The sequence below is a fragment of the Corvus moneduloides genome, chromosome 4 (genome assembly GCF_009650955.1).
Source record: "Corvus moneduloides isolate bCorMon1 chromosome 4, bCorMon1.pri, whole genome shotgun sequence".
Classification (NCBI taxonomy): domain Eukaryota; kingdom Metazoa; phylum Chordata; class Aves; order Passeriformes; family Corvidae; genus Corvus; species Corvus moneduloides.
In genome coordinates this window covers 2336575-2407956 of record NC_045479.1, presented here as the reverse complement: position 1 = coordinate 2407956, position 71382 = coordinate 2336575, and the positions used below count along the sequence as shown (strand labels likewise).

At 39.9% G+C, this 71382-nt stretch overlaps 2 protein-coding genes and 1 long non-coding RNA gene across 17 annotated transcripts in view; all 3 read left to right on the top strand.

Annotated features, from left to right (window-relative positions):
• PLEKHA5 (pleckstrin homology domain containing A5) overlaps positions 1-8241 on the top strand; it is a 274307-nt gene extending 266066 nt beyond the window's left edge. For 9 of the 14 annotated variants that reach the window (XM_032106163.1, XM_032106169.1, XM_032106165.1 and 6 more), the window contains 4 exons: positions 27-148; positions 937-1082; positions 2215-2299; positions 5294-8241. In XM_032106163.1, the coding sequence (XP_031962054.1) occupies positions 27-148; positions 937-1082; positions 2215-2299; positions 5294-5312 (372 nt within the window). In that variant the 3' untranslated portion in view covers positions 5313-8241. Of the gene's footprint in view, positions 1-26; positions 149-936; positions 1083-1213; positions 1654-2214; positions 2320-5293 lie in introns of those variants that run through there. The other 5 variants (XM_032106167.1, XM_032106164.1, XM_032106180.1 and 2 more) reach the window with 2 other exon arrangements.
• Positions 8242-20137: 11896 nt separating this feature from the next.
• Positions 20138-22758, top strand: LOC116442762. Its single transcript, XR_004239638.1, has 2 exons — positions 20138-20542; positions 21631-22758. It is a non-coding gene; the product is annotated as an uncharacterized LOC116442762 (long non-coding RNA).
• A 2110-nt stretch (positions 22759-24868) lies between these two features.
• AEBP2 (AE binding protein 2) lies at positions 24869-68195 on the top strand. Of its 2 annotated transcripts, XM_032106182.1 has the most exons (9): positions 24869-25576; positions 42913-43120; positions 46129-46236; positions 54079-54265; positions 59199-59323; positions 62061-62128; positions 64352-64465; positions 64723-64789; positions 66072-68195. In XM_032106182.1, exons 1-8 carry the CDS (start codon positions 24900-24902, stop codon positions 64775-64777), a joined length of 1542 nt encoding a protein of 513 aa, XP_031962073.1. In that variant the 5' UTR covers positions 24869-24899; the 3' UTR covers positions 64778-64789; positions 66072-68195. The 2 variants fall into 2 exon arrangements, with proteins under 2 accessions (XP_031962073.1, XP_031962075.1); XM_032106184.1 differs by lacking the exon at positions 64723-64789.
• Positions 68196-71382: the final 3187 nt, after the last annotated feature.

Sequence of the window (71382 nt, the reverse complement as noted above, 5' to 3'; positions counted from 1 at the left end):
GTTTCATGATTTCAATTTTTTTATAGCTGTCCAAAGCTGATGATCTTTTATCAGATGCACATGTTGTATCTGACTCAAAAGAAGTGAGTAATGAAGAGAAAGCAGAAAAGAAAAATAAATTGGAAGAAACACATGATGGTGATATAAGGTAAAAATCAAACAAGATGTTCAGAGGCTATTTTAAACTTCCATGTTGTATTTATTATCTGAATGGACCAAGCAACTGCCATAAATACTGACAAGGTATATTTATATGGTTTTGAGTGGTTTACATATAGGGAAATCTAGAGGCTTAAGTGCTGCCGGAGTTCAGTAAGAGGTGATGAGTTGGTGGGTGAAGCAATGGTTATTTTCAAGTGTTGTCCCAGTTATAAACAGAATTCGTTCATAATCCTTGTTTTGGCCTCCAAAATGTGTTTAATAATGTCAGTTCAAGCTTTGCATCAATTCATTATGAACACTTCAGCCAGTGCTTCCATAGCATGCTCTTTATTGCTGATACTGAGGAGCAAACTAAACATCATACTCAACATCTCCTGCTTTAATTTTTACCTCACTACTTTGCAGCATTGCAGAATTAGAGGGATATTATATCTTGGATAGTTCTCTCTAAGGATTCATAACTTCAGTGTAAGTTGCACTGCAGGTCCTAAGTGAGTTCTCACATTAGGTCGTAACTGTCACAGGACCCTTCAGCAATAGGAAACTGCAGGAGTATATAAAGGAAAGGAATTTAATTCCAGGTGCCTTTTTAAAAGTGTAGCTATACAAAGTAGAAGGGTTTCAAAATGCCTGCTTAATTTATGCTACCTGGACTTGCAAGTTGCAACTTTTTTCTATTAACGGGAGAAAATTAAATTACAGCTCCTATACTTAGTGGTTAACACCTGAAATTAAGTTAGAGCGAGTTCTAAACGCTGTGCTTTTATTAAGCAGCTTGCAGAGTGTGACCACAGTTGCAAACCACAAACCCAAAACCAGCTCAGAAGAAAGTGAAATACTTAGTGCTCAAGAAGAAGAAGGGATTGTGTCTTCATTTGAATTAGCAGCACAGTCTTCAAAAGGAAATCAGGCAGCAGCAGGTATGGAAAAGAGTTTGACTGAAGCACAACTTACACAGTACATATGTAAAACTTTATTTCATTTTGATTGTGTCTTTTGATGCTCTGAAACCCTTGTGAATTGGAAGTGCTGAGCTAGTCTACATGTGAAGTGAACAGTTTTATAACGTAGAGAAAAATAGTTTCCCAGTGGACAGCTACAGAAATCCCTTTTTTTTTGAGGTTTTAATATAGCTTTTATAGCTGCTAATTCAGGGATTTAAATAACTATGGCCAGAAATTGAGTCATACTGTAGTTGTTGGTTGGAGCAAATCCTTCCTTTTTCATCTCAGTCCTGGATATATATAGATTTTTTACCATTGCTCCCTGCTGCTGAGTGGCCTTAGATATGCCCAGGATTGTGGAATCATTGAGGGTTTCCAATATTTTAAACTAGCAAGTAAAAGACCCCAGTTTGGTCATGTTTTGGGGAGTAAGAAAGATGAAGAAACAGGAAACACTGCCTGTCTAGTACAGTGACTGGTGGTGGACTATTCTGCAAGAAGAGAAGACTGGAATAAAGCAAAACTGCATGCAATGAAGGAAAAAAAGGGGGAGGGGGGGCTGGAGTGAGTAGGGGAGGAGGAAGGGAGAAGACAGAATTCAAGACATTATTAGGATATTTGCTGATGGGAATGGTTAAGCAAGCCAAATGGTTCAACTTACGGATATAAAAGGTGATCTGGACCTTTGTAGTGCAGTCAGCAATCCTTTCTGTGACTTAATAATCAAAACCAGAACTTGTATGTACATTTTGTACTGCTCAGCAGAATGAAAAAGCTGAGTTAATCTGAGCTGGGATATGAAGGTGGGTCTGGGCCTATCCCAACTACTTAAATTTTACTTGTTTTTCCCTCTCTTTCTTGGCAACATAAAACATCAGCTTTCATGTGTTTGCTGTTCTACTAGTTATTTCTAAGCCTGATTAAGGATCAGCTATGCTTTCCCATGAAGTTGTGCTTTTTGTGCTGATCAGATTTTGAGTCCTTACTTGTGTAGCTTTCATTTGTTCCTACTTACATTTACCATGGCTTAAAATGGTGATTTTCAAGCTTATCTTTATTATGGCTTCTCTAACTTGTACTCTTATTTATTTTGCTGTATGACTTGCAGTGAAAAGTTTGCCTTCTTCGCCAGAATCGTCCTTGTCACCAGCTCCATCCACACAGACACAGCTCACAGAAGGATCACATTTCATGTGTGTATAGTTACAGAGAAGTACGTTCTTTTTTTTTCCCACCCCTCCTGTTCCTAATATTCTTCCAGGTATTTGAATTCTGTTATTTTTGTGAGAAACATCTGTAGCTGATACTCAGCAAGACAGAGTTACCTGCAGTGTTGAATATAAATCAGCCAGAAAGCAAACAAATCCCTGTATTGATTTGCTTGCAAGGAGTGCATTCTCCATCCAGCTACAAAGAGAAAGGGCTAATTGGTTTATCAAGCATGTTCTCCACAACTGGCAGGGTAATAGCCCTTGGAATTACACGAGAGGCCTAAGCTGTTACAAAACAGGGAGTTAAGGCATGAGCATCACTGCACAGGTGCAAATGAGTCTTGGTGCTTCAGTCATGGTAATGGGCAAAGTGGGCAACCAGAGCTCAGACTTAGTGATGCACAGGAGGGAATGGGCTAATGGCCTGAAGAATTTATGGCTTAAGACATACAAACAGCAATTGAAAAACTTTTTTTTTTTTCTTTCTATAAAGAAAGCCCTACACAGCTGCTGTTTCCTGTTGTAGTGGGTGATTGCTTCTAGGAATCAAGTTAGAAAGCATGAGTTAGGCTAGATTTACATGTTCCTACCTGTGATGTTACCCACTTAATGAATGGCAATGGAAATATAAAGTATGTGTTTGTTTAGACAAGTGTTTAAGAAAATTAGTAGGATATCAGTGTGAATGCTTCAGCACTTTACCAGCATTTAAATCAATCCACATTTCTTTGTTGTCAGGAAATGTCTGTTTAAATAAGCTTTCTACCAAAGAATGAGCTTTGTTTCAATGGCAATGTTAAATGCCATAGCTAATGTAACTTAAGAAACCTTTAAAATCAAGAACAATTTAAAATTGAGACATGTTCAGTCATTTAGCATGAGGACATCTGAAAATGCCTTTTTTTTAAATTTGCTGTACCAATCTCAATTGCCAAGGTTTCATCTTAGCAAAATTAGACTACTTAGTCATCACAGATAGCTTTTGCATATGAACTAAGGGCAAGAAACTGTTTTAAAAAAAAATCTGTTTAAAAGAAAAAAAGGAAAATTATTTTATTATTTTTTCCTTTTGAGAAAGTGGAAAATGCCATCTTCACATTCAGTCCTGACACTGTTCCTGCCTTCCTGATGGGCATGGTCTGGCATGATTAGATTTAGCTTGAATTCATGTACTTTTATTCAAAATTTTTATTACAGAACTATTTAAAAAAAATGAGTGGGACTTTTCTTCTGGAAATACTGATTTGTGTTAATGCTTTTCAGGTTCACTGTGTAAATATACACACATTTATCATGCATCTCCTTTTTAAACAGGACAAACATTCCCCCACCAGCTGAGTTTTGGGTCAGTAATGAAAGTGAAACTGCACTGCTGGATTCTGTCCGTAGGCACAGGGCACCTGTCAGGACGGGGAGAGCAACCAGAGATTTATCACCAATTGCATTAATCTGCTTTCAGCTCAGATGATCAGATCAGCAAATTCATTTTCTTTAGCATTTATGCTAAATAAAATAGAAATAAATTGGAGAAGGGAAGGCGCTCATTTGGTGATCTGCCCCGTCACTTAAAGCCCAAGGCTTGGCCCCCTGGTGAGGTGTATCCCCGCAGCCAGTACTGCAGGTGGAGCATTCCTGTGTTCAGGAAACTCCTACCCTCTACAGCCCCTAAAGAGGCTTTAATTGCCTGGGACAGGATGGTCCATCTGGGATGGCACTTGTCAATCTGATGCTCTGCTTGCACATGCCTCACCGTGCTGGGGAAAGGATCCCAGAACTTCAAACACAGCCCTCATGGCTCTTTAGTCTTCGGATTGAGTTGGAAAAAGCTCCTAACCATGTGCATGTACACTCCACATCGCTGCATGTGATGCCTCTGTTGATTGTTTCCTTGGAGTTCCGAAACAAATTCATGCCATGAGCTGGGCTTAGCATACAGAGGAGATGGATGAAGCATAGTGCTTGCCTGCACTATTTACTGCCCTTTCCTTTCTGGGGCTGTGGTTCCAGTTTTCCAGTGCTTTGCTGAGAGATTCTGGCACATCTTTTAGCATAAAGGAATTCAGCATTCCTCATTTTCAAGAAGTCTTATGTGGCAAAGGGAACTTCCAAGCTCTAGGATCAGCCCTGTTCATATGCAACCAAATGATTCAGGCAGCATCTGGAAAATATATAGTAGATTTCAGGGAATGAAGAGGTAATACCTGTATTTGGCTTTTACAGTCAATTAGAAAAATGATACTCTTGGCACGATGCCGGGGGGATTTGCCTTAGGAAATTGGTGGCACAGGATATTGTAGGACTAAGGAGAAACCCCTTAACACAAGGCTCCTTTTTTGTCACAGTCCTTATTTTGCAGAGACAAATCTCTGTGTGTACCACTAACACTGTTCGATTTTAAGCATTGCATTTTCACTGAGTAATGGAGGGATAATGAAATTTTATACGGCACCTGGATTCAAAGCTCAGGAACATTTTTACCAATGAACTGTTGAAAACTAGTTCTAGAAGTCCTTGCAGCAATTACCAAAACACAGCAAGCTCTGGGTGGAGCACTTGAACTATGTTGCCAGTACAGTGTAGCAGCTCGACAGTTCTGCATCCCTCTTCAAAATGTGCCTGTCGTTTCTAAGACCAGTTAGGATCTTTGCTACTATTACTGGTTTTAGGTGAAGAGCATTTGGAGGTGACCATGTGTAACAGGATAAAACTCTCAGAGTAAATAGACTTTCATTCAAAGTGGTGTAAATTTGAAAAAAATCTTGGTTTTGCTTCTTGCTGTCAAAATATCTTGACAGCAGTATTATTCATCAGGAAAACAGGTTTTGGAAACAGCTGATTTCTAAGATACTTTATTATGTTCTACACCTGCATTGCTAGGATGAGGTCAGGAATCCTTTGCTGTGTTTAATCCCCTGAGTTCTTTAGACAATATTCAGTTGCTAAAATAGAGTAACTTAATCTGTGTCTGTCTTTCAGCACTAATGGCTTCTGTTGAAACAATTCATGCCTGAGATGTATGGACCTGACCTATGAAAATATGAGAAGATATTGTACAGTATATTTTAAATCTATGAAATTCATAGTTCTGATGCTTTTGGCCACAGAGCATCGTTTTATCACTTCCTGGAAAATGTTTATTCCAAGAGAGCTTTAAATGGCCCACGTGTACACTCAGCAACCTTCAGATTGTTCTCCTGATACCAGCTTGCTGCTACGATTTCTGTGCACATAAAATAAAGGCTCTTTTTAATGTGCAGCCTACAGTCAGAACTTAATTTGCTATTCTTCAGAGTTTAATGTTCTTTTAATTATGGATCATATAAGTTAACTTTTTTTGCTTCTTTTAGATGCATAACCCGGTTAATTTTACATATCACCACTAAACCTTGTTTTACACTTTTTAAACATTACAATTTATTGTTTTAACAATTTATTTGTAAAATTTTTATATATATATACATATAGATATATTTAAAATGTGCCATTTTTATTATTGCTTAGTAAAAGATGTCCTGTTTCTGCTGTAATGATTTCTTGGTCAGGTTGCAATGTCAGCAGTTACTGCCACACTTCTGTCAACATAGACATTAATGTTAGTGGTTACTTTTTCTTGACTAAAATGGAGTGTAGGTATTTTGAGGTACTGGGCTTTTCCTTCATGGGGTTAGGGTGTGTACAGCAATAAGCAGGTTTTCAATCCAGTACTTAGTTTGTGTACAAATGTAATTATGTTCATTGTGTATATATTATACAATGAGCACATACGATGTAAGTATAAGAAGCCACTTATTATTGTTCAAATACGAATGTTCATATCCCATTTCTTTTATATCATATTAAATAAATGTTGATGTTCTTAAGGACTTGTATGGTTAGTATTTCTTCCAGCAAACAGATGTCACACTGTGTTCCACCTTTTGATGTGGGGAATGCAACAATTCCTATCGCATTGGCAACATCACCTGTCAACCAGAGTAGCAGTGACAGACTCTTAAGAGATCCCAGTCTTCCTCTTCAGGGAGGAATTAAGGCTGCAACACAGAACAAAACAGACAACCTGAGACTGAGATGCAAGAAATACAGGTTCAGCTCCTGGCTCTCCCAGACTTGTGTTGTGATACTGGAATAATCACTTAGTCATTCTGTGCCTCCGTTCCTTGTCTGTTTACATGGGAGGTAATAGCCTGTCTTAGTGGGGTGTGGTGAGCAGTAATTCAATATTTGCAAATGCTGATTGCCAAGTTCAGTGGGGTTAAGGAGAGAAGTGTGACGATTCCTGGAGGCTTTGATATCTGCGTAGCATCTTCCAGAAACTGAAAGAAAACCTGAAATAATTTGTCAAGTGTTGTCACACTACAGATGTTACCAGCTTCGCTGTTCCATCTCGCGCAGCTGCCTGAATTTACCTGAGACAGAAGAGATTTAGAAAAGAATGCTGAGAAATGAAAATATTTCAGGGACAGTTTTTGAATCTAGGATGTAAAGCTAAGGAATCTTTTGCATGTTCAGGCAACTGCTGTGTGCTTCAGTGCATGTGTGTGCCATAAGTGGTAAGGCAAGTTTCACAGGAAGGCAGCTGCCAGCTCCTGTTGTACTTTTTTTATCATACAAATCATATCCTGATCAAGTTAATATTGCTGTTCTAGAGACTATATAATTCATTGTGTTTTTTCATAGAGGAGTGCCTGATACAGTCAAACAGTTTGGAATGACTACCATTGCCCCCCTCCCCAAGTAGGAGTTCATGTTTGTTGGATTCTGTTGCACTCCCAGCTCTGCTGCTGGTTCTTCCTGGTGCTCTTTGCCACAAGACACAGAGTTTGTTGTCTGGCTACTTGTTGTTCTGCCGTTCTCTCTAAAAAGTGAAAAAATAGGGATCAGAATTCAGCAGCAGAGCCGGGAGGGTCACAGTGAAAGAGGTGGCTGAAGGAAAGATGAATGATGATGCAGGCAGACAGCATCCAGCTGAAAAGTTACCACATCGCCCTCTTTTTTTGGAACAGCAGCCCCAAATTAGTGCATCCTTCCATCCAAAAGACAGAGGAAAGAGGAATGTGATTTTTATTGCTCAACCAGCCAAGGCTTAAGTTCAGTGGCATCACTGGTTGAACACCTGAGGCAAAGCAAATAGGACACACCCTGTTCTCTCCCTAACCCTTCTACAGAGAGCTGTTCGCTGTCAAGTTTTGCAATCTCTTTCTGCCCTTGCTGCCAAGGAAAGAATTGCAACCAATAAAGGAAAGAATGACTAAGTGATTTTTGGACATTTATAGATGTTGTCTGTGTCTAAAGCAGTTGTTGGTTTGGTGTATCTGCGAGGAATGTGCAGTTTATACAGGAGCTGGGCAAGGGGAGGGAGAATGAGCAAGTTTTGCTGATAGAACTGTTGGCAAAGACAGCAAAGGTGAATGATGCAGGAATGTAGTAATGAGCATAGACTATAATTTCACTTCCTGTGGGCACTTGCTGCAAAGACTGGGAGTTTCATTGGGTGCTCTGTTTTTTGTCTTATGGAAAAAAACATAATAAATGTATGGCTTTGTGTTATCACAGAGCATCTACTGTTTCTTACCTCATCAGAATAAGTCATCCCAGTGATCATACTCCTGAGATACAGAAATATCAGAATACTGATATGGTCAGCCTTCAAACATCTATTTTAAGTTTGTATCTAGGATATTTTTATATTTCTGACTGATTGCTTTATTGGCTATTGCACTGACACTTGTATATATGGAACATGCTTTTTTTTCGAAAGCAGGAGTCCTTGGGAATAATGCAACACATTCTCTACAGATGTTCATGCTTTTCAGAACCAATTACATCTATTTTTGTCTTTTGTTCACCATTTGCATTGTTCCAAGGCTACTAGAGAATGTGATTCTTTAAAATCCCTTAATAAAGTGACATTACTCAAAAAGTTATAGTTGGTGTCTTGGCAGTTCTTGTATGTTGTGGACTGGCTCAAAGGGAAAGACCTCACCAGGCAGCTGAAACCCAAACCTTGTTTATGTTGTTACTGAGGTGGAAAAAGTAGTCTTTGGTTCACATTTCCTCAGAAATACATGTCATAAAATGAGTCCAATAGGGTTCTATTTTCAGGAAATCAGAAAAAAAAATTGAAACATTTCTATCAAAATCACATTAATTGGACAGTCTGTGACAGAATTCTTATCCACCCCATTGGATCCACTAGATGTACCAGGAGTGCATACATGAAAAACATTAATGAGTTACACTGTCAGTAATAGATTTATTAACTTCTCTAGGACTTAGACTGGTGGCTTAAGTTGTATCCTGGTTGAGTAAAGCAGCAGAATAGAAGGCCTTTAATTAGTGATGCTGTTGGGGAAGTCTTACCTCAAACTTTTCATTATATTTTAAATATAAGGTGGAGGAGTTTTATTTTTCCTTTTCTAATAAACCGTAAGTAGCACTCATTCAGATCTCAGAAATGGCTCATCATGTCTTCTCTACACAATACTATTTGGTCCCTGTGATCCTGGATTGTGCTATAATTATTTTCTGAATTTATTCTAGGGTAGTTTAATCTTGTTTCAGTTTGAATCCTAAGTTAAAATGTTATTTTCCGTCCTTTAGAAAGTTGACATTTAAACGACCGATAAACAAATTGCCTGTACCTGGCATTAATAATATATCTGAAACAACTTAATCTAACTTTTTTAAGGATGCACATGGAGATAACAAAGCAACATCTGGCCTTCATTTCTTCTAAAATATGCTTGCTGGTATATCCTAGGAGCTGTTTGGCTTGTCCATATGGGAACACTGAAGAAGCTGCTACAAAATAAAATGGAATATACTGGTGGCTGCAAACAAATGCCTGACCCAAAATGAAGGCTCAAAGCAGCTGCTTTCTGAACTTGACACGCACAACTTGTTACCCAGCTGTTCCAGATGTGTCAGCATTCAAATGTTACTTGTGGAATGAAGGTTTTGGTACTTCTTTTTTTGTGGTGTTTCTTCATTCTGTGGTATGCCAAAGAAGATGTTTTTAAGGTCTGTCTAAATATTATCTGGCTGCTGTGGTGAAACTGCAAGCAACATTTAATTGCAGCTCTGGGTAAGTGACATCAGCACAGAGGTTGCTAATTGCCTCATGTGGCAGTCTGGCTAGGGATGTGTTTAAGAACACTTATTTAGGACAGATTAGGTTCTGTTTGGGATGAAAGTAAAGCTATAAGCAAATGGTGCTGTTTCCAGTGGACTGCTGTAGAGTATATCTGGACAAAACCAGATGTGGGATCATTAACTTCTTTATTACTGAAACCAAATTGAAAATAAGGAATTAATTTTTTCTTTTTGTCAAATTCTATCCAGATCCCCATTCTGTGGAACGGGAATACTTCAAAGTATTTCAGACTAAAAATGGAAACACCCTCTTGCTCTTTTGAAGGTGAAATGAGTACTGTTAAAAAAAATAAAGATAAAAAAGCAGACTCTGCATGTTTATATGTAGAACAAGCAAGATTTACTTACAGCCTCGAGGTTTGGTCAATGAAAACTTTGAGGAAAATACCTCATCCTCATCTGTTGTCATATGGTCACAGTGAAGTGACTGGTGCTGTCCTGGGCTCTCTTCTGCATCTTTAAACCCATTACAGCCCAGTGTGTAAAATACTCTGCATTCCTTATGTGGAGAAAAACTGCCTTATCCACACCCCTGTTGTCTGTCCCTACATGAGCAGCTGAACCCAAGCAATCAGTTTCTTGCTTGGAGTAATGAAAATCTGCAGGTGCTTATCATCCTGAAAGATTGAGTCAAAGCATATAATGAGAGACACCCAACATTTCCAAGTAACTTGCATCTGAATCCCCCTTATTTTCAGCACTGGATTCTATTTAGAAAAAAAACAGTTCTAAGTAACAGTTACATTACTAGAAATAGAAGAATTAGTAGGTACAAACAAATTCATAAGAATTTACTTGAGAAAATTGTCATTAATTGACAGGACATTTCAAAGCAATTGAGCGGGAAGAAAGGCTGCAAAATTCAGCGACTCGACTCTTAAATCACCTCTTCACAATATGAATTTCTGGTGAGTCTTACACATGTAGTAGACTGCTTCATACTGTGCAACTTTCTTCTTGGTAAATTCCCAAGTCAGCAAGAACATGGAGGCTGTTTCAGATGTTTTAGCTTTAAAGAGGCATGATTTTTTATTTCTTTTTTTTTTCTTTTTTTTTTTTAATATGCTCATCCATCTAGGAAGCAGCTGTTAATGGCTGCTGCGCTTACTGTTGTTATACACTGAAATGGTCTCATCTAGGCGGAGGGGAAAAAAGATGGCTAAACTTTCTGGTGAATGTTTTCTGACGCTGGTGACTGCTGCTATTTTGTGTTTGGTTTTTGGCTACCTGGAGAATGTCTCAGAGAGTTTGCACGTGCAAGCGCTGGAACTGCACAGAAGCCAGCTTGTAGGGGTCAGGTCTAGCTGCAAGTGTCATTTTGTGAGCAGGGAAATTGCCTGGAAACCAAACTCACCTTTGAATAACATTCCTGGCTGTTTTCTTAGCCTATGCCAACAGACCCATAATATTTTGTAACTGCTGTTTCCAGTATATTGTGCCTACAAATAATAAATATTTTTAATAAGAACAAAGTGCCTGGATAATGTGTGAAATCCTGATCACTGTTTCCAAGGTAGCAGCTGCAAATCAGTGAACCAGCCTCAGCCATTTAGGAGATTGCCTTAGTGAAGAGGAACTGGTCAATACTCATGGACTAAAACATTGGGAAAAATCATACTTGCTTATATAAGCTGATCCTTTGGAGTATTGGGAGGATAACTTCTCTGACCTCACAGCTTTTATTTTAAAACTTTTATTTCATTATCTTAAAGCTATTCAATTCTGTGTGATCAGCTAAATATAACCTAGCTAAACTCCATTTCCATCATCCAGATTTTAGGACGAGGAAGAACAGAGGTCATGACATTTTGATCATTTTTGCCTCATTAAAATCTTGCGGACCCCAAGGAGCACAGCTGGGTCATGTTTGTAAAAGGTGGGACTCTAAAGCCTTGCTCAATTTGAGCCATGCCTGTTTCACAGAAGTGCTCCACTCGGATTCCCATCCATCCTTCCCTGGCTGGCCGGTTCCAGGCTGGAGCACTGCAGTTATTTCACCTATGAACAAAATCCCTAGCTTTTACAACGTTTTCAGGCAATTAATCATAGGCGGTCTGTGAAGTCTAGGATCTCTACAGCTGATGCCTCCAAACTGTTAAGAAGATGACAGTGTACAGGAGTGAATCCCAGTTAAAGCTTAAGCACTGCAGACTCTCTAGGCAATTCCCAAACCCTTGGGTGCTGTACCTGCATCTTTGAGTGCAGCAAACCGGATTTCTGTGCAGTTGAATGGATTGCCTCCTCCAGCAACTGCTGAGGAGCTGTTGATTTTAAGGATGCCCAGCAGGCTGGGTTTGTGTTTTGGAAAGTGCTGCTGGCGATCAGTATTCCTGCAAGAGGAGGCTTTCCCTCCCGCAGCCCTCCCTTTCTCCTGCAGCTGGAGGTAGGCACGGCCTCGCTGGCTTGGGCTGGAAAAACACTGCTATTACCTGCTGGCCTTGATGCAGAAGCAGCCAGGCTTCCTTCCAGTGTCTGCCCTGGGCAGATAAGTTGTGTTAATGGGGAAGCAGGAGATGAAGGGCACGGGTGTTATCAGTGCAAGTTCAAGTGCTCACGCAGAATGAGAACAAAGTTAGCCCGGCTGCAGCTGCTGCTGCTGCTTTCCCACTGCAGCTTCCCTCCTTTTCCCTCTCAGCCTGGCCCCTTTGTCCTCACGGCGTGGTTGCCATTGTGTGGGAGTTTTAAGGGATGAAAGCGAGCGATCGCTGATGGGTGACATGATAGTGCTTTAAATGGGAATGCAGATTGCTCCCAATACCACGCGATGGAGCAACGCGGACAAAGCGAGTGGCGGCAGGACAATAGGCTTAGGATGATGGCCATGGCCAGAAGTGACGGACAAAAGAAACAAATACCAAGATGAGTTTAAAAAAATGTCCAGGACAGTCAAAGACCCCGTGGTCTGGGAAACTCTGTAACTGCGCAAGCTGTCCAGATGTGGCGGACTGCAGCTGACCTGTCATCTCAGTAATATTTAGTATCCCTTTCTCTTCCTTCTGGGAATCTGGGAGCTGAGCACGCGCAGGAAATCGGGGATTACAAACTTGTCTGAACTTTTCACTGCCAGACATTAACATGCGGATGCAGCAGCCTGTATGTAAATGATGTTATCGGAGCTGTTTTATGCATGTGTTTCCAGGATAAGAAAGGAGATTATTTCATTGTGTGAACTAATTACCTGTGAAGAAAAATTTAGGGCCTTTTTAATGTTAATGCCAGGCTGCATTTTCATTAACCTTCCTACTCAATGATGCAGTGTTGTGTGTTTATTGTGTATTTTCAAATGTTAAGGACTTGATCCTTTAACCTAAATGAAAGAAGTTCTTGATATGACTTTGCATGAACAGGTTTCTTTGCAAGGCTGCAACCACATCTCAGAGCCGTCTTTTGCCCAAAAAATGGGGTTGCTTCACCAAATGGAAAGACAAAGTGACTTTTAAATGTCGTGGTATTGCTGCTTAATGGTGCGCAGCAACGATTAAAGATAAAAAGGGGACAATCATATTACACTGGGACTACAAGACAAATTACTGCAAAACAGAGAAAATGTGTTCTTGGCCTAACCTGCAGCTGGGCATAACCAGGGCAGCAGAATTTGTGTTGATGCAACAGATCTGGGCCCAGATGGAAACAGCCCTTTTGATTTCAGGTGGACAGATTGCATGATTTAAAGTTAAACACACTCACACTGCAAACATTATGATACAGGAGAGAATTTGTGCAAGAATCTGATCTCTTGTGGTTCCTACATCTCAGATGAAATTCTGCATGTTGCTTATTAATAGTATAATTAGACAAGGGAGGAGGGGAGTAACTTTTGAATGCTTCGTGTTTCAATATTTATATGGCTTTTAAACCAGCATTTATTTTGTCATACTTTGTTAAGCATGATATAAACTGAGTTATAGAACATGAGCTGATGAGAATATGTTGCATGTCATGGAAATGAATATGCATGCAATATGCCAAAATAAGTTACCATAGTACAGTGCAGGTGGGGGACTGAGACCACTTACTGCAATATAAGAAAGTCCCAAAATCTGACTGTATTAATATGCAAAAGACCTCCAAAATTGTACTGTTATAAAAAATCTGAAATACAAGTGGTTCATGGACATTGGTCCAGCACTTAATTTATGTTTTCTTGAGGATGGTGAGGAGAATGTAAATTTTTTTTCTGTAAAGTCCCATTTTAAATTGGCTGCTTTGCTTCCTCTCTACATGAAACTTGGGCTTGAGAAACGGGGATGTGAACATGTCTGAGGCACTTTTGTGTAAGATCAGGTGCTCAAGATAGCAGGGAGAACAGAAACCATGGCCTGAAGTGGTGCCAAAGGATTTTCCTTGGAAGAAACAAGGCAGAAGTAGGTCATTGCTCTCTACAGAGCTGATACCTTAATGCTTTTAGTGCCTGAGTTACACTTCTATAATACATCTCTCTTTGTTGTACCTCTTATGCACTAGCACAACCTAAATCAAATAGTTTCCTCAATTTAAGAGTCCCCAGTTTTATGTGAAGACATGTAGGCAGGGATTGTAAGATTCACCACATGTAAAATCAGCTCTTTTTTGCCTTGCCCTAAAGAGTTTCCTATGTTTTCCAGGCTTTAAATAGCCAAATCCACTTTTCACTGAGATGAAACAAATACTTAGCGTTGCCAAACCCAGACAGAAATGCAACTGCAAAGATGATGGTTCTGATAAATTATCCAGTTAAATGCAATATAAAGCCAAACTGCTCCTGACAGGAGGCCTCTATAGCAACAGCTTGCTAAGAATATATAGTGCTCCTTTTCCTACTATAACTTCTGTATTATGTTGTTTTGGGGCACTGATCTGCCTAGAAAAAGTACTGGGTTTCGTGAACACAGGTTGCATGTGTCACTAGGCAAAAATCATTAAGTGCATAATGTTCACTTTGACTGAATAAAAAGCAGTTTTAAAAGACTGGCTAGACTCAAAAGCATCATGTCATTGAAAGTTAGGCCCATCCCTGTTGAGGACACTCCATGTGTGGGTTTAACAGCAGCTTTCACTGGAAGCTTTAAAGACAAACAACTACACCTCAGAGCAGTCCTGGGAAAGAGACTCTCATGCATATCCTAACCATGCATAAATTGCTGCATAACAACATGCTAAAATGCTTTGGCCACCCCTGTGCAGTCAGTTGTCTGGAGAATCTGGGAGCAACTGAGCTGGGAATAGAATTCAGAAGAGGGGAATTGCTGCTTTGCCTATTAGAAGACACGCAGTGCATCCATAGGGCACATCATCAGGGCATTGAGCTAATTTAGGATCTACATCTCCCAATTCTGCCACATAGTCCAGGCTCCCTGAGAGAGTGAACCTCTGAACTACTGAAATTCTGAATGATGGAGGGGTCACAGTGCAACTTAGGCTCTCCTGTGTGGTGGGGGCCAAGTCCCCACCTCCTAGCAGCCATCAATAATATCAGGGTATCAGGATTTGCTGTGAGTTCCTCAAAATTCCTCAGTTCCCCAGATCTCAGGCTGAGTTTGATAGTCTGGCCCCACTGAGGTCAATGTGATTTTTGCAATCAATACCAGAGACGCCAAAGTTTCAGACGAAGCTTGTAAAACTCATCTGAGAGCACACATCTGGTCATTTAGTTTGCAATAGAGGTGGCTGTTGCAAGATTGGGTGTAAGGCACTCAATCTCAGTTTTCATTCCATCAGTGATAACCAGTGGGGGCATAATGCAAGTTTCCAAATGTTCTCATTTCCCACTGCTTCAAATAAACAGCATCAGAACTCAATCAATATGTGCACAGCCAAAAAGACCTTACTTTCTCTTTCCTTGTCTAAATTATGAGGATCTCACCTATGCAGCAACCATTTTTTAGTCATTTCTGTAAAACAAAACTTCACTGGGAATGGAAGAGTCTCGTAGTTCTCCCAACACTGGTGCTTGTGGTGATTACAGGGGGCACAGTTGGCACAGACAGCAGGCTGCCTAACTCAGTGTGAAAGACAATGCATTTACTTGGGTTGGAGTGGCCACAGCTGACCAGGTAACATTCTATCCTTGCCAAGGGTATGACCCCAAGGAGCAGATCCTGCCACAGAAGTCCTCAGCCTCTTGCCCCAGAGCTGCCAGGCAAACACCAGAGCACACAGACATGCTGGTCTCTCACACTGAGGATACAGGAGTGGCAGTCATTACATCGATGGAGTTGGACTGCAGAATGTGCTGGTATTTGATTAGGGTTTTTTACAGGTTACTACTGCCTTCAGCATGGCATTTTTGTGGCAAAAGGGAGTGCAAGAAGGCTGGGTGCTGCCCTTGTTACACCAGAGAGAGAAACAGAAGGTGTGGGGAGTACTGAAGGGGGAGGAGGGGGGCAGGAGAGATCCATTTTTGCCAGATTGCAACTATATTCCAGCTTCAGAGGCCAAGAGTGGGGAAGTTTGCAGCGTAAAACCACAGAGGTTTGACAAGCAGGCATTCCCCTGGCTCTGTTGTCAGCATGCAGACAGGCAGCACAGTTCCTTTGGCACAGAATTGCTGCAGTGAGCTGATGAAGATCTTTTCAGTCCCTGGGCTTCCCAGTGCTGTCATGACAACAGCTACTTTCTCGGTCCTGCTGAAACCCCTTTTCACATTCAGTGAATGCCACACACAGAAAAGTAGGTTGTTCTCATCAGTCTCCCTCTCTCCCTCAGATTTGATTGATTGAGAATAGGGAGGGGTGCTGTACTTCTACAAGCTTGGCTTATTTTCCATGAACGTGATGGATCCTTCATCTTACAGGAAAGGTTTGAGGAGTTATGAATAGAAACGGTGTTTTAATAGCTCAGAAGACAAATACACTATCTGTAATAAACATTTGTCATTAGTGGCAAATGACAATGAAGTCATCCTGCTGGTTTTGTAATTGTTAAATTAGTTTTTATTAATTTGAGTGTGACTTCTGCTGTTCAGTGAATGCCCTAATAACGGCAATTCAAGTCTTTGGATGCAAATCTGAACTTTTCTGAAATTTGTGTGTTTGCTTGTGCTCAAGCCTACCAAATATTAAATTCTATTTAAATAAACTAATTCTGTATCTCTCTAGCTGTTTGATAAACTTCCATGACCTCAATTTTTCTTGTAACATAAGCAGAGCAGTGGGGAGAGAAGATGAATTGTCCAGCTGTTAAGTTTTTGGGAAATCTGGACTTTGACACCTCCAAGACAGTATCTTGCCCCAGGCTGGCCGGAGCGTGTGATAAATGCCTCTCTTAAGGATAACCTCTCTCCCTTAAGTCTCTAGCATGCCAAGATCTGGCAATCATGGAAAACATGTAATCTCGCTTGTCATTTCTAATCTCAGGGGAAGTAGCAGGACCCTACATTTGTCATCCGGGCTATCGTGGGAATTCTGAATGGAGCCATCAGTCTTTCAGGCTGCATCCAAACCTGCCTGCAGGGACTCAGGGCTTGGTCCCAGTCACGCAGCTCAACTCAGCTGCTGGGGCTCCCAACCAGGACTCCCTTCCTATCTTTACAAAGCCTGGTGCGAGGCAGGAGTGGTGTGAATATGATTTTCATCCCCACGTCAGGCTGGGGCAAAGCCAGGGTATACGGTGATATTTGGGAACCCAGAAAAATACTTACTGGCTTTGCAGATTTAGCAGTGCCTGTGTCTCTGTGTAACATGGGAATATCTCAGTTTTCCGGAATCACAGAAAGTTAAGGTTGGAAGGCACCTCAGGACATCACGGAGTCCAAGCCCCCTGCTCCAAGCAGCAACAGCAGGAACAGGCTGCTCAGGACCATGTCCAGGTGTGGTTTGAATATCTTCATAAACAGCAATGCCACAGCCTCTCTGGGCAACCTTTTCCACTGCTTGAAAGTGAAAAGGTTTCTTCTTATGTTTAAATAGGATTAATTTTCTGCATCTCAGTTTGTGACCATTGACTCTTGCTCTTACCAGATACCACTAAGTCTGGCTCCATTTTCTTTACTTCCCCTCTCAGATATTTATACCTTGATGAGATCCCCCTGAGCCTTCACTTTTTGGGGCTGAACAGTCCCAGCTATCTCAGACTCTCCTCATCTGACAAGCTCCACTCCCTTAATGATCTTCAGGGCCCCTTGCTGGGCCCACCACAGCATGCTCTGGGAAGCTGAGAACTGTGGTTGGAAGGACATGTGTTCACAAGAGCTTGATCTTGGAAAGACAGGAGATTCTTTCAAGAAAAGAGAAAAAAAAAAAAAAGCATACAAACTTTATAACTAGATTTCTGCAAGGGGATTTTCATTTAAATTTTATGAAACATTAATTTAAAGAAATCTAAAACTGTTCTATGGAAAACCCATATTGTACTTACGACCACAAGTTGAAGAAGGGGAGTTACCAGAAGTTGAAGAAGGGGATTTTTAAAGTAATCCTAGAATGTGGAAAAGCTGCTGTAAACTTGTACTCTTTCCAAGCTGTGATTTGTATTTAATTAGCATTCAATTAATTATGCATTTCTGATTGGTTGTAATGGTTACACACCAGTTTTTCAACATGCAAGATCTTGATTACTTTTATGGTTTTTGAAAAGAATTTCCATGTGTGCAAAAAGGCCTCTGCTCCTGACTTCACATCTATATTTTTAGTGGAAAAAAAGGGATTTATTTCCTAGTGGGCTTGTGCATAATGGCCCCCTCAGCTGGGTTGACCTCCCCTGGTTTTACTGTGAGGTTCTGCAGCAAGTGACCTGCAGAAAATTAAAGGACATACTGCTGACAGCCCTCTACATGTACTCAGGCACACACCTTCATTTAAAGCTGGAATCCAGCTCTGTTTTGCATAAGAATGTTGAAAAAACCAATTCCCCAAATTAACAGCAAGTAAAGACTCTATAATCTGGAAGCAAATATTTTAATTATCTCTGCCTAAAATGAATCTAAATTACAGCATTTAAGGATGTTGATTCTTCTGAAACTTAGGAATTTTGGCTGCGTTTTACTGAAAAAGAGCAAACTGTGCCAAAAAGAAAGTGTACACAAGGAGATTTAGGATACTTTGGGAGGAAAAGAAAGTATTTCTGACAATGTATGTAGGTTTTTTAGTCATAGATAAAAATATTGACAATACTGATGACAGAGAAAAGATGCTCTATTTGCTTGTACAGTCCTCCATATATTACTGTTTTACCTATTCATATGATCTATTGCATCAGTTATTTAAATTTTCCAATGTGGCATTTGAAAAACTTTCCCAATAGTTTCAAAGAAAAGCACAATGCAGTTTTAGCATACATTTATGCAAGTTCCTGTAAGCCACAAAAATTGAGAGACATGGGGTGACAGGATTAATATTCAGCTCTACCAGTGCAAAAGTACTGCAAGTAGTTTTTGTTTCTGAAGCAAATTCTGAGTTCATTCTCAGTGGTATCTATAACTAATAGATTTTCACAGCTGAACAGTACCTACTTGAAATTCTGTGCTTATATTTCAGTTTTTGCAGCAACCTGTAGAGCACACCAATGAACCATATTACAAGGCCTCCTAATGCCTTGAACTCACAGCTTTTTATCTTTCACTTACAAGAAATTTTCACGCTTTATTATTTTGCATTTCCTGTTTTCCTTCAATATAATTTGACAACAAATTGAGCATCAATTAGCGTGTATTTTAGAGGCTTCACCTACTTGTAAGGTACGTGATTCCTTTCAATTACATCAGAATATCTATGGAACATGGGAACACTGTGTTTATAGATGGCTTAAAGCAGAGATGCCCTCATCTCCACTGGGCTGGCACGAGTTTACCACAAATGCAAATAAAATTAATGTTAGGATGTGCTTTTGGATGAGATCCAGAATGATAGAATGGGGTTTTCCACTGCTGAAGTAACTCCTGGTCCTTCGTGTCACCTTAGCAAGTTGTTAATTTTTCTGTTCCTCTTTTCCTCGTCCCCCAGAGTGTTACATCTGACTGAGCTGGCTGGAGCTCTCTGAAGTTTCATGACCTAACAGGAACAGAATGCCATTTCATTTTTTTTTCCTCCTAGTTACCACTAAAAGCAGTTCCCTGGTCTAGCTCATGGCAGGAATTTCAGGGACAGCTGTGCTGGCACTAGAGAAGAGGCAGCAGATCAGCGTGACACAAAGCAGGGGCAGGGCAGAGGGGGAAGAAGGTCCCAAGCAGTATCAGGAATTCCTTTTGCTGCAAAGCGTTTTGCAAAGCCAGTTACAACCCCAGAGAGGGCTCAACACTCAGGGGAGAGAAGAGGGACCCTTTCCCAACATGCATTCCCTGCAGCCTTCTTCTGGTTGGCCCAACCTAAGCATGGCTTGTAGCTTCTCACAGTCATGGCTTCTAAGCAGACAGCACAGGCAAAGATTAAAGGCAGCTTTAAAAAGAAAAGAGCATGGAAGCTGAGTTTAAAGGGAGAATCAACTGGGTGCTGCAGGAGAGGGTGGGGTCAGAATTGCATCATGAGGCAATTTCAGCGCAGTCTGAAGGGAAGGGTGAGAACCCAGCGCTGGCTGCTCACTTGAAGCAATGAGAGATCGTAGCCTCTTCCTTCAGACCTTGAATTTGGATGGGGAAGGGTGGGGCAGAAAGAAGGGAAGGGTGCAGTTTCCAGAGGCTGCTGAGCAGGCAGAATTCTGAGCAAGGTGAGTCATGAGGTGCAGGCAGCAGGAATTTCCTGCACTGCTTTAGACATACATGGGGAGGCAGGGGTTGGAGAAGGGAGCTCAGTGACCAGATGCTTGGCTTTACAGAATCTCCCCAGGTATCCTAGCAAGTGTAAGACTGGATGTCACCTTTCCTGTGCCTCAGGCCTATTTAATTTTTCTTCTCTCTTTCTAGGCCTTTTTTGCTGTTTTGAAGTGTTTTGCTTGCATACTGTATATCATAGTATAGGTATAATATAATGCTGATCAAAACCTCAACAAACCTGCCTTACACATATAAGATCTTCTGGTGATCTCACCTAAGTGACCCTCAAGAAAACCCCACAAAACAGTCAAATTGTTGTGAATCAAGAAAAGAAGAAACTACTTCTTTGGAGTGTGCTTGTTACTGATCCTGCTGTCAGTGTGAATGCCCTGCACCCTGGTGTTCCTGAGGTAAGAGAATAAAATCTTAATTTCTTCTCCCTGCTCTGCTGTGTCTACAAGTTGTTTTTGCACTAATGGTCCGGCTTGGAATCTTTGCCTGTGAACAGCATCCTTGTTTATCTACTGGCTTTTAAAAAATTTTATTATTTTGTACTTGGTTGATTCCTCAACACAAATGTCTGAGTTTTACAGCATCGTTGTAAGGTGATCATTCCAAGCTAGACTGAGCATATCAGAAACCCTTTGTGTGAACGACAGAGTAACATCCATCGGCAAAGCCCAAGTGAACGATGTGTTTCTTCTCCAAATGATTTCCTAACAGGAATCTCCTCCTTTGAGCTTTTATCAGACAATTCAAATGTAAATGATTTAGACGCTTTTGCAAGTTGTAGAATCACCTGTTCTCTGACAGATCTCCTCTTTCAAGAGGTTTGAAACGTCAAAAAACCTCGGAGAAAAAGGAAATCTAGCTTCGGTAAGCTGTGTGGGTTTGTACAGAGAAAGCTCAGTGAGCAATAATCATTGCTGCTTGCACTTGATTAGGACTTTATTACAGCACTCAAGGGCCGAGCCTGGACACAGAATTTTGTGTCTTTGAAAACCTGAGAGCAGGACACCAAGAGATTATCACAGAGATTTTCTTTGATGACTGTCTGCTGCACTAGTGACCCCTTTGGTACTGCGCGCTTGCTTAAATGCCAAGTGATTTCCATTACGCAACAGAAACGTCCTGAGGTTTCCTTCCCTGACCGCCTCTGAATACACAAATTACCTAATGAGCTGGCGTCTCTACCGCCCTGCTTAGGAGAGGGGGAAGTGGGAGGTGGAATCGGTGCCAAACACAAGGAGCCTTTGCGTGCACACACCACCTCAAGGAACCCAGAGAGACTTGGGGGAAAAAAAGACACTGATTGCCTTGAGCACACCGCGGAGCCGATCAGGACAATTTACATTAGGGTACATAGAGTTCTTTGTGATAACTTTTCTCCCCTTTATCTTATATCCATCGTTTGTGAAAGGTGTCTTTTAACTAAGTCCCTCATACATTTTTGGTCTCTCATGACTCAATACCTCTCTGATTCTGTCCCCTGCTACAGCACAGAACTGCAGAAGGGCGTCAGTGAGTAACAGAGACATAGGAATTATTTCAGCTACTGCCGTTTCTGGACTGAATCAAAGGGTGGGTTGTTTTCGAAACGTCACACTTCGTGTTTGAATAGACCAGCGACTGCTACACCCACCCGGGAGCCCCACACCTTCCTCAGTGGAGAGCAAAGCACAGCACACACTGTTACCAGGAGGAAAGGCAGAACAGGGTGCAGAGGCTCAGGGTTTGGTGCCTGTTTTGGTGGAGTTAGAAGACCTGCAGTACACATCTTGCACAGATGAGAAGCAGCATTGCAGCTGTTCTTGTCTTTTTTCCCCTCTGCATTTTTTTTAAAGCATTCTTAGCATTTCCACTTTCTAGCTGAGGCTGCCTTCTAGAAATCTGAGGAACTATCATCACTTTTTGATTGTTGTTGATTTCCAAAATTTGCTTATGCTCCTCTGCATAAGCTCTGCAGGCTAAATATGTTATTGGTTTGTTTTCAAAGATTAATCCAGTGTAGAGTCCCTCTTCTCCAACCCCCTGTTGCTGCTTCAGTGCTGTGGCTCTCTATTTTGATGCTGCTACACCGCAGCTTGTTCTTGTTGCTGCTCACAACTACATCTGTTGATGGGCTGGGAGCCACCTCCAGCTATGCAAATGGAGGTTTTAGGAGCACCTTCTCCAGATTTTAATCCTACGCAGATAACTTCTCCTGGAATCCAGGATCTCTGTGGACATGCCAGATATGCCTGCTGTAACTTGAATTGGTGATGTTCTTCCTCATGTGCAGAAGGCGCAATGTTTTTCTGGACTGAGTTGTGGTTCTGTGTTTTGTACTTTGTTTTAAAACTAAACTACCACAGCTTCATGATTTTTGTTTTAAATGTGGCAAGCTCTGTAAGCGTTGGGTAAAGACTGACAGATGTAAGACATTTAAAATTCACATGGAATACCATTTTATGCTTTCAATTACCCTTCTCATCTCTCTAATAATTTGTCAAACTGCCCGATTTTATCTCTGTGTTCAGATTATACCCATCTTCCTGTTCTACTGCAAATCCCCATCCTATATACTTTGCAGTAAACTTTATCTCATTTTACATTATCATTAAATGACCTTAATTTTCAAACACTGTTCTGAAGGCTTCTATGTGATTGACAGGCATGCTGCTGAGATTTCACCTTTCCCCTTCTACACATCCATGGGTTTAGATTGGGTATTAGGAAGAAATTCTTCCCTGTGAGGGTGGTGAGGCCCTGGCACAGGGTGCCCAGAGAAGCTTTGGATGTCCCATCCCTGGAAGAGTTCAAGGCCAGGTTGGATGGGGCTCTGAGCAACCTGGTCTGGTGGAAAGTGTTCCTGCCCAGGGCAGGAGTTTGGAACGAGAAGATCTTTAAGGTTCCTTCCAATCCAAGCCATTCTGTGATATTTCACAGTCCCCTTTCGTCACACAGCTCTTCCCCGGGCGCCAGGAAGCCCCTTCCCTGCCAATGGATGTTTAAGGCCAGTTTGCTCTGGTTTATTCTGTCTCCACACTGCATAGCGTGGCCGCATTTTTCACTCCTTTTTATCGGTGGCGCTGAAACCCTTTCCCTGCCTCCTTTCTGCCTCGGCCCAGCCCGTGCTGTGGCAGCTCTGCCCGTGCTGGGGCAATGCCGCCCGTGCTGTGGCAGCTCTGCCCGTGCTGGGGCAATGCCGCCCGTGCTGTGGCAGCTCTGCCCGTGCTGGGGCAGCTCTGCCCGTGCTGTGGCAGCTCTGCCCGTGCTGGGGCAATGCCGCCCGTGCTGGGGCAATGCCGCCCGTGCTGTGGCAGTGCCGCCCGTGCTGTGGCAGTGCTGCCCGTGCTGTGGCAGTGCCGCCCGTGCTGGGGCAGCTCTGCCCGTGCTGGGGCAGCTCTGCCCGTGCTGTGGCAGTGCTGCCCGTGCTGTGGCAGTGCCGCCCGTGCTGGGGCAATGCCGCCCGTGCTGGGGCAGTGCCGCCCGTGCTGGGGCAATGCCGCCCGTGCTGTGGCAGCTCTGCCCGTGCTGTGGCAGCTCTGCCCGTGCTGTGGCAATGCCGCCCGTGCTGGGGCAGCTCTGCCCGTGCTGGGGCAGCTCTGCCCGTGCTGGGGCAATGCCGCCCGTGCTGGGGCAGTGCCGCCCGTGCTGGGGCAGTGCCGCCCGTGCTGGGGCAGCTCTGCCCGTGCTGGGGCAGTGCCGCCCGTGCTGTGGCAGTGCTGCCCGTGCTGGGGCAGCTCTGCCCGTGCTGGGGCAGTGCCGCCCGTGCTGGGGCAGTGCCGCCCGTGCTGTGGCAGTGCCGCCCGTGCTGGGGCAATGCCGCCCGTGCTGTGGCAGCTCTGCCCGTGCTGGGGCAATGCCGCCCGTGCTGGGGCAGCTCTGCCCGTGCTGGGGCAGTGCCGCCCGTGCTGTGGCAGTGCTGCCCGTGCTGGGGCAGCTCTGCCCGTGCTGGGGCAGTGCCGCCCGTGCTGGGGCAGTGCTGCCCGGGCGGGTTCACAGCGGACCCGCGCCCTGCAGCTGCTCCCGACGAGCCTCGGGTCTCCCTTTCCCATGCGCTGCACGTCCCGCTTTGCCCGTGAGACGAACGGGGGGCTCCGGGGCTGCCCGGACCCGCAGTACCTGGTGCCCCTGGAGCTCTCCCGGTCCCGCTGCCGCTCCCTCCGCCTGAGCCACCCTGCTCCCGGCAGCGCCAGCCGGGAATGCCGATGCCCCGCTGTGGGACACGGGCGCCGCCGGGATTTGTCCTGGAGCGAGGCGGCGGAACCGGGAGCGCTTCGTTCCCAGCTCCCGGCGCGTCCCGCGGAAGTCCCCGCTATTCCTGGGGAGTGGGATGACGCGATTCCAGTGGGGCGCTGGGATCCCCGGGGGATTCGAACCGGGATCGCCGGGAGATTGCAGCCGGGATCCCTGGAGATTTCAGCTGGGATGCCTGGGGGATTCACGGTGGGATCCCCGGGAGACTCATGCCGGGATCCCGTCGCCCGCCTGCCACCGCCCCTTCGCGCCGGGGGCGGCAGCAGCCGCCGCCGCTCCGCCCTCCCCGCGTTGTTTGTCCCCGGGCGCGCTCCGTAGCGCGTGCGGCGGCGGCGGCACGAGCCGGGCCCGCCCCGCCCCTCCCCTCCCCGGTGCTGCGGGTGCGCGAGGAGGGCGAAGGCAGAAGGGGGGGGTGGTGGGAGCGCGCACCGGCCGCGCGGAGCGCGCACGGGCCGCGCGCGCACGCCGCCGCCGTGCGCACGCCCGCGGCCGGCCCCGCGCGCGCGGCAGCGACTCGCAGGCGCCATGGCGGCCGCTCGCTGCAGCGACATGGCGGAGCCCCAGCGGCGCCTTCCCGGGCAGGCGGCGCCCGCCGAGGAGGAGGAGGAGGCGGAGGTGGCTGCCGCGGCGGAGGTGGCGGCCGCCGGTGGGGCTGGATCCTCGTCGTCGTCGCCGCCGCCGCCTTCGTCCTCGGCCGCGGCGGAGCCGGAGCCGCTGCTGCTGCTGAACGGCGAGGCGGAGAGCATGTCGGAGCCGAGCCCGGAGAGCGCCAGCCAGGCCGGGGACGGGGAGGACGAGGACGAGGAGGAGGAGGAGGAGGAGGAAGAGGAGGAGGAGGAGGAGGAGGAGGAGGGCGGCGAGGAGGAGGAGAGCAGCCTGGTGGGCAGCAGCAGCAGCAGCACGAGCAGCGGCTGCTGCAGCGACGAGACCCGCTCGCCGAGCCCCGGCGGCGGCAGCGAGGCCGACGCCAAGGAGGAGCCCAAGGGCCCCCGGGGCAGCCAGGAGGACGGGCCGGGCCGCGGCGGCGGCGGGGGCGGCAGCAGCTCCAGCAGCGTGTCCAGCGGCGGCGACGAGGGATACGGCACCGGCCCCGGCACGGGCGGCGGCAGCAGCTGCGGCAGCGCCACGTCGGGGGGCCGGCGGGGCAGCCTGGAGATGTCCTCGGACGGGGAGCCTCTCAGCCGCATGGACTCGGAGGACAGGTCAGTGTCCGGCGCCCTTCCCCGGGCAGAGCGGGGCGTCCCGGGGGCGCTGCCGGGCCGCCTCCCCGCCTCGGCAGCCTCCGCTCCCCGGGCGCCGCCCCGCTCCCGGGCGCGGGGGTGTCACGGCAGCCACAGGTTTCTCCGGCCAACTTGTGCCGGGCCCCCGCCCCTGCTCCTCGGGCCCCCCGGCAGCCCGGCCCTGGCTGGGGAGGAGGGGGCGCTCCCCGGCCCCGGCCATCGCCGATCCGTGCGAGCCCCGAGCCGGCCCCGCCGGGCGCTGCCTCCTCCTCCCGGGGCCTCTTTCCTCGGAAGCTGCGGCTTTTTCTCACATGGTGCTTTCGGGGTTCTTCGGGGTTCTGTCTTGCGCCAGCGCGCAGGTGGGGTGTACTAAAGCTTCGGGATGGGAAATGCGTCTGTGGATGCGATTTTACCTGCGCCCGCAACAGGGTCTCTGCTCCAGAGGGAGAAAACCGAGTGAAAACCTCTCAAAACATGAGGGGAAAAACCGAGTTTACTAAAATAAAAAGGAGAGCAGCCTTTCCTGCAGTACGTGTGCGCAAGTAATAATCATGCACAGTGTGAAGTGAGGCTCGGTATTTGGAGGGTCAGAGTCATCCTTGAATGAGTTCTGTAATTGTGAATTACAGAATCTGTAAAGATGAGTTCTTGAGCTTTTGTATGTTAAAGCTACACACTTCATTTTAGCAAGAGTCTAGCTCGATTCTGGTGGAAAGGCTCAACGGAATTCTTCTCACACATGGTTGAATTTTACCATTCAGGTCTGTTTCAGCCTAGTGAGTCAAGCATTTCAAAGAACGTGGCTTATGTAGTAGCTCTCTTGGCTGTTGTATGCAACAGTTTACTTGAGAAACTGAAAATAGGAGGCGAAAAAGACATAGAAACAGTGTGGAAGTGCTGTATGCTCCTGACTAATTAGTCCTTTCGAGTTAAGAAACTTGTGCAATTTTTCTCTATGTTTAGCAGAAAAAGTATCAGACTTTCCTGCTAGAGTTACAGTTAAGTAACAATCAGAATTTTATTTGTATTTTCTTAAGATAGTTTTACTGTTAAGTGTGGAGAATTATGTGGTTTGGTCCAGAAATGTACTTTGAATATATGGTAGATCAAAATCTTTGTAACTGTACAAATACCCATATTTCAGAATGAAAATGGGGCATGACTAGACCTAACCTCGAAGATTAAAACCAGCCCAGCAAACCCCTTGTGAGTCAGTTCCCCAAAACCATGTAATTGGCCTAAAAGTCTTAAGAAGACAGAAAAAAATTTAGGTCTTTGGTTTCCATCAGACTTTTGAGACTCACAGAAGTCACATTTTCTTTCTTCTAAACTTATGCAAGTGGAATGGGGGTGTGGATGTTGGGGTTTGTTTGTTTATAGGTTTTGTTTGTTTTTTGCTTTTTTCAAAAGCTGAGATTTTATGTGAAATTGAGTAAGTATGGGAGTAGACTTCTGCAAAAACACCAGGTACATAAAGGAGCTTTAAGATAACAGTTTCTTGTTTTTCATAGAGTGAAAGTCTAAATCTAATCCTGATCTTATCCAAGTGCGTGTCTGGGTTGAGGAAATAAGAGAAATAACTTGCAGGGGTTTTCTGGAAGTAGCGTCATTCTGCCTTGCCTGTGCGCTCCAGAGCTGGTTGCTACTTTCTTTCTCTGTCATTGTTCTCCTGGTCCTCTTGCTGTACATGGTTAAATCCATGTGTGTGGATCCTTGCTCCTTCCCTGTACCACCAGTGCACACTCTTGCGGGAGTGGGACTCTGTGTTTAGTGGTTTAAATAAGGACTGTACTTTGTTTTTAATCTTTGCAAAGTTAATCTTGACCTGCCAGGATGAAAACTTGGGGTGTTGAGAGAGCATTTTGTGCTGTAATTCCAAGGCCTGCTTGTTGAGTTGGTAGGAGAAGAGCAGTGCTGCCAAGAGTGCCATTTGTTATTCCTGGTGATGGAAAATTTCATTTGGTGTGTGCTCTTTGCTGCAGCATGTTAGAATACTTTATTATTTTTGTCACATGTAGTCCAGCAAGTTGCTTGCTTGACATTGTGTTCCAAATGATTGCTGCTGCTTGGAAGGCAGCCACAACATAATCCTGTGCCTTTTGGATGATCAGGCAGACAAGCAGAGTGTGGCAAAAGGTAGGGGATGTGCTGAAGAGTTAGAGTGCGTAAGTTGGGATGGTGAAATACCAGGGAAGAGCTGGAAACAGTTTAGACTTAAGGGTGAAGGTACATGTATATAATAACATATTGAAATCTTGAAAGACGTAATCATTCGTTGATTTGGTCACCTCTGAATTAAAATGTAAATTCTGTGACTATAAGAGAATGATACTTGATCTATTAAGTGTTGTTTTATATGGAATAGTTTATTGTACAGTACTTCATGACCTTTGCTGACTCCCTGTGTCTCCAAAGTCCTGAGGAACTCGGTGTCTGACTCTTAGTGTGCTGTAAATTAAGATTCCCTGGGGGGGGGAAGAGAGAGAAAAGGGGAGAGATGGAACCAACAGGCTTGACTTTACAGTCCCTGGGTTTAGGCGGAGGAAGCTGGTGGAAGAGTGTACTTGGTAAAGACTCTCCTGCTGTCAGCAGGTTTGGTAAAATTCAGATCATGCCCCTGGGCTTGGGATTTTTTTTCTTGTTTCCTCTTTAGAAAATTTGAATGAATAAAAGGGTGTGGTAAGAGGGCCTGAATTCCATCAGTGATCAAATTCCCATTTCCCTGTGTATGTGCTTTATCATTCTCCACATTGTGTTATCTCTGATTTTTCCTTTAGTGATATCAAATAGAAATGAAGCAGATGAAGAGGAAAATCTTGCATATGGTCAAAATAGAGCTACTGTTCAGCAACTTCTATTTTTAACATTTTATTGTATTTTGAGAGTATCCGCTGATAGAATAAATAATTGGTAGGAAATTTGTAAGTATTTATAACAACACAAGAAATAAATATAGAGGTGACTACCAATGCCCTGAAATTAAGGTAAATTTTAACCCTCCATTTCCATGCACACAGATAGACTTTGTACTTAGTTACAACATGCTTGTCTTCCCTCCCAAAAAACCCAGAAAGGGAAAAGCAAACCCCAGACTGATGCCTTGGATAAATAACCAGGTGGCATTTTCAGCTCAGCAGGAGAGTTTGGTGCGATAACTCTAGGACTGACAGGTATCTTGTTGATCTGTAGTAGTTCCATTTTTGCCCTGGGAACTGTGCTAAGTTCCCAGTACTATGCAGGAGTTTGTCTACAACTCCGTGAGCAAGCTCAGATCAGCTGGCTGAGTAATAATAGTCTGCATTCAAGCCTAGTGATCGTCTGGATTTACAGTTAGAACAAAGACTATTATCAGCATGTGAATGCTGCTCGTTTTCTTGTGCCTTTCCCTAACTTGAGACCTGTGCTGAAAGGATGGATGTGTTCCTCCAGAGTCCTCTGGAGCTGCTAGTCTTGGTGCAATGCTGGGAAACATTTGACAGGACTTGAAAAGAAAAACTAATGGTTCAGTTAACTATAAACACTGAAGCTGGACCTAAGCAAATGCATGGATTTGGGTATAAAACAGCTGAGCTGAGTGCAGTGGAGATGCATCTGCAGCTCACTGGTGCAGTTATTGCTGAATTATGATATTTTCTTACAAACACTTAGTTTACTGAAATAATTTAAATATTGTTTACTGGAACACTTATTATGGAAGTATATTTAAATCTGAAATAGTTTCATCATCAGATTTTGTTTGATTTAGAAAGCAGTGGTAGGTCTTGCAGTTTTAAGAAGTTGTTGAGCAGAAATTTGAGTAGTAAATCTGTATGAAGAGCTTTTTTTTTTCTTCACCCTTGTGAATTTGTCTTGTGTCTTCATACTGTCATCTATAAGTTACCCCTGGTTTACTGTTCTTACATTATCTTTACCCTTCTTAGCAGTTTATCCTTTGCTCCCTCCTCCTGACTAGGCAGGGAGCATGGCAAAGGTACATTTAAGCTGCAGGATCAGCTGTTTTGCTGAGTGATCTGCGAGTGCTGATTGATGTGCTGGTAGGCCAAGTGTAACAGGTTGTATTTGGACCTATGTAGTAATCTTTCCCTTAGGCACAGAACTAATTAATGTCCATCTTATTCACAGGCAAGTTTCATATAACTTGTAATGCTTTGTTTTGTTTGTTTGTTTGGTTTGGGTTTTTTTTTTTATTTGGGTTTTTGGGGGGGGGGGGGCAGATAGCCTTTCATGTTTTTTGTTATTCACCAAATCAGTTACTGAGAGGCCGTGACTCAAAGAATACTCAGTAATACTCAATGACATTTTGAGTTCTTAACGACATAAGACTTGCAAAATACTTGTAGAAATGGTATTAGTCTGTTCCTATTTAATACATGAGCAGCTTTGAAAACACATTTCAGAGAAGTTTTTCAGTAGTAAACTTTTTGGTGCTTTAGATTGTGAAGTTTTTTCATTTTACTGAGTGAAATGACAGTGTGGAACTAATGGGTTGAAAGATAAGAGGTTTAGACATGAAAATTCCAGGCTCTAGTCTGAGTTTTTAAAAATCTCATGTAAAATGAAGGTCTTGTCAACCTTTAAGATGTATGCTGATTTTAAAATATTAGTTTTAATTATAGTCTTTATCTAGCTTTTAAACTCTTTTATCTCTTTTTTAAACTCTTGAAAAGAACTTTCAAGATTGACTTGGCAGTGGCACGCGAGTTGTATGAGTGACATTTATGAAGGCAGAACAGTAAATTTGAAATATAATCCGGAGGACATGTGGTACTAATAGGTGTGTTTCATGGATCCATGTGACCAGATTAAAAAGTGCTTCAGGCCTCTCTTTGCTGCGCAGTCTCACTTGTTCCTATGCAGGAAGTGAAGAATCATTCATTAGGGCTTATGGCAAGGTGGTTAAGTCGTTAAATTTTTTTTGAGTGTGTGTAATATTGCCATGTCACAGTGAGCTATACAGAAGTTTACCCGAGTTTCAGAAATTCTGCTGAAAACTGTATTTGCAGTATTTCTAACTGTATTTATTGTTGCTGTAGTTACTTGCTTTCAAATTGCAAAATAAACCCCTTGTTTCTGTAATAGTTATGTTCAGGCCTTTCTGGCACGGGAGAAAATAGCTTTTGATGGGAAGACAAAACAGCCCAGATATTTTGTATGGTGAGTATCTTTATTACTAAAGCTGTTGGTTGGTATAATTGAGTGGTTAGCATGAGGTCTTTTTGTGAACTAGATGAAAGAGCTTGGTATAATGAGCTGTTATAGTTATTGTAGTAAGATGTAAATATACTTCATAGAATTTGAGAAAAACATTTTCCTATTCACTGTAAGACAGAAATAGTTTTGCTTTTATGTTGGACTTGTACGTCCACACGGGTCTGTGTGCATTTTGTGTAAGTTTGTGACATCATCAAGTCTGGTAACTTCTAAATACAGGGTTTGATAGGTGGGTTTTTTCAGGGAATTTCCTAGGCTGTAGTGGAAAAAAACTGTCTTGGTTTTTCTTTTTTTTTTTCCCTTTTCTTTTTCCTTTCCCTGTTTCACTTTCCAGTGAAGTTAAACAGGGTGTTAGGTGCAGCCTGAACAGCCGTTTGGCAGAGATGTGACATCATGCATTTCTGGAGCTGGTCACAAAAAAAACTAACTTTGATTAGGTGATGCAGTGGAGATGTTCTGCCATACCACTCTTGCTCAGTTCTTTCCACACTCTTGAGTACCTTTCATCTATTTACATATTTTTTTAAAAACTCTGCCCAGCTGAAGAAGAATGGGGAATGAGCAACATGGAGAGCTGGCATGGAAGTCAGCAGTATGGAAATACACCTAGAACCCATTGCCTTGGGGTGGTTGTAGAGCAGTCTGTTGTTGGCTGGGAAAGTGGTGCATGGCATAGAAGGGAGATGAAAAGCAGATGGAGCTTTTGAGACAGGAGTAGAGGTTTCTGGCAAGGGGATGATGTGAGATACACACTGAAAACTTCTGGGACGATAGGGAATGAGATATGTCTAATAGCCTGAGGGAAAAAAGAGAACTTAACCCAAAGAAAGTGAAAAATTGGTCTCTGCTGTAAAGTAGCCAAGTAATTGCAGGGAGTCCTTGAAACAGGTGGGAATGTAATCTTCAGTTAAGTTGTGGAGGAGACAGGAACAGAAGAGGGGAAGGAACTTCTTTGTATGAACAGTGAGTTTCATCCACTCTCCCAGTTACTATTAAAAAACCATGATGGCATGACTTGCAAAAATACAAAGTGGTAATTTTGTAAGATTCCCTGAGGTAGAGATTTCTTTGGTTATCTATCCATGTAGCTGATTATTTTTTATAACTTTATATGCATTCTGTCTGGGGTTGTTCATTTAAATATGAACATGTTCAAAAATACATGGTTTAGAAAATGAAATATAAATATTCCATGTTATACTTGCTGTTTATCATTGGGTTTGTGATATGCTAAGACAGTGATTACAATTGTGGTTTTGCAGCATTCAAAACCAACAAAGAATTGGGAAAAAATTTTGAAGCCTCTTGAGATGCTGAAGTACTTTTTTTTTTCCCCTTAACCATGGTAAAATGCAAAAGCAAGAAAGACCTGGGATTTCTTTTCCCATATCTAATTTTCTTCTCTATACTAGAATTTACATTCTTAAATAAATTTTACTGAACTTCTGTTGCTAATGTTTAACGGATACTTTCTTTCTTTGATAGAGGTTACTTAAGGTATATGCCAAGATATTTGATAGAGAAAAGCAAAAGATTTCTTATGATCTTGAAAGTACTGTTGTCCTCCTGATGCACCATAGAGGAGTGCTGTAATTCAAACAGCTTGTGTAATGTCAGAGGGAGAAAACTGCACCTTGGTTGTTTGAATTGAGACTTGTAAAAAACTTACTGTTGGCTCATACAGTGGTATTATTATTTATTAAATATGCCTAAATAAGAATCTAGAATAACGGATGTCCACTTACTATTAATGTCATTCCATGTAGCATTTTGTATAAATTATTAGCTCCCCTGTGAAGTTGCGGTAAAGTCCTTATTTTGATCATTTTAGTTTATTGTGCTGTAGTAATGACTTAGATTCCAAATGAAAAAAAAAAAATCTTAAAAGTGCAAAGAAAATATTTTCGATATATGCAAACAGAGAAGTGGAAATATTTTTTTTTTTTTTCCTTTGAAATAAAACTCCTTTTGGCATGTCTTTAAGTAGACTTCCTTAGGCTGACTTGAATGCTAAATTATAGCTTAGACAATTGGTACAAGTAGAAGTTAATTCAGTGTCCAGCAGAACAGGGGTCAAACCTTAATTTAGGACCTTTCTATTATGAATTAAGCCAGTTAGTGGAATTGTACTTTGCTGGTTTCCTTGCTTTTGATGCCTGGTTAATACTTGAAGGAGCAAGTATTCACTGAGGTACTAATAGCAAGGCTGATACTTCATACAGCGCTATTCTAGTTGTGTATTTTTTTCTGTATTAAGTTGAATTTAACGTGATGATAACTAAAACTAAGGATTTTTTGTTTCTCCTCTGTGAGTTTGCATCTTTCTTTGGTCATTTTGTCTTCCGCTTGTTTTCTGTGTTTTGTGTTCTGTGGTGAGGGGAGGTATCCTGAGGTTGGGAGAATGGGAGGGTAATACCTACAGCAGATGAAATTTCCTTGACACCGTGCCTGAAGGCTGTTACCTTCCAGTGTTGATTAGACAACTTTGTAGTGGTTATGGGAATGGGAATGTGAAGCACCGTTAAAAAAAAAGTTATTTCTGGTCATTCTTTAGTGAGTGTTTTTCTTCTCTGCTTCTCCTAAGCTATGCTAGTAAACACACACTTTTATCAGTAAAGACTGAAAATTGTAAACCACTTGTTGCTGTTCTCCGACTTTTCAGGGAGATTATAAAGTTGAAGATAACGTGGTTCCCAGAAATGAAAGGCAGTTTTATTTGTATCTTTAAGGCAGAATCGAGTACAGTTTCTTGATTTGTGTAATCCTTTTGCAGAATGTCGTCTTTGCGCTGTCATATCGCAAGGCATGTATGTTTAACCTGCTCTATTTTTGCACTGCTCCTTGGGTATTTTGGCATTCTGAGTTTCCTCATTGTGTTTCCAGTTGCTTTGTATGCTACACATCCTGTGATAGTCTGGGTTTGTGTTATGCAAGTATTATGAGCCCAAATATTCTAGGGCTAATAATCTAAATAATCAAAGTAAGTGATCCGGGAGAGTGCAAACAGCTCTAGAGGTGGTGAATCATAACGTGCTTTCTCAGTCTTGTTTTGTTTCCTGTGCGTGTTTGTTATTTTAAGTTCCTTCGATTTCTCTATCTCAAAGAGCTTTCCTATCTTCCCTAGTTTTATATTATCAGGCTGAAGTGTTTGCAGTGTTGTTCCCTTCTCTAGGTATTTATGCCTTATCTAGACGTAGCTTTACTCTAAAATCAGCTGCTGCTTCAAAAAGAATTTTAAAACAAGGTTTTAATGTTACCACTTGCCACTCCATATAAAATTCTTTCCCCTGACTATTTTATTTTTCACTGTGTTGCTTTCTTAGTAGTTATATAACAATACATATATTCAAAAAAGAATTTTGCAGTCTTGTTTTTAAGACTGATTGATGAACACTTTGTGAGTCTTGTTCATCTTGAGAAGGTTTTGTTAGAGTAACTTAAGTCAGTGTAAAGCATAGATTTGATAGGTGTGATTTCCAGAAAAATGCTTAAGTGATTCAGAAGCACAAGTGCTTCCAAGTGAGTGGGTGCTTTCTTCAATCCTGCAGTCCTGGAAATGATGATCTTTTTTTCTTTATGTTGCCTTAATGATGCTTCTACTTATTTTTCCGTATCCTGTTTTGCCTTCCTTGCCTCGGAAAAGCTGTGGAGACAGTTGTGTTGTCTGTCTGCTGTGGGGGTCTTGGTGGATGTAATGTGCAAGAGCAGATGTGGACAGAAGGTGCTGCCTTCGAAACATAGTGGTGGACTTCCACTTCATGTAGTCCTGGTTTATTTTTTGTGATCCATGTATTCTGATTTCTTGTTGCCACATGCTTGCTCTTTGGCAGCCATTTAGTGTTCTGCATTCTCTTCTTGTTTTGTCTTTTTTTTTTTTTTTCATGGTGGTTTATCCACATACACTATTTTTTTCTTACTGGTGGTGGGTTTTTCTGAACTCAGAAACTGATCATTACCAGAAATTATTTTGTATACTTTCTATTTAAAGTAAAGACAAATAGCTTTCTCAGCAAAATCAGCAAAAAAAACCCCTTAGATAGGCAGGTAGCTGAAGTTGCTTTCTGTCTCCTTTGAAACTTCTATCTGGGTTGGTTACTGGTTCGTTGAAAAGAAACTGTAACAGCTCTAAAGCATAATGGTATTTTCATGCCACGATGGAACTACATCCATTAAAATAAGACTGTTTTGCTTGTGAAACATAAATGTTTGGTTTGGGGAATTAAACTGATAAATTACTGAAATTTAGTAGGAGGAGTTTATCTGTTACCAATACAAATGCATCATAAAATACCAAATTTACCAAAGATAAGCAGAGGAATAAAAAAAGATCAGGAAAATCTCAGACTTTCCTGCTCTGTTGCTGATTTATGGTGACTGCTTATGTTTTGTGAGCTCTGTTTTCCTTAGGACCTGTTTTAATCTTACTTTTAAATTGGCATGACCATTTGGAGAACATAAAGCAAAAAGATTAACTGAAACCTCCTTGGCCACCTGTGTAGAGGTGTTTTGAGCCCTGCATTTTATTGCATACTGGTACCCCCATGCAGATGTTCGGATTGTAACTTCAGAAAGAGGTTGGCATTAAAGTTTGCTTAATACTCATTGGATGTCAGCAAAAATTAAACCTTAGTACAAAAACATGGGAATTTATTCTTCCTCTGCTTTTGTTTGGGAGCCAGTAGATCAATTTCTGTTACTAATCTGTTGTGTCCATGGCTCCCATGTTTGGAATTGATGGAGATATTATAAAGTAGGACAGGTGGAAGAGCTTCCTCTCAATGATGGGAGCTGAGGGTTTGATAATTTTCAAGTTTTGTGAGGATTTATCTTCGCTCGATCTTTGATTGCATTAGGAAGTAGTGAGCTCAAATTGATTTGAATTTGGTGGTGTTGAAAAGCTGTTGTGGAACTTGTCCACTGGCCAGAGCTGCACACCACAGTTTTCCACCTCTTATCTTGGAAAATAATAGGAGTAATGGGGAAATTGTGAAGTTTTTATTTTCACTCTCAAGTATTCCTAGTGAAATGAAAACAGTGAGATGCTGGGGGATGTCACTAAGCATGTCATTATTTTTTTCTTTCAATGTTTCTGTTTTGACTTGCTCTTTGTAATTGAATGATTGCAGTTGGTGCTGTTTGTTTTCTTTTGGGATTAGTACCTAGTTGTGATTTAGTCTTCCAGGTGATAAAAGCTTTCTGTTGATTTCTAGCTTTTAACCCTTGAAGTTGTTGTGAAATGTGACTGACTGTCATTCACAGTGTTCCCTTTATTCTGAGGTTGTTTTATCTGACTGTAACATTCAGTTTTCTTTCTTAAGCTTCCTTCATGGATTAGACCAATGTAGCTGCAACTGTAAGGGGAAATGACAGAGTATTTCACTGACCAGTGAAAGGCAAAGAAACTAGCAGGCTATGTATTTGTGTTTGGTTTGATTTTTTTTAATCCTTTGCCTGTTTACTTACTTCCAGTAAGGTTTGTAGCATTTGGTTTCAGAGGCAATCTGCTGATTTGATGTTTTGTGGCTGGATTATCACTGTGTATTTCAGAATAAACTGTTCTCAAAACTTGGAGTAGTGCAGTGTGCAGCTTGATGGCTGTTCAGTAGTGTTGGTTTCAGCGACCCTGCAGCGTGTGTTTGCTGAAATTGCTGTTTGTTTTTAATTTGATGCTTTCCAAGATGAGGCTTTTCCGTATAGGCTCTGTCAGGATCGTTCGGTGTTAGCTGAATTCAGCTGGGTCCTTTGGTTACCTCCTGAACTGAACATCTGGGCACTGGGAGCTGGGCGCTCTCGGTGGAGGTGCTCTAACCCTGAAATGAGCTCCTGTTGATCAGACTGAAGGGCTGCTTGTTGACCCTCGAGGGCACGGTATAAGGCCCATCTGTTAGGGCTGAATTTTGCCTGAGGGAAGGTTACTTCAGTTAAGGTCTACAGGGAGTATGTTTAGCAGACATTAAAAGTATAATAGCAAATTGATTGGGCTTTTGTGCATGTGTTCAGTGCCTGGCTCTGCTCTCGATTCAAGTGGACAGTTGCTAATGGGATTTTGTGGAAACTAAAAATGAAATTATGTTGCTATTCTTTCAGGGGTTTTGGTGATATTCCTTCTAGACTCTTACTCTCTGTTGTTCTGAAAGATTAACAAAATCAGGGAAAGAATAAATTTTGGGCATTTCATTCATTAAATTCAATAGAAGGTATTACTTGCAGTAGTAAAGAAAACAATCTCCTTGGAGAGCCAAGTGTGTGTCAGCAGTGATGTGCAATATACCATTTTATTTAATGCATTAAATAATAGTCTCATTATAGTTTTATGCACATCTAAATGTACACAGAAATTAGTGCCCAGATGTAAAATATGAGGTTTAAAATTTGTACGTTTTAAATTGTGAATAAGTTGGATTTTTCTTCCTTATAGTAAATACCCATATTTACACAACTCCAACAGTGGCTTAATTTTGCTCAGATCTTTAAAGGAAAAGAATAATCCAGAATTTAAAGTGCTTGAAAAACGTTTTTTGTTTTCTATGAAGTGAAAAGGACTGGCAGCTTCTTACAAGATTTTTGGTATTATTTTTTTTGTTCCATGATTGTTTTTAAATTAGAGTTTGAACTGAACTAATGCACAACCTGCATTTGATTGTGCAGGTACTAACCTTTTAACATGAAAGTGCTGCTAAAAATACCTTAATCTTCTTGATAATGAAGATTGTATTATTTCTAGCCACAGGTAAAACAAGTACAGGTAAAAATAAGAGCTGAAACAATGCCTCTGAGGTAATGAGTCCTCTATTTAAGCTTGCATGGTTTTGCTTAATGAACACATTTTAAATGTCAGTATCACTTCAAAGCTGTTGATCTCTTGGTAGAGGGAAAACTTGTAGGAGGAGAGAAAAATGTCTGACCCCTCTGAGAAGATTCTGTGTTTTCAGTTCTACTTTGCTGCACTTGGCAGACACTGCCAGTGTATGTAGACTTGGTGAAATGAGGTGTGGGTTTAGTAAGGCATTTCAGAAAGGCATTCAGTTCTTGCCTCTAGACCTGTGATTTTTATGTCAAGTTGATTCAGGTGCTCGATTAGGATGAAAATAGGGACAACTTAAGCTCGAAGGCTATGGTGTGCTTGCTGTAACAGTTCTAAATTTTAGTAATTAGTCAGTCTTCTGAATGGTGCTTCTTAAAAACTGCTATTGTGTATGCAGGCTCTCTCCAGCAGTGACTGTTTTTGATGCTCTATTGTTCGATATGACCCCTGAGCTGAACTCTCTGAAACTCAAATGTCTAATGTTCTTCATCAGGCCATGGTCTATAGATCCATTACAATGGAGCTGGAGCCTGCCTACAGCTTGGGAGCAAACCCAGACCTGTCTGTCACTGGCAAGAGGGGAGTGCCACAAGCGCTTCAGTTCTGCTCGTGTCGTTCTGCTTTGATAGTGGCAGGCAGGCTTTAAACAGATCTCCTGCCTACGAGAAAGGGACTTAGCAAAAGGCAGAAAAACTTGCTTTAACTTAGCTAGCTAAAAGTCTGTTTCAAGGTCTTTGTTCCATTACCAGAATGTCTGTGTTTTTCTTACTTTGTTTTCTCCTCTTACGCACATTATTACTTTCCCACTTGTAGGTTTTGTGGATTTTGGGTGAGAAAGCAGAAGGATGTAATTTCCATTACTACCTTCCCTTTGTTAAGGAACCTTTCCCTCTCTCAGATCGTCGCAGGCAGACAGAAAGTCGTATTGGGTTGAAAATCCCCAATCATAGACTGAAAGATACACAGGCACTTTTTCTGTAGTCCAGCCCTTCTTCGGCTAAGTGTTAGCACACATCTTATTTGCTTGTGTGACCTGTCCCCACACCCTTTCTGAAATTCTGAGAAACAAAAAAGTGGATGAATTGGCAGCTCCAACAGACACGGTGTTGCAGTTAAGTCTTCACAGACTTAGCAGCAGCCACAGCTCTGACTGTAAAACTTATCTTTCTGCTTCATCTCGAAATGGGCAGGTCAAGAGACCGCCCAAGTCAGTGTCTTTGATGTTACATATAGTACAGACTATTCTCTGAAAAGCTTCCTGATATTTTCTCAGTGTATGAAAGATGAGAGAAAACTACACACACTTGAGCAGTACTGGGCACTGGTCTTTTCACAGATTCTCTTTGCGGCCTTTACCTCTTTAGTGACGGACAGAACTTCCTAAGTGAGACAGAATCTAATTCTAGATTTCTTAATACTGGGAGGCACCTGATCATCTGAAATACACTGGTTCTGGAGATAGAGAAGAGGAAATAAAAAATGTATGCTACATTTTTATTTAACAGACTGTTAGTAGAGGAGGAATGTGCCAGGGCACTGAGTTTCTTGCATTAGACTCTACCGAGAATCTATCAAGAAAGTCCATCCAAAGGCAGTGATGTCTTGTTGTGTGACTCCTGGTCGTTTTGTTTTATAGACAATTGAGTTATTTCTCTTGTAGGTTCTGTTACAGCAATATTTGTCTGTGCTCTTTAATGTCCTAGTCAAAGTTCTTCAAACTAGAAGGAAGGAGGGCATTTTGTCTTAAATATCAAGCTGTTATTGCTCAACTGGATTTGAGTTATATTTTTTCCCATTTTTAGACAGGATTTTGAATAGCTTATAGAATCATAGTCCAGTGTAGCACTTCATTTTCAATTTCCAAATTCTATATGCTACTACGTGGTTTAAATGCTATGGGCAGCCTTTTTTTTATTCCAGTTCCTCTGGTAGAAAATTTTGATACCGTGTTAATCTGTTAGCCCTTAGCAAACACTTAGGCTATTAAACCCAAACTCAGCAAACATTTAAACAGTAATAGCTAAATTAGCTTGCCAAGTGTTATTGGTTTCTTATATCATTAATAACCCTACTTCTCATGATAGCTTTTGCTGGGATCAGTTGACTTTTACATATTTTTCTCCAAAACAAGGTAGGATAGCTTATAAAAAACCTCAAAGCCAAAGCATTTGCATTCCTTAGGCTGTAAAATTAGAGACCTGTGATTTTGTGTCAAGGTATGTTGCACTGCACTTGCAATGTGAACTGAACTCCCATGCTTTGGGTTGATCATTTTCAGGGGTTTTTTTAATCTCTTCTTAGAGGAATTAAGCAGATTTTCATGCCTGTGAAATAGAGAAACCACACATACACACACACCTGCGTGAGGGTGCACTTCTCCCCTACCCCAAAATGCTTTCACAGAACTTGTTCAGGGTTATGTTTTCTCATTGCTTTCCCACTTAAAACTAGACTGTAAATCCAAGGAACTGTATTGAGTACCCCTCATACTCTGCCCTGTGGTCACCAGCACCGCTCCTCTCAGTCAGAAGTTTGCTTGTACTGTTTGTGGGGTGTGTGAGAATGGACCTAGTGCTGTCTGTGGGTGTAGAAACTCGTACTGAGAGTAAATAGCTTTGAAGCTTGAACTCCTCCTGAAAGTATCTGGGAAGCAGTTTCCTTTGGTAGCTGTCAGCTGTGAGAAGGGCAGGGTTACTTATCGACCTGGGTTGGTGTGAGGCAGCTGTTGCACGAGCGCTGTATGTGCAGTGCTTTGCCATCCTTGGCTAAGCAGCTTCCTGTCGGGACCACTGATCCGTGTAACAGCACCGTCTGTGGCAGAAGTGGTTGGGCTTTGTGCCATTTTGTGTGTCCAAACCTACTTACAAGTGTGATTTTGAGAAAACTGTATTTGGATAGCTTAAACCAAGGGGGAGGCAGGACAGTGGCACAAGTAACTAATTAATTACTCAATTTTCCTATCATCCTGTTGGTAAATTTTGCTTTCACAGTGCAGTTTTACAGACTTCATTTTTGGGGATAATTTTTGGCCTAGGCATCAGTTGAGGAAGGAGGAGATGTCAGTCCCATAATTGCATCTATTGTGAGCCTGGCACAGTGGAAAAATTAGGATTACTTGCAACAGGTTTTGCATGTAAGGCTTCTGACAATTTCCTACAGGGATCCTAAAATGCTGTTACAGTACGTGTAGTTAGTGGCTGTTAATGCTGTTGGGACTGGGAGATTCAGCTAAGGGCCAGTGGAATTTTTTTTATTTTCTAGTGACAGGTTGGGAGGTTGTATGTCATAAAAGGAATCAAGATTACTGGGGAGGGAAGGGAGACATGGGGAGGGATTGTGGAAAGCTCTGTGTATTCAGAGTGTAGAAAAGGGAAGAAAATAAAAATAATGGACACATGGAAATATGTTGTGTAGCAGCAAATAGCCTGTATGACTTCCATGGGTAGGAGCTGTGCCTTCTAAATTGATAGACCTTGTTTGAAATTGGGAGGGGGGTGGAAGAAAGGCATGTGGTGTTTGTGTAGCATTTAGGAAGTGTATATTTGATATACCTTCATTAAAGCAGAAAGCTGTTGAAAAGGTCTCTAAAACTTTCTTTTTAGCTTGGAAGACAAAGGCCTAAGAATAGTTGGTCAGTTCTAATATCTGGTGGAGGCAAATGAGTTGGAAGAAGATTTTAAGGGGTCTGTGCTTGGGATATGTTACGTTGCTGGCATATCTTGAAATAAGAGTTTTCTCATGAAACCAAGTCACTCAGGGTAGTTAAAACTGAGGCTTAACTGGGAGCATTGCTAAAGGGAATCTGTTATTTAGACTAAGGCAAGTCACTTTTTATTGATAAATGTAGTGGAGTCTACATGGTGGGTGTGAATGGGAAATCTAATCTACCAAATATCTGTGATTATTTTAAAATCTATCACAGAAAAAACTTGCTAGCACAGTAGTGATTAAAAAAGGATACAGGTAATGTGAGAAATAACTAGTAGAGACTTCTACAACAGAAGAGCAAACATGCTAATTGTATCTTCAGATATTGACTAGTGGTGTTGTTTTTCATTCATCTCAGTGTGTAATAGAACAATACTGGGCATGTAGACAGTGATGGTAAAAATAAGGAACAGCACCTGTACCTTAAAGGCAGAATGGTTTAGCATATCCCAGTTGCACACATAGTGGAGAGGATCTGGTGGAGGCTCTCCAAGGTGGTTAGGGTGCTGAAGCAGATGCAGTACACAGAGAAGCTCTGTGCGTGTTTTCTTCAGTTTTGGGAGGAGGAGGGCAGGGTTTTTCTGTGTTCAGTGATCTGATAGGGAGGTTTAACAATGGAGGAGGCAGAGTCATCTCAACCCTGCAGCTGCCAAGGATGAGAGACAAGAGACAGAAGTTGCAACACTGGAAATTCTGATGAGATGTTGGGAAACTTCCCCCCTTCCCCACAAGGTTAGTCAGCCATTGAGAAAATTGTTCAGAAAGGTAGCAGAAGTCCCAGCCTTTGAACACACCCATTAACAACTCCACTGGACAAGACCAGAGGCAATCTGATCTCACTCGTTCCTGTTTAAGCAGATTTGACCACCTGGTCTTTTGAGGTTCTGTCGAAGATGAGCTGTTCTATAATACTGTGGCTTTGTGGAAGAGAAAAACATAAAGGCCCTCAAGGCAACTGAGCAGGTTAACAAGATTAAAAAGGGTGTATCAGTAGCTATTTAATGAGGAAGAGCATCCATCTCCATACTTTTTGCTTATATATGGAAAGAGCATACTCTCTGCAAGTTTTTTCTGATCCATTTGATGCTTGTCTCTGTATCTGCCAAGGTACAGAGCAGAAAGGCTGATGCAAGTGACCCCCTGCTGGCCAAAGATTTCCTCTGCTGATTCTGGCTTCTCTGGAAAACGTTTTGAAAAACGAAAACAAAAAGCATTAGTTTAGACCATGCACATGATGGATACTATGCTGGGGCCATGTGGGAGTACCTTAAACCTTACGTAGAATTGAAGTGCTGTATTCTTTTAAAGGCTCTAGTGTTGGCAGGGGATGCCGGGCTCAATATATTGAGGATTTTTCATTCCTCCTTTTTGTTCCCAGTGTCCAGAAGTTACACTGTTGAGTAACAGTAGCTGTTTCCTAACTGTACATTTATTAATAAAGTGATGAACCACAATAAACAAAAAAATTGTGTAATATTTTCTTTTCAACCTGTCTAAATACATCTGAAACAAAAGAGCTACAGTTTTTATTTGATCTGTTAACATGCAACAAATACGAACTTTGATTTAGTTTTGGGGTTTTTTTGTCTTGCAGCATAAGCAGCACTATCATGGATGTAGACAGCACAATTTCCAGTGGACGTTCCACTCCAGTCATGATGAATGGACAGGGAGTTCCTGCCTCCTCTGCCAAAAGCATTGCCTATAACTGTTGTTGGGATCACTGCCACGCCTGCTTCAGCTCCAGCCCGGATTTGGCGGATCACATTCGCTCCATACATGTGGATGGTCAGCGAGGAGGGGTTGGTGTTACTTTTGGGTTTTCCCTCTTTCTTACTTGCCAATATTTTGCTCTTGAATGACAGTAGCAAATTTTCTGTTTCGAAATACCAGCTTTGTAACTAGTGGCAGCAGATTTAGTGGCCTTACTTTAAGAATGTAGTCAATTCTTTCCAGTAAATTAGTTGAGACTACCAGGGTTTTGATAGTGTCTTGACTTCTCAACATCCTGAAGCTGTTGGTGTATCTTTAAGTGCTTACACTTGGAATTCATTTTCTTAAAACTCTTGTGTACGTGTTCCTGCATGTGAACGCAGGTGAAGTCACATCTTAATTACTGTTACCAGTGGAGTCTCACTACAGGTAAAATATATCCAGAATGTATAACAGGGAAGATGTAAGACTGACTCAAGAGTACAAAGTCTTAACAAAACAGCTCTCTGTGTAATACTGATGGCAAGCTTACCTTCTGTATAATTACATCTAATTTTTTTTTTAAAATTGAGTTGCATATATAAGCATGTAAATTCCAGTCTAATCCCTGGTCAAATGATAATTGGTCTCAATTCTAATGTTTAAAAACACCTTCTAGTAGAGTAATTTCAATTCTGTACTTAACTGCCTGCCATCTTCAAGCTCCCAGATTACCTCTGATGCCTGGAATATATCATGTAAACTACCTTTACATCCAGCACAAGCAATCTCCCTGCCTTAGGCACTGTATGTTGCAGCTCTTCAATTTCTGGGAGAGATAGTATCAGTTCTTGAAGTAGAATAGTTGTTATCTTTTGACTTTTTGTTCTGTCACTTCTTCAGAAGAAAAATGTTACACTGTTACACTTTATCTTCAATGAATAAGAAACTTAAATAAAATGCTAATTTGCATTACTTTAAATAATTTATTATGTAAATGTGTCACTGAGACAGCTGTGACTCTGGCTGTATTTAGCTAATATTTTTTGGCATGATTGAACTTTTCAGCTTCATATTTGATGGCTTTTTTCAGTCCAGTATCTAAGCAGAATCATCCATCCAGTGTAGTGGCTTTTTAGCCATCCATGAGATGATTTCTGAGTTCTGTCCACAGGTGTACAAAAGTGTTACATGAAACCTGGATGAAACAATGAAATGAATAAGGTGTGTTTGGATCTTTGTTATCCCATCCATGACTCCTTTACATTTCTTAAAAGGGCCTGGAAGGGGCTTTTATTCTGTATTTATTTCTTGTCACTTACATTTCATGTGACATGATTTGTGGTTATTTTTATTTAGAAAATGTTGGTCTGTATTTGTATAATTGAAAGAGGAGATTGTTGGAAGCACGAAATGTCTAATAACTGTTGCATTCAGTTCACACTTTCGAATCCCTCTACTGGAGTCAGTTTATTTTTTGAGAATTTCCAGCGTGGTGATGTGGAAGGGGGATGGATCCTGGCGGGTTTGTTTCAGGGATTTGTCTGCCACCTGCCGGTGAGGTGTTTAAGTGTGTTGGAAATTGTGTCGGGATTTTGATGGGATTTCAAATCTTACTTAACTGCAATGACTCTAAATTTGAAGAAAAGTGGGGGTTAGTAGCTACTTATTGAGAATGGAAGGGAGTAGGATTAACATCCTTGCATGGTAAAATGTATTTTTTCCAGCTAATACCGAGGTCATGGCTCCAGTCCAAACCAGATACATCCATGAAGAGCCTGGGAAACTTTTTGACAAAACAGTTTTTCTTCTGAAAGATGTTATTTCAGAAATATTTTGGGTTCAGCTTTTTGACAGGGATTCCCAAGAAGCCTTGCCTGGACTTCTGGTGGGTGGTTGCAAACCCAAGCCCTTGTATTTCCACCGTCTGTAACTTCACAGTAACACACCTTTGCCAAATGCCCTGCAGTCTGCAGTTGCTGATGGAAATGCTGGGACACTTACGGAGCTGTTGCAGAGCCAGGAATCTCAGAAGTTCCAGTTCTGTGGCTTTGGGGGATCTCAGAACTGAGGAGTGGCAGACCCCAAAGGTTTAGGGGCTTGGGCCTTGTGTCAGTAGGTCTGGATCAGTCACACAGACACTGAGGGGTTTCCAGCTTTGTCTGAGTAAGGCTGGGTTATGTATCTATTATACAGCAAGAGTGTAGAACTCCCGTGGCTGCTTTTTCATTTTGAAAATACAATCTTTTGAAGGCTGAGGGTTTTTATTCTCCAAAAGAGAACAAGAAACTCAAATCCAATTAGTTTCCTGCATTTCTGAGAACCTGTATTATGGACAGTGCTGTTCCTGGGAACTTTATTTTGCTGCGACAAATTAGGGCTTTACCTCCCTTCACACACAGACCTGTTGAGGAAATTCTAATGAAAGGCAAGTTCATTGAGCTTTTTTATTCCCTCAGTTACAGATAAACACAATGAGAGGAGAGAGAAAAGCAGCATGAGTAAGTTCTGCTCGCCTTAATGCACTATTGTGCGTGTGATTGTTCTGTACACTGGAATCACAAAACACCCATAGATTTTGAATCCTATGAGAAATGGTAGCTTCCTTCATCAGGAATTGAATATAAGGCCCTAACTAGAGTTATCTGGTATTCCAGAGTACAAAACTCCAGTATATGAACAACTGCATTGCAATTAACAGTTTTTACTTTTTCCTGCTCAGGGAATAAAATTAATTGCTTATGAGAGTAAATTATTTTATTTCTATCACTACTGCCCAGAAAATGCAAATTTATAATTTAAAAATGATCTGTCTCCATATCTGGTGGATACAGATACTGAGTGCAAACCCAAATACAGCAGATCCTGTTGCTCTCAACTGTGTTTATCTGCAGGAGCATCTGTCTGTTGGTATTTTATTACAGTGACCTGTTTTTATTGAATACTTGGGGTTGCAGTTATTTTTTCCTTGGTGAGATATGAGAAGTGTGTTTCAAAATAAATGGTTATTGTTCAGAATTCTTTGAAGTGTTGTGAAAAAAGTCTTCTTTGCTAATGTGATTTTTTTGTTTACTGTTTTCTCTGACTTGTGTAACTTACCACATTTTTACTCTATTAGGTGTTTGTTTGCTTGTGGAAAGGTTGCAAAGTATATAACACACCTTCAACAAGTCAAAGTTGGTTGCAGAGGCATATGCTGACACACAGTGGGGACAAACCTTTCAAGGTAAGGTTCATTGTAACATACATCATCTCTTATTTTTAGAAAAATTCTCTTTATTTTTCCTAAAACAATATGTCCGTTGAAAAATACCATCACAGGAGGATTTCTGAAAAAGTGAGCTGAGCTTTCTTCTTTGCAGTCATAGTGCCCAAAGGTCCTGTTCTTTTATGAAAGCAGGTGAAGAAACTGTTGTTGCTTCTCTATCCCTGTTTCTTTTAATCTGTAAATGGCAGGGAGTGTAAAACTGGATAGTGCTGAAGTTCAGGGGGTTTGTGCATTTTCCAGTTCAGCTGCTTACAGTGTAACAGTGAGATATTTCCTCTCATACTTCACACTTGCACGTTAAATTTTGGATCATGTCTGATGGTGCACATTCTGTGCTTGAGTAAGAGCTGCTTTTGTTAAATTCAGTAGAAACACTGTCAGTGACTATTTATGGTTCACTTCTCTGAAAAGAATAAGGAAGTCAGGAATGCAGGACCATTGAGCAGACTGTATTTCCTGCACAGTATTTTCTAACTTTCTCTTTCTTTCTCCCCTTAATCTGTACCTGCAATTCTAGGTATAGTAGTGTTTATCATTCCCATATCCACCAATCCGTTATTAATGAGTTGCTTCATCCTCTTATGGATACAGTTGGGGCAGTTCATAGCTGTCAGTCGTGGATCACTTGATGGTAAGTCCCACCCACACTACTTTAGACTGAAGTTCTTCCATGTAGGATATGGAAATGAAATAGGGTTTGGGGTTTTTTTTGAAGTTTAGGTAGAATTTTATACCTCCTTCTCCCCTACTCCCCAACCCCACCAAGTTTTAGTCCCTGTCTTCCTTCACTTTCTCCTCAGGTAATATCTTCCACTTTCTAAAAATTCTATTTAAGGCAGCTTTATTACTAAAAATACTTTTCTTTTACAGTGGTGTCTTTCTGTAGTTACATTTCCTATATAGGTTTTATTAGTAGATATGACAGAAAACAAAACAAAATTAAACTCAAAACCGAGAAAGTAAAAATAGTGCATTTCATCGCACGTGAAGAAGATTTTTTTTAATAAACAGATTTTTTTTTTTCATACTGAACTGTGTAGTTTAGACTGAAAATTTCTGACTCACAGAATAAGTAACCACAGGAAAATGGGGTTTGAGGTTATCATACCCTGTGCTGAAAGGAATGAGTTTAGCATGCTCTTGGAAGGATAGCATAAGGATTGTAGATCCCTGCAAGTTTTCAGATATGGTTGTTCCAGGAACTGATCTAATCTTAAATCCTAATCGCTGATTAATAATAAAAATAATAATAATAACAGTAGTAGTAGTAGCAATAGTAGCAGTAAAGAAAGCAACCACCAGTTACCAGAGGAAGCTTGTACCTTAGGTTTTCTCTATTTTGAAATTAAATATTTTGTCTACCTCAGAGTATAATGACAAGCTTTGTTCTTGGATGAAAGTCTTTTAATTGCTTAATCTGTATTCTTATTTGGTCTAAATCGAAGAAACTCAATTTTAGAGACATTGGGTTGGAGAGGTGGGCATAGCTCCGAAACACCAGTAGTACTTTTGACTCTGTCAGGGTTACTTAGCAAAGGCAGTTTCAGTTGGTATCCTAGGTTTTTTTGGCTAGGCTGGTTACAGCTAGAGCCCTAAAATTATCATCAGTTGTTTATGATAATAATCATCTTGTGTTCAATATCTGTTGTTCCACCAGCTGATTTGTGTAGTTTCTGGTTATATTGAGGGAGAGAACAAAACATTCGAGGGTTGCAGTAGTTAATCATCCTGCCTCAATGTGTGTCACTGCAGCATTTTTTCCTGCTGTTGTCTTGAGTCCTTCTGTTTGTTTTTTACCCCTGTATTTCTCAATCAGTTCCTGGGAGCTTTGAATGGAGGATAATTGTGGTCTGAGTAGAATTTCGTAACATCTTTTGTTGCCCTGTCATTTATGCTGAGATCGGCTTCAGGGCTCACATGAGGTAGCCAAGTATGTGAGTGTCTGTAATGGCAATCTATTAATTAACTGGCTCCTTTTCTTCATTTGCTTCTTTTTTTAATGCTAACTTTAGAAATCTACTCTCTGATACAAAAAACACTTGAAGTGTTGAATATTAGTCTTGACCAGTCCAAGAACAGCCTTTTATTAATTGTTTTGTGGCAGTCAGTCAAAAATGGAGCCAATATGTCCATTTTTGTGCATATGTCCAATATGTGCATTTAGCGTCTCATAAATCTTAATTGCTCACCTTTCAGGGAAAGCCAGATTTTTTGAAGTCAGAGTTGGTTTAAAGACTTCTTGTTCTTGATAATTACTGCAGACAAAATATCTCCCAAAACCTAAATTGTAAATGAAACTTCAGTTGCCTCGTGAGAATATACTTGAGTCCTAGCATAAAAGGAAGGGATCCGTCATTTTAGAAAACTTGCAGAAAATAGGCATTCAGTATTTTAGTTAAAAAATAATGTTGGGATTTTTGAGGAAAGCTGTAAGAAGCGGTAATGGAAATAGTATAGCTTTGTGCTGTTGTCTGAAGAACTGCTATTTAGGATGTTTTAAAGAAAAGCAAAGAATATTAGCTAGGAAAATGACAACTAAAAGCATGGAAATCTTACTTTTGTGAAGGTAAAAGAACACTATAATCATGTAGTGACCAGAAGAGAGTAGTAAGTATGTCACAGATTAATATATTTGTGCATTCCCAGTGAAAATAAAAGAGAAATGTATTTTCTTAAATTGAAAAGCATTGGGGACTGTCTCAAGCAGAACTCTCTTTTGCACTGGAGGATATATCCCTGTCTAGTCCCCCTTTTTGCTTGCAAATTGGCTCATTTTATGTAGTTGTACATTTTGGGTTTAATTATCCCTTTTTGTGATGGCACATGGAGTTGTGTTTGACTAAAAGCTCCATTCAGCTCTAAATGAGTTGTTGTGCTTTCCTATTGAAAAGTCTTTGTGGGTTTTACCTGCCCTTTCCATTCATTCCTATCAGCCATGTGACTGTTCAGTTCATTTGTCACAGAAATGAACCCACTTCTAAATTGCAAAGGCAAAATGGTTTGTACTTTCATAAGTTTATCCTGCTTTTTCCCTGGTTGTGTGGCTTAGTGTGTCCCTCTCATCATGAATATTGCAGTACCTGTGTCACAGAAAAGGTAAATTTCCTTATGGATACCTATTTTTGAGACCTTTGTTATGCTAGCTCCTTTTTTCTGTGGGGCAATTTCTTGGTAGCGTACATCCAGCTCATCTCTGAGTCATCTGCTTTACAGTCTGGTTTTAGCCAATACTTTTAATATTCTTTTTTGTCATTGGAGACATTCATTGAATACAGGTATTCTCTCCAAAGACATTTAGTATGTTTGTCTTTGTGTATGATTTTACAGACAGAGTTGAGAGAGAAAACCCTCAACATTATTCTTTTTTAGATCTCTTATTACATAATTTTGCAGCTTTTTAGAAACTGGTGGAATATTGTGGAGTATCATCAGCATGCAGGGGTGGTCCTGTTGAGAGTTCAGCAACTTGGCTTTCAGACCTTATAGACAGGATGTAGAGGAATAATCTGCTGAGTTAGAAAACATCCTGGTTTCAACAGACTCTCTTTGGCAAGTTGAAAAGAAGTGAATGAAGATATTCCATCTTTCTCCTCCTAAACTTGGCTGTTACAAGTAACAAGTATTGGAATAGTTACAGGAGCTGTGACACCCTGCGTTTTCCAGCATGGTTTCTGGTGTGCAGGGACAAAAATAAATTAATCAAGTATTACTTGGCACTGAAAGCTACTTGAAGACACATCAAATTAACTCTTAAGATGTTGAGCACAATTAAAGGACAAATGAGTGATGAGCACAAAATAGTGGGAGATTTTATGCAAAATAATTGCATATAGCATTAGGATTGGGGTTGATGATCTCAAAGGTCTCTTCCAACCTAAGTGACTCTATGAAAGTTGCATGTGTGAATGCTAGCAGCTGTTTTCACATACATTCCAGTGGGTATGCTCTTCATGTTTAAGAGGAGTCATGCAAGGTTTGTTCCTGTGGGGTAGATGCTTACAATGACAATGAAAGGTAGTGCTCAGGTTCATTGCAGGCTTCTCCTTAAAATGGGGGAAGAAAGTAGTAACAAAAATGAAGTTTGGTGCTACCCGTAACTTCCAGAATTCATGAAGGGGTGACTGCATTTGATACAACTCTCAGTAGAGTAATGCTTGGTGAAATCCAAAAAACACAAGCAAGCAGCTTCGGTCTTCATTGGGAATTCATGTCTGTTACTCTCTTGGCGGAATATCTTCTATCCATCAGAGCACTGCAGATGTAAAATGTAAAGGCACTCTGCCTGAACACTCAGATGTTGAGACAGCAAGAAAGTTTATCCAGATGTCTAAACTATTACTGTCAGATTTACTAGAAAAAAATTACATATTGAATAGGAGATTTGGTTATTTTGAATTTAGAACAAAAATCTGTATTGCTAGATACTTTTGTATCCTGTTTGTTAAAGTCACTGGTCATTACTGCCCATTAATAATGGTGGGTATGGGTACACTGGAGAAATTAAACTTCTTACATGTTTACTTACTTTCTCTTGAAGTAACATATCCACCAATCCGGACCCAATCTGTTGTATTTCAAATTGAATGCAAAATTCTGAGATTTAGGTTTTGGGGGAAAAATGAAAAGATTGGTTTAAAGTTGTGCATAATAGTTGAGTTTGATTTATTAGAAGCCCTCTAGAGCTATATAATTATCTGGTGGGAAGCTGATTTGGTGTGACTTACCGTCCAGAGATCCTGAAGTGACAGCCTGAACTGCTCCTTTATCTTTGGAGAGAAGAGACTTTACCCATTAGTAACGGATTGCTGGATATATTATTTTAGAGAAAAAAAGAAAAAACAGGTAAGATTTTTTCATTCTCCTCTTCTACTATTTCCTGTCTACTACAAAGGTGTTCTCTGTCATCTTTGATCTATCAGCTGTTGATTTGAAGACATGATGAGGTAGTCTCAAAGTACACAAAATCTGAATGTAATAATTTCTGCAAATATTTTGTACTGTGGCTGTAGTCTACTAATGCACTTTCTGGAAAAAGACAATTTGTAGTTGCAAGTTGCAGATAATGATGATCTAAGGATGTTGGTTTGGGGACTTCAAAAGTAAATTTTGGGTGGAGCAAGAAAAGTTAGTGGTATCTTCTCTAGATTGTAGATAATCCACATAGAATCTGTGATTCTTTGCTCTTTATATGACAAGAAAAAGATTAAGTTATGACATCATGAGTCAACCTGCAGTTTGTCATAAAACAACGTGTCCCATCTGACAAGAAATACAGTTATGTATTGAAAAGTTTTAGAAAAGTGCCTGATACAAAGTTTGTGCTTTTTTCCAGAAGGTATTGCCTTTTTGGTACTATATTTAACTTGGAATACGGTAATGCGTGCACTGTACCAAGGCTTAAGGTTATTTTTGACCTCTAGCAGGCATTGGTAGAACCAAAATTTTGATTTCTCAGTGTGACTGAATTTCAGGATATGGGCTTTTTTTGAGCTTTTTTTTTTTCTGTCAGTGTTTGTATGATCAGAAAAAGCTGGAATCTGAAGTCAGGAGCACATTAGTGAAAGTTAATCCTAAATTTAGATTTTCAGTCTTAGATACGTGAAGCTGCTGTTATGGGCAAGACAGCTATTTCAGGGACAAAGAAAAGGGAGAGCAAAAATGATTAAACTACTTCACACATGCATTGTACACATATCTGTTGATTGTGAGTTAAATCATCTTTAAAAAGTGGTTTGGATTCAAGGTCGGGTTGATGGGGCTTAGCAATCTAATTTAGTAGGTGCTGGCCTTACCAACCATAGCAGGCTTGGAACTGAATGACTTTTAAAGGGCCTTTTGAACCCAAGCCATCCTGTGATTGTGTAAGTGTAAATTTTAATGTTCAGTATTAATTTAAAGTAACCAAAGTTGTGTTGGAGTGTTACCGTAGTGCAAATGAGATCTGCATCCAGAGTGTGTTGGGATTCACAGTGTGCTGGGATTTCTTCCATTGTGAGTCACTACAATATAAATAAACAATATTGCTGTTGTTTGAACATGGGAAATTATAGGGCAAGGTAAAAAGGCATAGGGGGAATTTTGGTAGAAATCTTCACGATTCTTAAGATGCTTATTAGTGGTGGAGACAGGGAGGAACAAATAAAGTGTGAAGGTTTCCAAGGTTTTTGTCAGGGAATTTTATGTTTGACTTAGCTCAATACTTAGAAAACTTTCCCTAACTCCTTCTAAGAATTCTTCCCTTTAAAAAAACACAACAAACACATCAAAAAAAAGGTGAAAAACAGCCTTTCATTTTTTGCCTTTTACTGTCTTGAAATCTACGTACATAGTTTTAGTCCTATAGCAAGTATTAGGCTATTGAGGACAGCACAGTTTTTTCTATTCGTGGACATTATATTTTACTATTGAGCATGGAAAACCATTTGCTAAGTCTGAGGCAGAAATAGACTTTTCAGTTCTGCAACCACCATTGGAAAACAATACAGATGGGGTTTAGGGGCAAAAAGTGGAACATGTGGCGTTCTAAAGCTATTTTCTTGTCTTCCAGTTGAATGTGCAGGCTTGGGGCAGGTTACTCTAAGCTTGGAAATTCATCCTTAGCCTTCAAACTTAGCACTATGTCCATAGTTGCAGCAGCATTACTTATTCCCGAACTCCTGTTGGAGCTGCTCTTTAGTTTGCTGTGAAGGAGGTGTTAGGAAGAGAGGCAGGTAAAAGAGCTGAGAATCAGCGGAAGGAAAGGAAGGAGCCAAACAGATGTGGAAGGAGGAGAACTTTCCAGTGGTTTACAGGTGATAGGTTTTTTGCTACCTATTTTTTTTGAACCACTCATTTGTCCTACTGCTATTGTCTGGATCAGAAGTAAAATCAATCACATGAATACACAACTAATTGCAGCCAGTGATGGAATGCATATCCTAAAATCACTTTTTTATTACCCTTGTAAGTTCAGAGCACAATAGAAAAGGGTTGTGCTTCCCTCTCCAATGGTGTAATTTAAATAGTTATTTTGCAAATGAAATAATTGTAAATATGAACCAGATACCTATAAAAATAACAGTAATTGTAGCCAGTACAAGCTTAGTTACTGCTATCATTCAGTTTGTGTGTTTCTGCTTGATTATTGTTGGATCTTATTTTTCTGTTGAGAGAGGACATTTCCTTTAAATGAGAACTTCCTCAAATGCTCCTGAAGTAATGGTAGCATCCCAAAATGAATTCATAAATAATTGTTACTACAACTTTACTGAAATTAGTTTGAGACAGAACTGTAAGGCAGCTGTTCATTGACTTCTTACAGCATTTACAAAGAGCATTCAGCTGTTTCAAGTTTAATGGGGGTAAGGATGTATTTGTTGCTTCTGCCTCGTCACAAGAAAGGAGGATGTTAGAGAAGTTACCAAATACAGAACATTGGAGAGGTGTTGAGAAACAGTAACAGTGCAGTATTTTGAAAGGCAAGGGAGTATTGGTCTATGAAGAGGAAAGTTTCCTCAGAAGCCTCTGTTTTCTGTGGAAAGTTTGCCAGTGTGTTGTTTGAGATTAATTTTATGCTATACAATATAAAATACAGTATGGCATAAAAAGCATCATATCATGAAATAATTATTGAGAATTAAAAACTTCAAACAAATTTATTTCAAAATATGTTTTTGTTTTTCTTTTTAAGAATTGCATGGTTATTAAGAATTTGGTTTTGCTGTAGTGTGTCAGAAGCTGAGCCAGAAAAGTCAAAGCAAGATCTCTGAAGCTCCTGTGACATACAGCCACTGATCCAGTTGTTCTGTTTTTTCTCACTAGTGTGTAGTTGGTGGGTGCAATGCCAGCTTTGCGTCTCAGGGAGGACTTGCCCGTCATGTGCCCACACACTTCAGCCAGCAGAACTCTTCAAAAGTTGCCAGCCAGCCAAAGGCCAAAGAGGAATCTCCATCTAAAGCTGGAATGAATAAAAGAAGAAAACTAAAGAACAAGAGACGGCGATCACTACGTAAGTGTTTCGCACAAGTTCTTGGAAGGTTTGTCTTAGATTGAAAGTTCCTCCTCACTCTGGTGGTTTCTCTGCATATTTGATTCTGGTAGCGGTGGCATTCCTTGTGATGGGAAGGAAACAGCTCCAGATTCTGTTTGTGTTCCGTTTCAGGGTAGATCTCTGTGGGTTAAGGAGAAAGATCCACTTCCCGTGAGCAACAATTGGAGTTGCCAGTTGAAAGAAGGTTTTCATTTCAGAGTCGCTTTTTGTTTACTGACTATATTACTGTTGGAAAGTGTTCTGCGTAGTGCTGATGAGATCTGAAGTTCAGACAGAGATTGCAGCTTCATATAAATTAGAGATAAATGCGTGTTATATAAGCTCTTTTTTGAGCACAACATTTCATTATGTTAATGACAGTTTTATGAGCATAACCAAGATCTAATTTTGGGCGGAATTGACTTGCTATGTTTTTTTAATCTGTCTCCACATAGTTGGTGTTCATTAATTTTATATGAACCAATGTGCTGAGAGGTGTGATGTGTCATTTAAAGTGAAAACTGTTTCCTCTAGCAAGAAATAATCACTTACCCAGTACCTCTTCTAGTCCATTTGGATCTAGTAGCTTGATTCCTGGGTTGTCCTAGCATTAGACTAATAAAATGTCAAATTTCTGTAGAGATTCTAATCTACAGGAATAGTTAGGAAAGATTAGGCAATTGTTAAAATACGTCACTTTGGTTTATAATTGCTTTGGGTGCAACTCTCCACTACCAAACTGACCATTTGCTAGTTGTAAAGTGTTACTGTGACACCTGCATTTTAGAGACACGAAAAAACCCATTTACATTTTTTTCTGCTGGTAAGTCAATGGCTGAAGAAAAAACTACATGAATTTTTACTTGTGGTGCAAAGTCTTTCTTACAGTATTGGAAAGTAGCACAAGATACCTTCTTCTATGAACCACTGAACATTTTAAATCTCATACTGTCCACAGTCTGTCTTCTCCAGAATCTTTCTGTGGCAGAACTTGTAACTGTATCCATCTTTCTCTTCCTGTGAAGAAATACAGTTACCAGTTATTCAAATGGTACTGCAACAATGGATTCACATACTAGTGGTCTTAGGTGATTACTCTTTATCACATGATTGTGATTTATTCTTAATACCCCACCTGTGTTTTAAGGAATTTTATGGAAATTTGTGAAGCAGTGGTCATGTTTCTGCCTTGAATGCAGACAAGCATATCCTGGGAAGTTACAGTGTCCCCTGGAATTCTGAAAAGTTTCCTGAGCCACTGGGTGTGCCTGGGTATTCTTAAAATATATATGAGCAAATTGTGTTGTGAAACACTTCTTAAAAGCAGAGATTTCAAGAATTCCTCTAATTTTGATTCAGCATTTAAAGAATTTAGAAAACTGTTTCTGTCTTTTTCAGAATTTGATTTTCAAAGAGCTTTCTCTTTCACTCTGGAAATCTGTGTAGTTGAGAAGGTTCAAGAAGGGAAGGCTGGTCAGTGAAGGGTTATGGGCTCACTTTGCAGTATCTTTTTTCATCTTAGATGTAATGAGAGAGACATCTTGAGATAATTGCAGGTTCCTAAAGAATTGTTGTGATTTGTTGACTTGTGTTACTCAAAATACAGTTGTCTAAGACTGGTCACTCCAAAATTTTCATTTTCAGAGGTTCCTGAGTTGCATCTTAGCTTGCTTCTCCATACTGATTTTGTTAGGTGGCTGATTTAATGCATCTTAATTCATTTTCGCCCCCGACTATATGCAGAAGTAGTTTTCCAGGTTGGGATTTTATTATTAATTCATAAACATTGTATTATTTGACTTACAAATTTCAATTCAGAGCTTCATAATTAACACTTCAAATCACCTGCTAAGATGTTGTAGTTGTAATAAGAATTTGCTGCAGAATTTATGAATGAATTTATGGCAAAAAATGTAAATAATAAATATTGTGGGGATGTTAAAAACCAGACTGTAGTATTTGAATGGTCTGCTGTCTTGATCAAGTGTTGCACAGGAAGAAAAATGACAGCTGCTTGAGCAATTTCTTATCTTCTTTCCTCTTGAGACAAATGCAATGCTGGCTGTAGACTTTTGCCTTAAGGCAGAAATCATCTCTAACTGAGTTGGGAACTGACTACTGTAATGCATTTCTCCAGAGGGTATGTGACCCAGAAATGTATCCAAAGTTGATGGCATTTTCTGAAAATGCCAAGTATGGGCAGCTTTCCTTTCAAACTCTGTGTGGGTTATTGTTGGTGAAGTGAACGTGACAAAGGGCTGATACAGTTTTGCTTGTCTTTCTGTTTCTTAGCTTGGTTTTAGTTAAAGAATGAAGTGTGCAAGTTTGTGTGTTTTGTCTTTACAAGAAGAATGGGGGAAGGCAAAACCCTTATTTAAGAAGCCAAAATAACACAATTAACATCATTAAGTATTTTCAGTCAAGAGTATATAAAGCTGAGAACCTGGATTTATATTTAGGTATTTTTAAGTGCCCAAAAGGAGAGGTGTTTAACACATGTACCAGGTTCTCTGCAAGTAGGGTTACAAGGACTTAATGAAGTGCATGTAAAACAAAATGCCATTTGATAGTGGACAATCTGTTTAAATCACTTGCAGATAATAATTTGACAAAAACTGCCGATGTTGCACCACAAAACACTTTGTCTCTGGAAAAAAATGTTGTCAGCATGTTCTTTCTACCTCGTAGTTTTGTTAGACCCTGGCTTTTTTTAGAGGTGTAAGTGGATTACTAAATATTTATTGACAATTGATAGCCAGTATATGCTGTGCTCTGAAGCACTCTCATGTATAAATTCTTAATAGTTTAATTACAGCAAATTTATACACTTGCTTCCTCTGTTTTATATCTGAAGGCTAACACCCTTCTGTGAGAGAATGTATAATGAAAAAGGAGACTTCACTGTGGCTATATGTGAAGAGAATACAGTCTTCTAACTTCAACTATAAAGAGAATTTTTACTGTTACTTAATTGGTTTTTTAACATCTTGCCATTTTAAAGTGTTTTCTTTTGTCCTGTCTGTAAACAATGCATGTTCTTATAAGTTTGAAAATCAGCCTTTTATCATAAAGGCTTGTTTCACTGGTGGCACCCTTTTAACTGGTTACATTCATGGTGCAATAGAGATCTTATTTGTCTTAGATATTTTGATGTAGAATAATTCAGGATTAGAGTCCATGGCTTGCTTTCTCTTCTGGATTGCCTTTTTCATGTTCCCTCCTTTATGTAGAGTGGCATTTAGAGCCAAATTTATTGAAAGTGTGTACCTCTAAAATAGGTCACAGTATTGCTATTCTGAAGCTACCTTGAATACAATATTGTCACTTGCTTTTCCACTGCAAAGGTGACACTGTAGTTATTAACAAGCATGATAATCGAGTTCACAGGAGGAACGTAAGAGAGATAAGGAAGCTTACTGTTCATGAAATTTACAGTAAGACTCTGCTAGTTCTGTAGGGCTTGGATTTTCATTTGGTAGGTTATGGTAGGATGATGTTAATCTGCTTGACTTAAGGAATTGATGTGTACTTGGAACTTGTATTATTAAGTAGGAAGGAAGATACTTAAATCCAATTCCTCAAAATAATTTTCAGAGTAAAAATGCATAGAAAATACAACACTAATACCTAGTAAAGAGTAAATAAAATTATTCACACACTTCTGAAAAACTGCACCCTTTCTTCTGAGTTTGCTGAATGTTTTCTACTTTAAATCCTGGAGAAATTTGCTGTATGAAACAGAAAGCAAAAATTTGGGGTTGTTATTTTTCCCCTTCTTTCCATGCTCCCTCCTTTTGTCGCTCACATTTATTTATCAAATATTTATATGCTTGCATCACTGACCACCTGCAGCATGAGCTGTGGTCCTACATTGCCACTTAGAGCGAGACAACACTGCAGTGAGATGATTGCCTAATTGGCAGTGTCCAACTGAGATGGAGCAGGGACAGAACAGAATGTACAGATGAATGCTTACCAACTATCGGCCCCAGGAGTGTAGCAAATGCTAGCTTTAAGTGGAATTTGCAGTTCATTTTGAAATAATGGATGCAGGAATATAGAAGCTGTTTGAAACGAGGACAGCAGAACTTTGAATCACTGTGCAGATTTCAGGGTAATACATAGTTGATAATGTAATACCAATTCCTAGTTTTAATTTTTGTGTTATTTAATAAATTACTACTCTCAAGTAAGGCTTAAAAATGTGAGTATTTTCATTCAGACTTTTTTGCTAATGTAATGGTATTACAGTTTTATATGGTATATTTTAAAACCTTAGTGTGAAATATTTCTAATATGTAAATATGTTATTTTTTTAGTTTTAAGTACTTTTAGTGTAGAATTGATGGACCTTCTTTTACACCCTAAATCAAAATTCAATAATCTTTTTACTGTTCAAGAAATAATTAACTGTAAAAGTCCTTTTCTGAAAGGAAAAGGTCTTTATAATGCCTGCTGGTTTTAGACTGGCTGTAAAATCTCAGATGGATGTTAGTTGTGCTTTACTCATTATAAATTAAAGGATAATATGTGATGCAGTTGGTGTTTCTTGGCTAAAAAATGTTACTAATAGTCAAAGGACATGTACTCAGAAAGAAATGTGCAATAGTGTGGAGTTTTTCACCTGACTATTCAGCATTATTGAAACTTAAACGGGTGAACGTAGTTACATTTTTGGAAATAGCTGTTTCATCCACAGGGAGTGTGTTTTGACCAAACTTGAGTTGAGCTTCTCTTGGAGTAATTTCTCCCTCTCAGTAAAATTAATGTTTGCAGCTCTCTGACAAGGTAGTGCTACTGACATAATGATAAATTATTTACTAATTACACTTCAGACCTATTTACATGCTTGAATGTGTTTGAATGCTTTGAATGTGTTGAACACTAAGGATCTCTTTTCCTTTTTTTCCAGCAAGACCTCATGACTTCTTTGATGCACAAACACTGGATGCTATAAGACATCGAGCCATCTGCTTTAATCTCTCAGCACATATAGAAAGTTTAGGAAAAGGCCACAGTGTTGTATTTCACAGTACTGTAAGTATATATATGATGCATTCTGTTTGTTTACCTTTGTGTCTGAAAAATGTAATCCTTCAGAAAGATTTATGTTTTCCTCTTACTGCTGGAGACATTTAATCAGAATTAAACAATAGTGGCTATTTTATATTGTTGACTTGTCCACTGCTATTAGTAAATGAACTTCTAAGAAGTATTGGTGGTAGTTGTTCTAGCTCACAAATTGAATGGACTGAAACATTTCCTGTCTGATCCACTTGGGGAATATCTAACAGCAGCTTGGTGTGGCAGGAAAAAAATTGGTTCTATCTTCTAAATAAGAATGCAGTTTAGATGGTATTTCCATGTGTGACAATGCTAATTTATCGCAAGAAGTATTTTGGGTGTACAATTGAATATTTAAAGATGCTGATCTGAAATATGTTTTTATTCCCTTTTTTCTCCAGTTTAAAAGATATAATCCTGCATAAATGTATTCCTGTCCCTATTTTTTTATTTTTAAAAACTTACCACCAAAATATCAGTGCTAGAAGGAGGCAAGAACCAAGTGAGGAACTTGTGTTTGCATAGGAAAGACGTCAGTATTAATTTAGAAGCGTTCAAAGCAGGGATAAAGTACTGAATTGGGGTAGAAGGATCAGAAGTTAAAAGAGTTGTATAACCTCAGGTTTTCTTAAGCATATTTGGAGATGAGGATATGTAAAAAGCGGAGGCTTGGCTGAAGAAAAGAAGTAGGAGATGGGAAAAAATGGGGAGGGATGGTTTTTAATTGGTAGAATAGTCCAAACAAGGACTGCAGACTGACATGTCTTCAGCTACAGCTTAATCTTAGTATGGGATTCAAACTCTTGAACCATCAGTCTCTTTCCATAAATAAAAGATTATTTGGTATGCATGAAACTTATTTCACTTTGTTCTGTGAGACTGATGAATGTTCTAAATACCTGTGGGCCTGTATTGGAAATCTTTTCCAAATGATTTCTGCTGAACTTTATGTGCATTGAGCACCAGCTGCAAGTGGAGATTGCAGGTGGTTTAGCTGTTACTGTATTCAAATCTCATTCTAGTTTTCCTGGCCAACGTGGATTCTACAATGCTGTGAGAAAAGCAGATTCTCTTCCAATTCACAGCTTGCTTTAATCCAAAAGGTTATCCAGTCAGTCTACTCAGTTGTGGAAGAACAGCTCTGGCTATTGGAATAATTCGTAAGGAGGTGGAATTAGAGGGAGGAATCTACTCTAAAACTGCTTCAAATTAACTTGAAGGAAGTGGTGAAAATCCTTTTAGCTCATCCGTGCATGCGTCACTCGATGGTAGGAGGTTGATTAGATCTGAAATTGCTTAGACCTCTGTTGTGGGAGAGGTTGTACCAGTGGGAGAACTGCTCTAGGATTCCAGCCCCATGCTGCACTTGGCTGCTGTATTTTGGTGTGCTGGCTTGTGCTGGACATCAGCTTTGTTGATGAGACTCAGCCTAAAATCAGCTTTAAGAAGAAAAGGTAGGCTAGGAGCACTTTTGTGGATGCGTACTGTTACAGTGAGCTAATGACACTTCAGATGCAAGCACTTACTCATTTTGCATCACCTACAAGCATTAGGACACGGAATTTGAGTGGTGACTGACTAAATGGTATAATACGGTCATGTGGTCCACCTTCAGATGGAGAAAAAAAGTGCAATTATCAGAGATACTCATTTGAAAGGAGGAAAATACGAAGATGAAATTGCCTTGCTGTCTGAAAACAGACATAAATGATGTGGCTTTATTGTTTTAAGCAGCATAAGAATAATGCCAGCACAATGCAGTATCTTTCAGGACAGATATTCTAATACAAAGAATTTCTAAGCAGTCACTGTAGATACCTTTCATGCCTCTGAAAAGGCACATCCTTTCATTTATATATACTTTTTTAAACACATCCTTTTCTTTGTAGATGTGGAGAGATTTAGAATGCAGTCATTAAAAAGACCTTTTCAAAAAAAATGTGTTTGCCATCCAGAATACACTTTTGACTTGATTATGGGTTTTTTTCTCCTTGCTTTTTTTAAATTGAGACAAATTCTTTGATTTTAATTGTCTGGATTGTTAGATGGAAGAAGCCAAGCACATCTGGTTAACCTAAGGAACAGATATTACACTGATTAAAAAAATATAACTTATAGGTTACCCTGTCATGCCACCCCCAACCTTTGAAATGGCGTGAATTAATTCTCTAGAATATTTGAACACTAAACTGTTTTTTGGTTTTAGCTCTTTTAGGTATTTCAGTTCTGTGGCCACATGCATTTTAACTAGTTTACATTGTTTTGATATATTGGAACTTTGCAAGACAGTAAATGAATACAGGGAGATGCCTACCAATTTACAGTGAGAAACTGTTTTCTTTTTCCAGAAGAGGTCAGCAAAACTCCACGTCTGATTTGAGACAACTTTGATGCACATTTCCTTTGAATTTCCATTTTGTTTCTGGGACAGTGCATGAAACGTAGAGAGTATAGTAAGAATATTTCCAAATAAAGCTGTATTAGGTATACATCTTCTGGCTGAATTGTGTTTTTCACTTAAAAACTTACATGGACTTAAGTTCTTTGCAAAACAATTTCAAGTCTTCAGAGCACATTTATTGCAGACACAGAGCTTTCAATGAGTATAGCAGTGTGCTTTCTTTGACTGTCTAGTTGGACATGAAGAACTGCAACTTTTGAGCAGGAAATCTGGAATTTGATTTTAATTATGATTTTGTAATCATTATAGGTAATAGCTAAAAGAAAAGAAGATTCTGGCAAAATAAAACTCTTGCTTCATTGGACGCCAGAGGACATGTGAGTATATTGCTAGTGATATGTTTTAAATGGGGAAGGATTTACAGTGGGATCAATGAAGTGTTTGTGCCTTTGAATATTTGAGTTAAAGTTAATATTTTTAAAATGCTTTTCAAAAAGTAATTTAGAAGTTTAGAAATTAATAAACAATGAGTTTATTGATTTTTACCTTCACTTTCAAGTCTTTGGGCTCTAATACCAGTTCAGTTCAATTTGCATCTGTATTTTTAATGCATTTTGTCACAAGTTTCAATTCATCTTGAGAGAAAAAAGCTAAAATATTCTTATAAAATGGGCAGTTTTTGGATTCCTTTTAGGACAGATGGTAGTACTATCTATAACAGCATTCTGAAGTTACTCTTTTTTAAAACTTAAAGATAAGGACAGTTAATTTTATTTTAAGATAAGCATTAAGAAGTATGCAACACTGGGAACATGAAAAATAAATAAAGGAGCAATTTTTTTAAATACTGAGTCCAAAGAGTTTTTTGCTTACGCAAATGAATTCAGTTTTAGAATCCCTGCATTGGAGAAGACAGGTTATTCAGTAATGTTAAGGCATTCCCAATGGAATTTAGATTCAGTTGGTCAGATCAGAGGAATAATGTGATTTATATTGCTGTTTGTTGCATCTTGGTTGGGTTAGATAGGTTAGATAGAGTGTATTTCATGCACTGAATGATGTAGTTTTGAATTACTGAGTATTCAGTTCATCTTGATTATTGCATTTAAGCAGAGGAAATGCCATGGTATCCTGGCACCTGCTGTCAGTCTGTCTTACACTGTCAGGGTACTCAGGCTTCAGAAAGTGGAATGCACTCATGGTGATTCCTTTCCACTCCACTGAGCTGTTTATCAGCCTTTCAGGTGGAGCTGGGAGTAATGATTTAACTTGTACTCTGAGTCCTGTTGAGAAACTATTAGAAGTTCTCCAGTTTATCCATACATTTAGGGTATTTTTCAGGAAAAGTAAATGCAAGTCTTTAAGTTGTTTCTTCTACAAGAGGGAGATAACTTTTAGTGGGTTGGGAGAGTGGGGGTTGTTTCGTTGGTTTTGGTTTTATTTAAGAGCAGAAATTTATTTTTGGTGCCAGTAAATCAGCTTACTGAGTTGTTGTCTCTCTGTGTATTTCAAATAGTCTCTGCATGTGAAAAGTTTTCTTATTTGCTGTTTGCTTCTTGAGCATATAGTTACTACTGAAAATGTCTTCCCAATGGTGGTTGTCCAAAAACTGATTTTTAGCTTTATTTAAAAAACTTGTATGATGTTTTTCCACCTTTCATGATCCGTAAGACTTAGTGAGTAAATGGATTGCCTGCTGGGTTGTTCTCACTCCCCCCTGCCCTGTTGTTTTTTCTTTTTTTTCTTCTACCTTCATCTGAAAAGTTTAACTGGAGAAACTCCTTCTTCTACTGGGTTAGAGGTTCTTGATTTCATTTCATGTTTTGAATAGCTTAACCAAAATTTGAGTTGCAGCTAACTTTCATACAAAGTGAAATCTGCAAAATACAGATTCAGTGAAATAATTTGGAAAAGTCTGTGAAAGTGCATTTGGCTTTGGTCAGAGAAAGAGCTGTTACATTTAGTTTTAAGTGTTGGGCTTCTCAATTTGAAACCTGTGTGAAAAAGTTAAACACCTTAATTACAGTGTAAACTCCTCTCCCAAACTGAAGTTAATCTTTGGCTTCTAGGACATGTAGAAAATTTTAAAAACCCCACCAAAAACCCACAGAAGAAGATAATCAAACAATTAACTTGAGCAAAGTTGGAGCATTTTGCTGTTGAAACCTTTGAGCTTGGAGCAAGCAAATTAGTGTAACTGAAAGCTCAGTGCCTGCAGTGTATTCTGTCCTTTAATTGAAGAGAATCAACTAATTTTATACCCGGTAAAATAAATTTTTTTCAAAGGTCTGGTCGTTTTTTCTGTTACCCATTTTCACCTTAAATTGTTACAGTGGGGAATGTAGTGCCATTTTCATTGTACACTTGGAATATACTTCAGGAATAAGCTAAATTCTGTTCAGTATCTTTTTCAAACTGACAACCTGAAAAGCTAACTATAATGTGTAAAGATTGGCTGCCTTTCCTCACTCCATTGAAGATGCTTTTTAACCAGGGAAATGTGAAATTTGCTTCATATGTACTAGTTTACCATGTAATTTTATGGTAAGAAAAACAGTTGATCTTTTTTGAATATTTTTATTTTATTTATTTGTTCATAGTCTGCCTGATGTGTGGGTAAATGAAAGTGAGCGACATCAGTTAAAAACTAAAGTAGTTCATTTATCAAAACTACCAAAAGATACTGCCTTGCTTCTGGACCCAAACATATACAGGTAACATCTTAACTTTGAAACTTTCTTTACTTGAATGTAATCTTAAGCCTCACTTAACTTTTTGACGTTGGAAAATCAGGATTGCTAATGTATTATACACCAGATCAGGGAGCCTTGGTACTGTAAACGTCCAGGAGTTAAGTTCTGAGGTCTTAAGTTATTTCAGAATTACTTCTTGAACTAAACTCTAGTTACTGAGAAACGGGGAATGTGTGTATTTACCAAGTGTATTTTACTTTTTTGTGCTTGGTGTACAGAAATTCTAGTAAAGGAGGTACATACAGTGGAATCCTGAAAGATCACTTCTGTTAAGATCACATACTGGTTTGTATACCAATTTTTTTAAAGTCCAAATTTATCTTTCCATATTATATTCAGCTGTAATACATGCAGTATTACCTTGAAATTTGTACTTGTATTCAAGTACTGTTATTTTTTTATTACAAGATTCTTTATAGGAGACAAAAGGGAACAATCCATGTTACTTGTCTTTAAGCTACTTTCACATTTCTGGTTTTAGGCCCTCAGATTGGCTTCTAATCCATCTGGTTTCTAATAATTTCCTGATTCTCCTCCCACCCCTTTATTACTGCTCTCCCATGATTGTCAGTACCCACAGTTCTGTGTGTACAGTTTTTAAAGGTAATCTGAAATGCTTAATTCATTCTGAAATTTTGAACATCCATAGAGAGATATTTATGTGATTATATTAAAAATCCATGAAAATGGGTTGTGGAAAGAAAGTTTATCATAACAGAAGTTCAGTGTTCCGATGTTTCTTCCTTAACATCCAGTGACCAAGAGTCTCAAGGAGTAAATAAAACACTAATCTGAGGTCTTTCAATGCAATAAGCCTTTCAGTTCACCTTTAATATTCAGTGTATTTCACTAATCAAATTAATGCAAACTTGCTTTACAATATGAAAACAAATCCTACTGTATTTGCTATCTTTGTAAATGTGTTTTCAATACTTACCTTAGTCTATGATTCATTGATATTAATCGTAAAATCACAAAAATCTTATGGCAAAATTGGATTGTGTTTTAAAGCTGCTTAACACAGTGATTTTTATTATATAACTGAGGTGTTAATAATTTTATATTGATTACCTTTGCCAAGCCTGGTAGGTTAGTTTGCTTTGGGAAAAAAAAACCCTTTTAAGATAAAAATGTAATGATCTCTGGGATTAAGTCCTTGGAGAAAAATTAGCAAACATTTCTATCTCTCCCAAATAAAATTAAGGTCCCTACATGTAATGTTGTACTCTATTTTTAGCAGTATGGATCAGTCTGTGATTGAAATGAGCTTTTGGGACCAGCTGAGGGAGCTTAATGATACAAATTTAAAAACCAAAACTTTGCAAGAGGAAAAGGTAGTTAAAGAAATTCAGTAGCAGCTATTAATGTCATGCTAAAATGTCATGCTTTAATAGAAAATTTGAAATAATTACCTGAAATGTACAGTTCTATGAGATCATCTGAAATGGCTCTTGATTTTAATCAAGTGAAAGTAGATTTTGTATAGTCATGATTTAATAGTATATTCAGCTGACTGCTGTATACATCACTGGGCCTTAATGTAAAGCTGTACCATCTTCTTTTACAGAACAATGCCCCAGAAGAGGTTGAAGAGGTAAAAACCAAGCAAGTGGGGACACCTGCAGTCTTAGTCACTGACAATGGATTTAGAAATAAAGTTGCACATTAGTCAAATCCCATCTTTTTTTCTTTTTATTTTTTTTTCTTTTTTTGTTTTTGTTTTTTTTGTGTTAGAGAAATATTTATGCTTAGTGTAAACATTCTGTGAATGAAGTTGATGCTTCCGTGGAATATATTAATATATTACTGTATATCCACATTTTCATGGAATGGTACAGTGGGAGACTGAGCAAACACTCTTCTGGCAACTTAGTGGAACAACTAAAAGGCTTTGCATGCTTGCTTCTTTAAGCTGCTTTTTTCTTTAGTGAATACAGTAGTCTATATTTGATGAAAAGAAAAAGTAACCATCACCATTTACTCCCAATTCCCAGGAGAACTGTTAACAAGCTATTTGGCTTCCTGTCAATATTAACTAAATCTAACTCATGCCAGACAATAGAACAGCTACCAAGGGATTATCCTGTTGCCCTTTGAGTATGGTGGATAGTAATCATTCGTCATTTGTAATCTTGTGTCCTTTTGCCGATCCCTAAAATATGTTGGATTATGATGTTGAAACAAATGTTGATGGAATGCTTGTCTTTTCCAGTCAACTCTGAATACATATAGTACGGTCTCAAGATGTTAAGAGTGTTGCAGTCTGTCTGACCCCCTTTGCAGGAGTAGTATAGTGTGTTAATCAGATCTGCTTTGATGTGATCCGTATCAATGGACAGGTTTGGAAAAACCTCGATGTAAGCAGTCAGTGTTACTGGTGATTTATTTTGCTTTTTTGACCCTCTAGGATCCCCCTTCACTTGTAAAGTATACTTTATTTGGCCTAATGTTTTCTAGATGTAAAGAAAATGGTATTTTTAAAAAAAAATAATCTAGAAATTCAATCCTTTATGCACCAAAGTTGGCTTTGAAAAGGAAAGTAAAATCATTTTCTTGCTTAATAAGCAAGAAGCCGTGGATTTTTTTTAACTGACAAATAGAGATGCGTCTAACCTGTTAGTCTTTGTATGGAGACAAAAATGTTGCATATAGATAATAGGACATTGCTTGTAAATATTTCAGCAGATTTGTAATATATTTTTATATTATGAAATGTACTGTAGATGTTTTTCTAGAGGCATGAAAGTTAAAATGTATATATTACGGTAGAAATAATATTGAAGGATATTGTAATTCACTAGTGCTGCCAGAAGAATTGTTTAAAAAAAGCACCTTCCTTAACAGTAAAAATCCTTCTTTTACATACCTAAGGGACTATATACTACTGTTAGTATCTGTTGTAAGAACAAAAATACATTGAACATCCTTCCCAGAAATCTTAGAGGGATGAATAGTACCCATAATTAATTCATGGCACTCCTTTCTAATAGTGAACACAGAATTAGTTTTTTCCTTACTGTAGGAAGGAACTAATATGTAAAATTTGTATGGATATATGCAGTCAAACTGCAGAGTTAGTCCTCCTTATTGGGGAGGAATTTACTACAGTGAAACTAATAACCAGCAGTTTTTACACTAAATTTTTATTATTAAATAGATTAAGACTTAAAGTAACCCTTTGGTTGCAGAAGTGAGCATATCCTAATGTAACACAAATGCATTCTGCATTGGTACTGACACGAGTCTTACTTAGCTCCAGTGGGTTAAAAATGTTACTTATATACACAAAAAAATAATCTTATCAACGTATGAAGTGCAGATTAAAAGCACCACTAGTATAAGATGTTCTGGAATGGTTGTTTAATAAGGGTATTATTCATAAAATCTGTAGTGATGTGACTTTATTTTTGGAAAAAAATGCAGTGTTTTGGTTTTTTATTTTTTTGCTTGAGCACTTCACCTACTGCTTTTTCTGTACCTATAAAGTAATCCGTAATCTTTGTTTCTTTTTTTGAATTTGTTATAAAATTGCCAAATAGAAGTGTTTCAGATATAGTTTGTATTTGTATTTTTTTAATTTTATTGCTTCATGAGTTTCTTGTAAGTCATTTATAATTGACAGATGATTGTAGACCTTGCCTGAGTATTTTTTCTAATAAAACAAAGCAAACAAACCTCATAAGCTTCAAAATTGTAAGTTTTCAATGAAGTTTTCAAAAACAAATATAAAAATGACTGTTTCCTCTGTAAGTTGTAACACACACCTTTACAGAATGGGGAACTCATGGATTCAAGTCACATGGTGTTCATGTAAAATGTGGCTTTTCCTGGGTTTGGGAAAAGTATAATCTGGTGTTCTCATGGTAGAGTTTCTGCTTTGGAAGGAAAAATCAGTTTAAATAACAAACATCTGTGAAGAAATGGATACATTGGAGTTAATTAAACTTTTCATAATAGTCAGAAGGTAAGTGGACTTTTGGCTGGTTTTTACCTTGAAGTTATCAAAGTGAATTGCTAAAACTATTTATGCTTGAAAGTTATTTGTATTCTACAAATTTTGGAATTATTTGGCAGTGTTTTGTTTCAAATGCCAGTCCTGTTCTCTAAAGCTCTGCTGCAGTTTTTGTGTGTGCCCCTGGGTAGAGTTCACTTTTGTTGGAATACCAGGTACATGGAACTGGCACAGTGTGCTGGGAGGCACTGATCACTTCGTTCTGAAAATCTTATTCTTACTCTTGAAAAGTGTTTCTGAAATAATTGGCCTCTCCCCTTTTAAGTGATTCCATGTGCTTTGTTTTGGGATGTTTGGGATGTAATATTCAAAGGTTTCTCCCTGTCTTTCTCAAGAACATTTTTTTTAATATTAGGTTTTCCAGACGTTTACAGATTGCATTCCCTCCCAGCTTGAGTGTTTATTTTCTTTGTAGAGAAATGTCAGCTCCTTGAAAGTCACACTTTTCAGGAGTTGCAGTACACACAAATACCGTGTTCAAAATCGCATTCTTTTGGAATGTGTTGGCTTGAATTTTACAGTTTTCTAAAATGGAATAACAGGATTTTTGAGTGAGGGATGGTGTTTTGGGATCGAAGACCAGCTCTGCCTGTTGCTTAAGTGGATGGAAATTCTTGTCTGGGAAAACTTGCTGGCATTTGGGCACAGCACACAGCTGATTGTTTGAAACTAGATCTTACTCTGTTTGCTAAAGCACCTTAATAATCCATTTATTAAAGACACAGCAGGAACAGATCAATATTTTTCTTATACTTACTTTGCATATAATTTTCTCAAATTACTATGGGTCTTCCAGATTTTGGCCAAATTGTGCAATAGGTTGCAGTCTGTTTTTCTTCTGTAGTCCGTGAAGTAATTGTATCAGTCATTTCAATTTGAATTGCACATTAATTCTGGACTAGCTTCATTTGGGAACAAACAGGTGAATTGTGTTCAAACATGCATTGTTTTTAAAAATAGAAATTCTGGTTGATTTCTGTTCTCTTCAGCTTTTCAGTAGCATGTATGAATTAATTAGTGCAGAAAACTGCTGGTTTTAATACTTCAGTCTGAAATTGATGATTTATTTTCACTTAATGCTTTCTTGCCTTGACATTTTAAATTAGTAAATGAACCTATCCTGAGTATTCCTCTTGTCATATTAATGTATGACAAGTACAACAGAAGAAGACAATCGTGTAATAGGAAAGTTGGTTTTAAAAAAGCAGCTGAATCTGTGGCTTCTTTCACCCGTTGGTGTTTATTTATTCCAAGCAAAGGATATTCTGGTAAACTCTGTTGAATCAACTTTTGATAAAAGTTCTGTATTATGTTTTGGAGGAGGGGGGAGATAAGCACCACCTGCACTACTGTTTTGAGCAACGCAAAAACTTGTATTGCAACCTCAAAGTAGTTTAATTTCTAATTTCTGAAATTATTTAAAAATAGATACCAATTCTGATATGTAGCAGCTTACTGTCCTTTTCAGGGGTGATGGCAGAATTGGGAGTCACCTGTTGTTGTTCACAAGGCTCCTGGTGCTGAGCTGTCTTGTTGTTCCTGGAGTGACTCAGCCCGGTAGTTGATGTTATATCTTGGGTGCTGACTTGGAATAAGAAGGGAAGAAAGAGATGCTGGTTGTGAGTTTGGTGGCTGTTAGAAGGTTGGGAGTTCATAATACTGTGCTCAGGTCTAGACTGGAAGGAACAGTGACCTACAGATCTCTTCTAAGGCTCTATGCTTAATTTTTTAATTTTCTGTTTTCCTGTATTTTAAGTCAAAAAGAAAAGCAGTGTTCTGGTCTAGCCTGTTGTTTTGGTCCAGTGCTGTTTTGCTGCCAGCAGTGCAAGTTTCTCATTTCCCCTTCTCTCCCATGTACATCCATGCACTTATCTCTAACTCTTACCCAGAGAAGAGTTTAAATCAGAATCTGTCCAATGTCATAATGTAACTTACAGTGGAGTAAGGAAGTGTAGTTCTAAGAGTAAGGAGAATGAAATTGTGTTGATTGCATACAAAAAGTGGACTGTTTGGGCTGTTGGTTGTCAGCCAGTTACGGATAAATTCAAGTCCTGCAGTTTTTTGTGAAGATTAATACACTGTGATTGATGCTACATTATTTGTTTTTCCTATTTCTAAAACTGGCCCTCTGAACTTTTGTAAATCCTCCTCGGTAGTAAAGTAACAAGTACTAAGTAATATGATAAATCTGTTTATTTCATCTCAAATGAGAGATAATTGCTGATAACATCCCCTTGTCTTGACTTGTGTACAGGAGATTTGAGTCCTGTCTGTTGGATGCTGTTCAAAAGAATTGTCAGATTTTAATACCCTTTTGTCATGATGTTTTGCCTGTGTTTGTAGCCTCAGTGGAGGATGAGAGATCCCCACATAAATTTACTGTGAAGAACCACCTCTAATTTGAGATGGTCAGTAGGCCTTCTGACTAATCAAGGGAAACCAGGGTGAGACTGAGAAAAAGATAAACTTGGAGACCTTATGAAATGATAAAAGAATATGCCTTTGGTCTGTTGGGTCAGCTGCCCTGATTCTGTCATGGGCAACCCCAGCCCACTCCCTGGCGGGGCAGCATGAGAAGCTGACAAGTCCTTGACTTAGTGTAAGCTCTGCCCAGCAAAAAATAAAAGATCAGTGTGATACCAGCACATTTGTCATCCTAAATCCAAAACAGCTCTGTACCAGCTACCAGGAAGAAAATTAACTCCATCCCAGCCGAAACCAGGACATAGTACGAGAAATTTAATGCCCCTGTCCAGGCTCTGAGATCTCATTTTTTCAATGTCATTGCTCAGTCATGTTTTTTGGCTTGTTTCATCTGCATCGTGTCTAAGCTCATGTGGCTCAGTGGGATTTGCACAGACATATG

What these genes read in the sequence shown, in the direction of transcription:
- AEBP2 (XM_032106182.1), top strand. Translation starts at nt 24,900, where the DNA reads ATGGCGGCCGCTCGCTGCAGCGACATGGCGGAGCCCCAGCGGCGCCTT. An exon ending in CGCATGGACTCGGAGGACAG is followed by an intron (nt 25,577 to 42,912) that starts GTCAGTGTCCGG and finishes TTTGTCTTGCAG; the next exon opens with CATAAGCAGCACTATCATGG. An exon ending in GTGTTGTATTTCACAGTACT is followed by an intron (nt 59,324 to 62,060) that starts GTAAGTATATAT and finishes TAATCATTATAG; the next exon opens with GTAATAGCTAAAAGAAAAGA.